The following is a 71,575-nucleotide window of genomic DNA, read 5'->3' as shown; positions in this document are numbered from 1 at the left end:
CCCCAATTCAAGGAAATGATTCTTGCCAGTTATTACTAAAGATATCTATGTCAAAGTCCTTCCCTTACCATGTATAAAAGCATTTTTTTTTCTTTACTTATTTACTATTAGTACGCAACCATGTGTTTATCTTTTGGTATGAGGATGAAAGCAATCAGTAGTAAGGAAGAAAAATTCTTAAGTATCGCTAATGCTGGGTGTATTTTATGCTATATTTATGCAATATTTGATGATGTTGAACACATTTGAACTTCAATATCTAATTGCACGGAGTTTTTATATCTCAAGCGGTTAAGAGCGCTTAGCTATGAACCCAAAGTTTTGAAGGTAGAAAACATCTTGAAAATAAGGAGAGAATGCAAATATATGTCCGTATCAAGTAAAATTACAAAGTCTTGGAGGGCTTATGGACTACTGTCACTTCTTTTTCTGGGAGATGGAGGACCAAAGTACTAGAGCAAGCGTGAAAAAGAAGCCAACAACTATGAGGAGCACCTTCCAGCCTCCGAGGCCGTAGTTATTGCTGGCAGCCCTCGTCTTTGCAATTGTGTAATCAGGTTCATCCTCTTGCCCTTCTTCTTTGTCTGAAAAACATGTCTGAAATGAATTCGGATGGACATCGAAATGTTTGGATGGAGTATAATTCATTGCAATACAACAAAACAACATACCTGTGTCTTCTTCATCAGAGTCCATAATGAGATGATTAATCCAATTAGATCTTGGCATGCTTTTAATATATTCTTTAGAGAAACCGCCAAGGAAGTATATTCCTGGTATATGCTCCCACATCGATAAATCTCCACTGATGACAAATGGATAATTAGGATCTGATTTGGTGTTGTGTTGGGTACTTATCATCGTATTATTTTGGTGCTCTTGCACAAGCTCGACACCAAACTCCTTGAGCTGAAACCAAGGATGTCTCATGAGTACTGAAACAGACACTTCATCTCCACATTCTAATGCTATTGTTTCGTTCTCCATTTTCCAATGGCTCAACCATGTCATATCTTCTCCCTCTCCTGGAATACCGTAGACTAATGGGACATAGATCCACTTCAGACCCTTGCTCTTATTACTCACTATAATAGTCATTCGAATATCCATACAATCGTAGACAAGTTCAGTATCAGAAAAATCAATAACATTTTCATAGACAGCAAAGACATTCAAGCCTCGACCTCTGTGATTAGGAAGTAACGGCACGGTAAATGATATTGAGGAAGACCCTCCACTTTTGTGGATCAACCGGCTTGGTACTTCATTCCTCGGAAAAAATTCATTCCCCGGCAAAAATGTGCTGAATATACCATATTGATACAATCCCTATATACATGCCAAGGAAATCGCATTAACTAGTCAAACTCATTCCAATTATACCCTATATATATGTGAGAATATGTGTGAGGGGGGGGGGGGAGAGAGAGAGAGAGAGAGAGAGAGAGAGAGCACCTGGACAGGAGACCAATCATCACACCAAACCATTCTACCGAATTTGTGCATCCGAATGTTTGGCAGGGATTCCAAGTTGCACAAGCCTAAAAGTTTAATCATTTCTACATCAACTCTTCCGATGGGTTCTAACTTGTACCAATACTGCCACTCAACTAGGTTGTCGATGGAACCCCCAATGGAGTGGAATTCAGGAGACCAATTAAAGAAGTGATCCTGTAGATATGATACTTTTTCTAAAGATCTGCATTGGGAGACGTACAAGCATTGGTGTCCTTTTGGTAAACCCACAAGTGATTTGAGCCTCTCACAATCATAGAAAGAGAGATGATCGAGCCTCCTCAAACCTTTGATGAAAATTGGCAGACTACAAATTGGATTCTCATCTAAATATAGTCTTCGGATTGACGATAGATTACTTAAATCCCAAGGAAAGGCATCATCAGAAAGATTGCACCTACTGAGATTTAACTCTACTAAAGAGCATGGAAAAGAACTCAAGATACTTGAACTTCTTTCTGGCCATAATTCATTTAATGGAATTCCATCTGTTTTAAGAACTTTCAGAGACTCTATCTGCTTCATCATCTCCACTGGGAACTCATCCAGACTTGAGCAACTAGATAAAATGAGTGTTTCAAGTGATTTTAGCATGCACATGTTCTTTGGAAGCATCCTAAGATTCTTGCAGTCTTTCATATTCAAGTACACGAGTCTTTCCAGGTTTCCAATGGATTCATGAACACTCTTCAAGCTTGTGCAATCTACAAGAATCAATTCTTCTAGACTAGGGCAAAGTGAGAAGTCCATGATTTCAGTGAGGTCATGAGAATGGCTGAAGTCAAGGATCTTCAATAGCGGAAGAACCTGGAAAATAGATAAAGAAAGAAGAAAAATTTGTAGGAGTTAATTCTAACATATGCAATTAGTCAAGAAATAAAAAACTAACAAAAGAAGGAAAATGAATTGAAACGTGTAGAGTGACACAATGTGTAGATTGACATACTTTTGTTCCTTTGCATACTTGTCCCAAGTTACTGTATTGCATTTCAAGAACAATTACGTTCTCCAAAGGAAAATCAATAGGTATAGAATGTAAAGGAAATCCAAGCCAACACAACCATCTTAATCCTAAAGGAAATTTTGCATAACATCCATCGAGTTGTACATGACTAAGATGGAGTAGTTTTAATTTTTGCATCCTTTCAAATGCATTGGTTTCTAAGATTGTTTCATTTGTGTTTATCGGACTATTTGCAAGGTGCATACGCATATCCAAGACAAGACCTTGAATTGTTTGTGTACCCTGAAGAAAAAAAAAAGGAAACATTAAAATGGATAATGTTCACAAGAAGAAATATATATATATATATATATATATATATATATATATATATATATCTGTATGTGTGTGTGTATATATTGACATAAAAGGAATTTTTCTTACATTCTTGTCCCTCAATACTTCGAAAGAATCCTTATGGCGCCATAATCTACTACGTTTCTCAGGTTCTTCTGATTCTAGGCGAACAATTTCTCTCCCCATGTCACGAATCATGTCATGCATATTCACCTTGTCGTATTTATCAATTGTCACCAAGCATCTATCAATGAGATTATGAATGCCAATGGTTGTAAAGAAATCACATCCATTGAGTATTCTAACAATGTAGTTTTTGTCCCTTCCTATTAGGAAGCAAGCAATGTGAAGGAATAATTTCTTGTCATGGTCATCTTGTAAGCTGTCATAGCTTATTCTTAGTTTATTCAAGATTTCACCATTAGGAATAACTTTCAACTTCTCCAGTGCACTTTCCCATACATCTATACTTTCCCCTGATAAAGTAGAACCCAAAACTCGAAGAGCTAATGGAAGTCCGCCACTATGTTGCACTACCATTTTTGAATGCTCCATGTATTCTTCTATAGGATGGTCCTGGCCAAATGCATGCCAGCTGAAAAGCTCTAATGATTCATTGTAATCCAAAGTTTCAACTCTGTGCACCTTTGTAACTTGATGTGCCTTTAGCAACCTTTCACGCCTAGTTGTTATAAGTATCTTACTTCCAGGATAAAACCGATCTTTCATCTTTAGTATTGCATCTAATTGGTCCATATGCTCCACATCATCAAGAACAAGCAGAACTTTTCTTGAGCTTATGGCGCCTTCCATCTTAATTATTCCCTCACTAACACTGTGTATTTTCACTTCTCTACCATTCAAAATATTAGAAAGAAGTTGCATTTGTATTTGAACTAAGCCGTTCGGTCGATCTGCTGTTTCTTTAATATTTTCAATGAAACTACTTCCTTCAAAGCTCCTAAAGTTTGAATTGTACGCATGTTTTGCAATGGTTGTCTTCCCTATTCCAGACATGCCATAGACAATAAATATACCAACATCATTTGATCCATCTTGTAACCACAAATTGATGCGTTCGACTTGAGATTGGATTCCAATCAATTTTGGTTCAATGCTCAACGGTGTGCGACTTAACTTGTCTCCTATCACTTTAACAATTTTTTCGATAAACTTTGACTCGTACCTAAGAATTTACAAACAAAATGAAAAATATATGAAACATGTGGTGTATTTTATATCAATCATGTCATGTCTCCCGGAAGTATTGGATGAATAAATTATGAATTGGAGAATTTAGATAATTAAAACATATGTTGATGGCTTTATTTAAAAAGGAAAAAAAATAATACAGTACAGAAATTATACGAACTATAGACAAATACAGCACAAAATTACATCCCAACTTTTTATCACACCTGCTTTTAAAAACATTTATGCAACTGCAAACCGGTAGACTAACTTGGAAAATGACTAATCCTTAAGTCGAGTCAAGTGTGATTTCTTTAAGTTGTTAGGATTGTTATTCATTACGGAGATTGAATAATATATATATATATATATATATATATATAAATCAATGTCCCTACAGATCATGTATCAAATTGACTAAAGAAAGAGGAGAAATGGAGAAATGAAAGTTACCCATCAGCTTGATTTTGTAAGACCATGCCTGCTAGATCTGCAACCTCTACAAGTGCCTCCCTCCATCCCTTCACCTTTTTCGGCGACTGATTTTTTTGGTGTCTAGCAAATGCTTTTCCAATACTTCCCGTCTGCTTCCTCACGTGGGACGGATCGACATCGTAGAAGACTGGTAAAACTACATGGTTCGAGGTGGTCCTCTTGCGTTCAAGGATTAGCACAAGCTCATCAAGGCACCATCTGGATGACGCGTAATCTTTCGAAAACACAACAACAGAAGCTCGTGACAGCTGGATCGCTTTCTGCAGTCCTGGCTTTATATCTTCTCCTCTCTCAAGTTCATCGTCGTCTCGGAACGTGAGAAATCCTGCATTGTTCAAGGCTGTGTAGAGGTGGTCGGTAAAAGTCTTGCGAGTGTCTTCGCCTCTGAAGCTCAAGAACACGTCGTAACGATAACCCCCACAAGTGTTGGAATCAGCGGAAGTTCCTTGAGCTGCTCTCACAAGAGCCATGGATGGATGAACAAGCAAGCTGTGAATGTTTGTTTTGGCAAAGCAAATGCCAAATGGATAAGATGTCTTTTGCTTCGGAAAATAATGGCCACAAGTGGCAACTGGCAAGTGATGAGAGGGGGACTTCTTACGCTATACATATACAGAAGTAATAACGCGTGTACATGTGTGTATATATACTGTGTGCACTTGTTACTCGAAAAATAGACCAAATTTTGTGTGGGTGTTATAATAAAAGGGGTTTTTTTTTTTGGGTCAAGATATAATCAAAGTTGTTTGACTTGCGAGCTAAAATGTTACAATATCACACTTTTTAGTTTTTATGTCATATTTGTATCAACTCTTTAATATGAGTAGGACTCACCAATACAAGTAGGTCACACTTTTATCAAGGACATTGCAGAGAAATTTGCAAGCTAGCCTCTAATTATTTGATCAATTCAGTATTTGTTTTATTTTCCTAAATATTAGTAATTTTTGCTTGATTATATTTAGTTAGGGTTAATTACACTAACACCTCCTGAGGTTTATTGTGGTTTCACAAAACCCCCTCACATTTGAAACATAACACTAACACCCCTTGAGCTTCTAATTCACTTTCACATAACCCCTTTAGGACTAACATCACCTTAAAATAATTTCTTAAAGACAATTTTGCCCTAATTATTAATTACTTTATGAAAAAGGAAATTGTTATTAGCACTCCAAAAATCTCATTCTACACTCCAAACTTTCTATATTAGGAAAGAAAAATACACTTGTGAGGAGTGTATAATGAGATTTTTGGAGTGCCAATAACACTTTCCTATGAAAAATCCTTTATAAGTAAATAGAATAAAAGTTCAAATTAAAATCTTACATTAAACAATAAAAGGAAATAAAAGAAAATTGTAGAAATCTTGTTACCTTCTTCCTCTGTTAATTCATTTCCCAATCCTCTTTTCTTAATTGGAAAAACCCTAGCAGAACAAATCTTTCTCCTATTAAATCTTTTGAGAGTTTCAGAATATGAATGTGGTCAGGGAATTTCTTCCAAGAAGCCAATTCAGGTACTCTTCTCTATGTATGAAATCAAGGCTTTCTTCCATATCGTTTCCTCATCGAAATTGGTTTCAATTTCAACATTAAGATGGGATTTTCTTAAGCTTAGTACATTTAGTAATTTAAATATGAGTTACGGAGGTGCGGGTTCCAAGGGGGACATAACTGCAGAGGGAGAGGTACTGATTGCATATAATTGTGGTTAATTATAATCCTATACTAATCTGAGGACCCATCTGTAAATTCATTGGAATTAAATGTCCCATGAAATTTACAATTTTCGCATCCCATGAAATTTACAATTTTCCCATGTGCTATTTTAACTTCCAAATGAGGGATAAATTCATTGGTTGGGATGGATGCAGCTTATAATTTATTTGATAGTATGTTTGAATAAATTATGGGTTGTTTGTGGTGTTTGCTTCAGTTTTCTTTTTGGGTGGCTCCAATGTGACTTGATGAATTTTTTCCTTTTATTGCTATAAGAAAAGATCATGCAACCTGTGTGCGAGGGTCGTGAGTGTTTCAATTTTCTTCAAGCGCCATTAGCTTTAATTCTATCTTTTTTATTTAAAATTTTGATTTGTTTGCCACTTAGATGTGCAGCGTGCGAGGTCTACTTCAATTCTCTTTGATGTGTTATAAAAGTTATATTCAAATTGAGTAATTGAACTCCTTCAGTTTGATAGGACACACAATCTGATGCTAGTGCACAAGCTGATGGTGACCCCAAACCTTTGGATGACTCTGAGTTTTACTGGCAATTACTGAGGGAGTTTCGAGACAGTTGATCTTCATACATGAATCATTGCATTTGAATGTGATATACTATACGGTTTACCCGATCTATAAGATTTGTTGTAGTTCAAAACACATGTAATCAGGTTGCATTTAAAAATTGTGGCTTTTGAAATTCTTAATGATTTTATCCCCCCAAGTGATGTCGGGTATCCTCGTTAGTTTGCTGCTTTGAATATGTAGGGTGGATGAACGTAATTTTCTAACAATTTGAACTTGTTTAACCAACTTTAAATAACTAAGTCTCAGTAATGAGGAAAGTTACATTCAAACAATATGTATGTGCAGCTATTGAAGTCAATGACACTATTGTCTCAGCTTATAGTGGCTTGGAACCTAATAGATTCTAAACTTCAATTGTTCAAGTTTTTGTAACTTCAAAAATGGAACAAGCTGGCAGTTATTCTTGCTAACAATCAAGACCTAATCGATCCTAAACTTCTATTGTTTATTGATTCCGATTTTGCACAATTTGATCATCCGCAGAGACAGCTTTTTATTCTTTAAAAAAGTTGCATGCTAAGAAGAAGAAGAAGATTGTTGACAGAAGAGCCTTTATGAGTTGCAAGATAACGTATCAATATGTTCTTCAGTTCCCTATGTGAAACTGCTTTGTTTTTGTTTTGGAGTATCTTGGAGTGTTTGTTGAGCACACTAGGCCAGACTGTTGAAGGCTTATTGCATTATGCTTTTGCAGGTACAATATTCATGAGAAGAGAGTAAATTTCGTGGCTCGAGAGGCTACGGCCATTTCTCCAATGCTTCATGACCCCAATAATTTGTTCAGGTTGAAAACGAGCTATGTTTTGGCTTATAACCCTTTGGTTGACTCGGTTGGAGATGGCCTAAGTGATGATAGGGGGACCCCATGCAATTTTTTTCTTGATTATTCATTATTTAATCGTGGATAAATAATACCAACTTGGTCTACTTCCATTTTTCATTTCCACGTTGGAAAAGGTCCAACTTGGTGTGCTGTTACTTTTGTTGATTTATTTATTATTTTATTTTATGAGAGATTCTTTCAGGCAACCAAATTTTACTTGCAGTGACGCTATTGCCTAATAAATATTTGCCACGAGTTCAAAACGTACATTACCCTTCTAATAGGCGATTGCCACGTCATGCGTTTGTGAGATGCGAGAATTTCTCCCCATTTGGTTGATAAGAATGGTGGAAATAAAAGATATGGGCATACATGACATCCAAACTGTTAATAGTAGCAAAGTCCTCTGTCGTAAACTCTATATGTTGATGAATGTCTTAGATAGAGTTCACTACAAGAAAATAAGTTCGGTCGTTGCCCATACACTTCCAAGGCAACGGTGGTTTGTGGGTTGGAGAGTTTTCTTTATAACCTCCAAACTTAATGAAAAGTTGTTGAAAAAGTGTGGCAAGGCAACTTCAATACGGAGAGTTTTGAGATCAGCAACAAGCATTTGGAAATGTTGCTTGTGGTGTTTGGGGAGAATTTGGTCCTGGTTGAACCAGAAATTCTGTTTTAGTTGAATTTGGATTCAGTTAAGCTAGGAATTCTATTTAGGATGATTTTTTTTTTTTTTTTTTTTTTTTTTTTTTTTTTTTTTTTTTTTTTTTTTGATGTTGGGAATTTGGTTCATTAATTTTACGTGATTCGTATCCACGAAATTTGAAGTGGTTCGCATATACTAAATTGAGATGTTATGAATCCATCATATTTTGACGTTGTCAAACTTGTCTACGCACTCTTTTGTTTTGGACCGCATGAATTTGATATGCCTACGCCATGTTATTGCCTCATTGGCCCGATTTTAATTTATAAGACCCAAAATTATAAAAGCCCATATGAATTTAAATAGGACAGCCGTGGCTTCTGTTTCCTCTCCACGTTGACACCAATCTAATTATGAAAGAAGGCATCGTTTTCCTCTATTTCTTCACTGTAGCTTTCTTTCTCTTTTTCTTGAATTCTGTTTCCAGCTCGTGAGAGTGAGAATAACTCACAGGTTCTTCCTTCAATTTTAAAGGTCCAAGTTTTGGGGAATTCTAGTGTTAAAGGTTCAAGTATTTTTTGGATAGAAACAGAACGAGAAGCGAGGAAAAAAAGAATTTCAGTTTGTTCATTGAGACATTTCGTTAAACACTTAGTAAGCTCGTTGTTTTCATCCTAACCATTGCTCGCAAATAGAGTTTTTAAACATTTTTCTTCTATTAATGTTTGAGCTACATATTAAAGATCTCGATAAAACATATTTTGCACATATATACGAAATATATAAAGCGGTAAGAAATGTATATGAGACACAATATTTACGAGATTCATCAAATTTTGCCTACGTTTTTGGAACAACAGTATTGGTTTCTCATTATTCGAAATATAATTTACAATGTAAGCAACAAAGGAAATTGGGAGCATTTTGCTCTTTGCTGTAATCATATATTTTCTGGATGTTTGGCCATATGTAATTTTTCCTTCTTTTCCGATATCTCAATCCCATTTTTTGGCTTTATCCACATTTGTATGTTTTCTGGATGCTTAGCCTATCCTCTTCTCACACTTTTTTTTTTCTCTTCTTCTTCTTCTTCTTCTTCTTCTTATCGTCTCTGTTAAAATATCAATATAAAATGTTGACGTGTCTTTATCATAATGTTCAAGTAGGAGGGGATGGAAGAAAAGAGAGATTAGTAAGGGAGAAAATCCTCCTCCCTCCATTTTTGTGCTCTCCAAAATTTCCTCTCATTTCCCCCTCCTTTTCTTCTTTCATTTTTCATTTCAATGTTGAAAAAGGTCCAACTTGGTGTGCTGTTACTTTTGTTGATCATTCATTATTTTATTTTATGAGAAATTCTTTGAGATAACCAAATTTATTTTCAATGACTTCATTACTCAATAAATACTTACCCCGATTTCAAAACGAACATTACTCTTTTAATAGACAATTGTCACGTTATGAGTTTGTGAGATAAGAGAATCTCTCCCCATTCGGTTGATAAGAACAGTGGAAATAAAGGATATGGCCATACATGACATCCAAACTGTTGAAAGACAATTCCAAATTTTTCATGTCTTGTACTGATTATATTTTTGTAATTAGGATAAATAAGAGCTTTGATAAATTAATCAATGCACTGAATATAGTTGAAAAGTCCTCTGTCCTAAACTCTACATATTGATGAATGTCTAAGATGGAGTTCACTACAAGAAAATAAGTTCGGCCGTTGCCCGTTGCCCCTTTGCGCATACACTTCTTTGGCAACGATGGTTTGTGGGTTGGATAGTTTTTCTTAATAACCTCCAAACTTAATGAAAAGCATCTCAACTTCAATAGAGAGAGTTTTGAGATCAGTAACAAGCATTTGGAAATGGTGCTTGTGGTGTTTGGGGAGAATTTGGTCTCAGGTGGATCAGAGATTCTGTTTTAGTTGAATTTGGTTTCAGGTGAGCCAGAAATTTTATTTAGAATGAAATTGTTTTTTTTTTTTTTTTTTTTTAGCATTTTGGGAAATTTAAGAATTAACGGAATTTGGTCCATTAATTTGACGTGATTCGTATTCACAAAATTTGAAGTGGTTCGCATCCACTAAATCGAGATGTTACAAATTTATCATATTTTGAGCCTGTCAAACTTGTCTACACTCTCTTTTGAAGTGCATGCCTTAATGAGGTCTGGCTCTATAATTGAACTTGTAACCATGCCTTTCCCTATGACGGACTTGTGCTATGTAGGGATTCATTTATCTTTTTTTCCAATTGTAGAATATTAGTGACAAGTTGCTTCTTCTATGAGAGATCCAAGCAGAATGGTTAGGGAAATCAGCAGTTACTGTATATGGCACTGTAAGATATTAACTCCTACATCTAAATTAAAAAGCATGAAAACTTCACAGTTCTTAGATAAAAATGTTGTGATAACAATGCTGCTGTGTTTATCTTAAAGAACAACAAAAGGACTTCAGCCTCGAGATTGATAGATGTGAAATTTCTCAAAGTTAGAGAAATGGTTAAAAAGGAGAAAACTGATATGCAATATTTGTCCACTGGTGTAATGATTGCAAATCCTCTTACCAAGGCTTTGCCAAATAATGTGTTTAAAGGGCATGTTACTCAGATGAAAGTTTTGGCATCTTTTGACAAGTGGAAGTAAACCATTTTGAAGCTTGAAGGCAGTTGCTGTATTTTGTCAATGAGCAGCATTGTTGAGGATGCAGATCTTCAAAGCTAGGTAGTTTAGTTGGCTTAGTTATGCCCATCTAGTTATTTTTGCTAGTTTATTTCATTTTTGGTTTTCAATACGAGTTCAATTTTTTCGGTTATGTAATTAATTGTTCCAGAAGACAAGTCTATTTAATAATAGTTGAGTTTGCTAGAAAATTGTTTATGGGATTTTGCTGATGCATTCTTTAAAACTGTTGTTGTACTATTGAGTTTGATAAACATGTTCTGATGGTTAGTAGTGTTAGCGTGAGTCACACGGTATTAGGTTTCCTTTAGGAATGTAAAGTTTGTTTCCTTATGTAATTAGGATTGTGTAACTAGGGTTGTATATATATCCCTATTTTTAATGAGAATAATAACAAGAATTATTCCTGCCGTATATTTTCAACTTGGTATCAAGAGCCTGGTACCGTAACCCTAGTAGGAAAACATCTCATCGTGCTGTTGCTGCTGTGATTCGCAGGGACTGTGCACTTTCTGTCCTTGTTGTATTAGTGCTGCTGCGCGTTGAAATAAAAAAAGATGGTGAACGTAGAAGATGGGGGCTCGGGGCAGAAACCGGGACTCGGTGGAGGTCCTACTAATAATTCCGCTCCTCTGAACTCTGTGATAATCCAGAATGATGCCTCGGCAGTGCCGAGTGCAGTGAAGCTTAATGGATCGAACTACCCGCTTTGGTCCAAAGTATTGGAGATGCATATTGCAGGACGTGGTAAGAAGGGGTTTGTGTCGGGGAGCATCAAGGAACCAGGTGAAGACAGTATCGAGTTTGAGACATGGGAGACTGTGAATGCTATTGTGAAAGGATGGCTGATTAACTCCATGGAGCCGGCTATCATGAGCTTTTTTATTCACCTTCGTACTGCCAAAGAAGTATGGGAGGAGGTTGCTCGAACATACTACGATGGTTCTGATATCTCTCAAATCTATGAGATGAAGGTTAAGTCGTTTCGACTTCGTCAGGAAGGACGTCCAGTTCGGGTGTACTATGCTGATCTAAAATCTGTGTGGCAAGAGTTGGATCAACGAATGCCGATTAAGATGGAGTGTGCTCAAGATTTGAAGACGCTGCGAGATGAGGTCCAGTTGGACCGTGTGTATGCCTTCCTGGTAGGTTTGGATGATGTTTTTGATAAGGTTTGTAGTGACATCTTACGAACTCAGCCTCTTCCGTCTGTTGAGGAGGTGTTCTCTATGGTAAGGCGTGAAGCTCAACGTCACGCAACTATGATGGGTGGAAGTAATGTTGGCAGCCAAGGAGGAGGATCTGCAGCTGCTATGGTGTCACGGTTTCCTGCCAATTCCCCTTCCGGGAGTGTGTCGAACTCATCTTTGAAGTCCCGTCCATTTAACCGGGAAAACAAAGATAATTTAAAATGTACCTTCTGCGGTCAAACCCGCCATACCGAAGATACATGCTTTGCAAAGCATGGAGTACCCGAGTGGTTTCCGGAGTTGAAGAAACGGTTGCGGGAAAAAGAGCGTGGGAATAATAGTTCTCCTAGTGGATGGGCAGCCTTTGCTGCTACCACACCGAGCAATATCACAGGAGCCGAGGTGCAATCTGGTGAGCCAAGTCAGTCATTATTGACTCGTACGATTGTTGGTGAACCATCTTCAAATACAGGTACTGTAGGACGTGTTCTCTTAGCTTCCGACACTGCTCATCATACAGGTTGGATTCTAGACTCTGGTGTAACGGATCATATGACCTATGATAAAAATTTGTTTCAGTATATGACCAAGCCCCGTAGAACATGTGTGGAGACGGCTAATGGTACTACTGCTTCGGTTAATGGAGCAGGCACCGTGTGTCTTACACCATCTCTCTCTTTGCATCACTGTTTATTTGTTCCATCTTTATCTCATCACCTACTCTCTATTCCGCAAGTCACGGAACAGTTGGACTGTGTTGTATTAATATATCCATTTTTTTGTCTGCTTCAGGATATTCAGACCAAGGAGATCATTGGGCGTGGCACTAAGAGAGAGGGGTTGTATTATGTGGATGATGTCGTTCCGGGAAGAGCTGCTGCGGTTCGAACATCTACTGCTCGTGCATTAAAGGACGTCTGGATGATGCATCGCCGTTTAGGCCATGCTTCTTTTGGTTATTTACGGCGCTTGTTGCCTAGTTTATTTCATGGAATAAATGAATCAGACTTACATTGTAAAGTATGTATTCTTGCTAAGAGCCATCGTGTTTCGTTTCCTTCAAGTATGAATAAAAGTGCGTTTCCGTTTGATCTTTTGCATTCTGATGTTTGGGGTCCCTCCCCTGTAAGTGTGGCTTCTGGCATTAAATGGTTTGTCACATTTGTTGATGATTGCACCCGTATGACCTGGTTATATGTGATTAAACATAAGAGTGATGTTGCTCTGGTGTTTCAGTCTTTCTATCAGATGATCAAGACACAATATTCCTCTAATATTAAAGTTCTCTGCTCTGATAATGGAGGTGAATATATTAATTCTGAGTTGTCTCAATTTCTTTGTACTCATGGGATTCTCCATGAAACGACGTGTCCTCACACTCCTCAACAAAATGGGGTTGCCGAGAGGAAAACCCGTCATATCTTGGAAACTGCTCGGGCAGTGATCCTTGGTGCATCTGTACCTCAGCGTTTTTGGCCGGAAGCGGTCACTTATGCTATCTATCTCATCAACCGTATGTCATCCCATGTTGTGGGATTTCAAACCCCACTTCAGATGCTCAGTAAACATGTCCCCGTGGTGTCCACCAACACTCTCACGCCTCGTGTGTTTGGTTGCGTGGTGTATGTTCATATCCACAAAATATATCGTAGTAAGCTTGATCCATGTGCTCTTCGGTGTGTCTTTGTGGGTTTTTCTCCTCACCAAAAGGGCTATCAATGTTATCATCCTGGAACCCGCCATATGTATGTGACTATGGATGTTACCTTTTCTGAATCCGAGTATTTTTATTCCTCTTCACCGTCCCCTTCAGATCACCAGGGGGAGAGTGAGACTGTGGGTGATCTGGGTTGGTTGGAGTGTGATTTAGGGGGAGTTATGAGCGGTCACCCCGACTCTCATGATGTAGGAGAGGGGGACATGCCACAAGCCGTGATTGCCGAAAGAAATGAAATCAGTACTGCTGCACTACAGCAGGTTGTTGCCGAAGTGAACACCCAGGCAGTTATTGCCGAAGGAGACAATCAGGAACGGCTAGATTGTGCCGAGACCAGGATTGAACACGAACAGCTCAGGGTTACCGATCCCAGTGGTGAAGTTAGTAGCAGTGTACCCTCTCTCTCTAGCTCCACAATGTCGTCCAATGTATCTTCTCTGAATATGCCTGAGGTAAGTACACTAGATGATTATACAACTAATTCAAATAATATTGTAAGTACATATGAGTTGCCACCAAGACAAAATCGAGGTGTGCCACCTAACAGGTTTTCTCTGGAAGGAAAAGTGAGGTATCCAATAGCCAACTACGTATCCTGTAAGAATCTTGCACCTGAACGCAAGGCTCTGGTGAATAACATAGAGTCCATTAAAGTTCCAACTCAAGTGGAGGAAGCTCTGAAAGATCCAAGGTGGGTGAGAGCAATGGATGAAGAAATGATGGCTCTACAGAAAAATAAAACCTGGGAAGTAGTGAAGCTTCCTAATGGGAAGAAGCCGGTTGGATGCCGCTGGGTGTTTACAATCAAATACAAGGCTGACGGGTCCATAGACAGATACAAAGCAAGGTTGGTAGCAAAAGGGTATACTCAGACATATGGTGTAGACTATCAGGAGACATTCTCTCCGGTAGCCAAGATGAATACGGTACGTGTACTTATCTCTTTAGCTGCAAACCTTGAATGGCCCTTAAAACAGTTCGATGTGAAGAATGCCTTCCTTCATGGGAATTTGGAGGAAGAAGTCTATATGGTTTTTCCGCCTGGATATGATGCAGGTGGGAACACAGGGGTTTGTCGATTGCATAGGTCACTTTATGGACTTAAGCAGTCTCCTCGTGCGTGGTTTGACAGGTTCACGCAAGCCATGAAGAAGAATGGATATCGTCAGTGTCATTCCGATCATACGCTGTTTGTAAAGCGTAGATTGAATAAAGTAACTTCTTTGATTATCTATGTAGATGACATGATTATTACAAGGGATGACTCTGATGAAATATCAAGGTTGCAAATAAACCTTGCGGCAGAATTCGAAATGAAGAACTTGGGAGACTTAAAATGTTTTCTGGGAGTTGAAGTTGCCCGCTCATCCAGAGGTATCTTCTTGTCTCAGCGTAAATATGTATTGGATTTGTTGAAGGAAACTGGTATGCTAGGGTGTAAACCGGTAGACACCCCTATTGTTGAGAAGCATCATCTGGGCATATATCCAGATCAGGTACCGGTGGATAAGGGCAGATATCAGAGACTTGTAGGAAGACTAATTTATTTGGCTCATACTCGTCCAGATATTGCTTATGCCGTAAGTGTTGTGAGTCAGTTCATGCACTCACCAAGTACGGATCACATGGCAGCAGTCATGCATATCTTAGCATATTTGAAGTCTGCACCGGGAAAAGGAGTATTATATGGGAGACACGGACATCTGAGAATTGAAGGATTTACTGATGCAGATTGGGCTGGTGATATAACTGATAGGCGATCAACATCGGGATATTTTACTTTTGTTGGAGGGAATTTAGTTACATGGCGTAGTAAAAAGCAGAAAGTAGTCTCACGATCATCAGCTGAAGCCGAGTACAGAGGTATGGCACACGGGATGTGTGAGATCCTGTGGTTGCGAAAGCTTCTTTGGGAGCTTGGACTCAAGACAAATGAGGTTATGAGATTATATTGTGATAACAAGTCCGCAAGAGATATAGCAGACAACCCAGTGCAACATGATAAGACTAAGCACGTGGAAGTTGACAAACATTTTATCAAGGAGAAACTCGAAAGGAAAATGGTTTCTCTCCCGTGTGTAACGTCCGAGGAGCAACTTGCAGATGTTCTTACTCATGCAGTATGTAGTCGAAAGTTTACTGACTCACTCATCAAGTTGGGCATGTGTGATATCTATGCACCAACTTGAGGGGGAGTGTTAGCGTGAGTCACACGGTATTAGGTTTCCTTTAGGAATGTAAAGTTTGTTTCCTTATGTAATTAGGATTGTGTAACTAGGGTTGTATATATATCCCTGTTTTTAATGAGAATAATAACAAGAATTATTCATGCCGTATATTTTCTACTAGTAGCTAATATCAGTGGGAGTAATGTTTTGGTATTACTTCAATGTTAATTCACATAAATTTGAAATGCAGATCAGATATGTAGTGATTGTTGGATTGATTCTGTGTTGTACATATTAGATTCTTGAATTCCATATTTTGAAATGTATGCTAGTGTGTGATGATGAGCTTGTTGATTTTTAGACTCGGTGATCACTTCTGTAAATCTTAAAAGATTGGTTTTTCATGTTCATACTCAAGTGGGAGAATGTAAGATTATGAGTATGAATTATGAAAGGAACTAGTTATTGTGTTTAAGATTGATACGAAAAGTCTTAGTCAAAAGCTATAACTTATTTGGTTTCCTTGTGGAATAAGTATTTTGAGATTCTGAGTAATCCTTTTGGGATTAAAACTCAGAAATGGAACTCATTTGAGATTGGTGTATTGAGTATCAATTGTGGGGTTCGAATCCTAAGTCTATTCTGATAGAGAATGGCATAAGGAATATTGTATAAGGCTTATGTCACTGCTCTTGCAAAGCTTACAGTTTATAGCGTTCCAAAGTCCTATTATTTGGAAGAGCCATTGTGTTTTTGCTAAAGAGGAGAAGGCTATAAGCTCGTGAATTCATCATCAGGTTCTGATTCTGTGGGTAAGTATTCAAGTTTTTCTCATGTCTAAGTTCGTGTTTCAATTGATTGGTTGAGTTGTGATTTAATTGGTTGTATCCATGTTCTTTAATTGTTAAGTTGTACAAGCTTAATTGTTAAGTTGATTTAATTGGTTTAATTTGTTGATAAATTTTAGTTTTATTGTTAATTTCATCTTGTACTTAATAGTAATCATGCAATAAGGTAAAAAGGACAATTCAAATTTAAAGTTTAAGTTGATGTAGAAAGAGGTTATATGAGTTCAAATAAAATTTTCCGTTCTGAATAGTTTATGACCACGGAGACCATTTATCCAATCAGGTCAAAAATTAAACTGAGTAATTAAATAGTTTTTTAACATTGTTTATTTACTAATATTGAATTGGGTAGCTAAATAGTTTTTTAACACTGTTTATGTTAGAAAGTCATTGTAACTAGATAGGAATGTTTTATTTAATTAATTTGTAATTGATACTTTCTGTTATCGTGTTCCTAGTTTCTAGGTCTTCTTGTTGTACAAGGAAAGGTATTGTAGGTATTGTATATATTGAGCATTCTATCAATGAAAGAATTATTCTGGCTAAATACTTTTTCACATGGTATACAGAGCAGGTTCCAAACCCTAGCTCTTTTCTCTGCCGAAACCACCAGAACCTTTTTTTAGTTCGTTGTCCTCCTTCTCCATGGCTGACAGCGACAACACCATTATCATGAAGGGCGACGGCGAGAGTTTTGCCGACCCTTATTTTCTTCATCCTTCAGATCATCCTGGTTTGATTTTAGTCTCCAAAAAATTAACTGGGGACAACTACAACACTTGGTGCCGAGCTATGGAGATTTCTTTAGGTGCCAAGAACAAAATTGGTTTTATTAACGGCAAGGTGAACATGCCATCTGAAACAAAGCAACCCGATGCTTACGCCGCATGGAAGAGGTGCAATAACATGCTGCTTGCATGGATCATCAATTCCATTGAATCTGATATTTTAGATTCAATTCTTTACTTGAAGACAGCCTATGAAGTTTGGGAAGATCTTCGGGAAAGATTTTCTCAAAGCCATGCTCCACGAATTTTTCAGCTTCAAAGAGAGATTGCCTCTCTCACCCAAGGCCAACACTATGTGGCTGTTTATTACACAAAATTGAAGGGTCTTTGGGATGAGTTAGCATCCTATAGTTCTTCAACAATCTGCACTTGTGGCGCACAACATGAAACCAATAGACTTATGCAGTTCCTTATGGGATTGAATGAGTCTTACAGTGCTATTCGTGGACAAATCCTATTGATGAATCCACTTCCCTCCTACCGACAAGCGTATTCCTCGATCATCCAAGAAGAAAAACAACGGGAGTTAGGCACTGGATCCCGCAGTCTAACTGAACCAGCAGCCATGGCGGTTCGCCATCAGCAGCCATCTTACAAGAAGCAGCACCAACAGTCGCAGACCAGCAGCAACAGTCGACCTCCTCTTCACTGCTCTTACTGCGACGCTAAGTATCATACCGTTGAGACTTGTTGGCAGAAGAATGGTTATCCACCGGATCATCCCCGTCACAATCCCAACAAGACACGCAACTCCAAACAAAATGGTGGTGGCAGCGGCTTCTCTCGTGGAAGTTCTTCTGCTCATCACATTGCTTCTACTCCCACCATCAAGGATCTTCAAGCTGCCGTGCCCAACCTGTCCGAGAAACAATATGCAGACATCTTTTCTGCCTTGACTTCCAAGAATGACAAACCATAAGCTGCGAATGAAGCACCACAAGCCCATGCCGCTCTCACTTCTCCACCACTCTCAGGTTTGTCTCCGCTTGTTCCCGGTCGATGGATCATCGACAGCGGAGCAACGGATCACATCACTTGCTCGTCTAGTTTATTGACAAATTCCATTAACAATACCTCTTTGCCGCCTGTCTCACTGCCTAGCGGGGAGAAGGCTTCTATTACTTCGATTGGCAATATTCAATTAAGTGATTTACTACAATTGAAAGATGTTCTATGCGTGCCTTCTTTCCAAGTTGATTTATTATCTGTTGGAAAAATTACAGATGGGTTATATTGTTCAGTGACTTTTTTTCCCTCTTGGTGCATTTTACAGGACCTGATTTCGAAGGTGACGATTGGTGTTGGTAAGCGACGGGGCAATCTCTATTACCTTGTGGCGTTGGCTTCTACTTCCTCTCTGCAAAACCGACCCTTCTGTCACCTCATTACCGTTTCTGCTGACCTTTGGCACCGCCGTCTGGGGCATCCTTCTCTTGGGCGTCTACAATATTTAGCAAATAAAACCTTAAATTTCCCTTTTGATTCAAGTCATCGTTGTCATGTTTGTCCCTTGGCGAAACAAACTCGCCAACCTTTTAGTCGTAGCTCCATTTCAACTTCTAGTTTTTTTGAACTTTTGCATTGTGACATTTGGGGTCCTCATCAGACTGCCTCCCTTACTGGTGCTCTTTATTTCTTAACTATCGTTGATGATTTTTCTCGTTTCACCTGGGTTTTCTTAATGCGACACAAACATGAAACACAACCTACCCTCAAAACCTTTTTTGCTTATATTGAAACTCAATTTCACACCAAAATCAAACAAATTAGAGTCGATAATGGGGGTGAATTTTATTCCATGCGGAATTTCTTCTCTGACAATGGGATCATTTATCAACACTCTTGTGTTTACACACCACAACAAAATGGTGCTGTAGAACGCAAGCATCGCCATATCCTAGAAACTGCCCGAGCTTTGCGTTTTCAGTATCATTTACCAGTTAAGTTTTGGGGGGAGTGTATTCTCACCGCCACTTATCTCATAAACCGTCTTCCTACACCATTACTTTCCAGAAAATCACCATTTGAGATCCTATACAACAAACCACCTTCTTATTCCCATATGCGTGTTTTCGGTTGTCTTGCCTATGCCACGTCTGTCCATCCTTCCTCCAAGTTCTCTCCGAGGGCTCATCGATGTGTCTTTCTTGGTTATCCCCCAGGTCAAAAGGCTTATAAGCTTTATGATCTTGAGACACATAAAATTTTCACCAATCGGGATGTTATTTTTCTTGAAGACATGTTCCTTTTGATCCATCCACCACCGCTGCACCCTCCCCTCCTTTATCCGATTTATCTCATTCCACACCTTTACCCATCCCACTTGATCCCATCACCCTTGACCATTCCACCACTACTCCACTAGATATTGTCCCCCACACTTCCACACCGCTTGACCCACCGCTTGACCCATCCCCACCGCCTGACTCATCCTCACATCCTCCCACCTTTCACCCCCTCACGGACCCTCCCACGGACCCCACCCCTGACCTTCCTAATTCTACTCAACCCACCCGTTTTTCCACACGCCACAGGGAGCCCAATGTTCGTCTCCGTGACTACGTTTGCTCGCAGGTGATGCTGCCCCCACTCCAATCTTCGTCGCCTTCGTCATCCGGTTCCACCAAAGGTACTCGTTATCCCATTTGTAATTCTATTTCCTATCACAGATATTCACCATTGCATCTTTCTTTTGTTGCTCACGTTAGTCGAAGTGTAGAACCTTCTTCTTTTGCCGAGGCTCTTCAAGACCCTCATTGGCGCGCAGCTATGGATTCCGAACTTGAGGCACTTTCTTCCAACAATACCTGGACTCTTACTCCGCTTCCTCCCGGCAAGCGTCCCATTGATTGTCGGTGGGTCTACAAAATCAAGCATAATGCTGATGGTTCTATCGAGCGTTACAAAGCTCGTTTAGTGGCCAAAGGATTCACTCAGGCCGAGGGGATTGATTATCATGACACTTTCTCTCCCACCGCCAAAATGATCACAGTTCGCTGTCTACTTGCTCTTGCCGCTGGTCAAGGGTGGTCTCTTCAACAATTTGATGTTCATAATGCCTTTCTTCATGGCGACCTTCAGGAAGAAATTTACATGTCCCCTCCTCCTGGTCTTCGGCGTCAGGGGGAGAACCTTGTATGCCGCCTCAACAAGTCCTTATATGGTCTCAAGCAAGCCTCTCGACAGTGGTTTGCAAAATTCACAGAAGCTATTCTTGCCGCTGGTTTTACTCAGTCCAAAGCAGATTATTCTCTCTTCACCCAAAAGAACGGTACATCCTTCACAGCTTTGTTGATTTACGTTGATGATATTATTATTACGGGCAACAATTTAGATACCATTAATGCTCTTAAACGGTTTCTTCATACTCGCTTTCGTATTAAGGATCTTGGCAATCTGAAATATTTTCTGGGTATTGAAGTTTCTCGTTCAAAAAGAGGACTATGTATTTCACAAAGAAAGTATGCCCTTGAAATAATCAAGGATTGCGGCCTTTTGGGTGCAAAACCAGTAGGATTTCCAATGGAGGAAAACAAACTTTCAGATAAAGGTGAATTACTCAAAGACCCATCTTTGTATCGAAGATTGGTTAGACGGTTGCTTTATCTTGCCGTTACTAGACCAGACATCACATACTCCGTGCATGTACTTAGCCGTTTTATGCATCAACCGCGTCAACCACATATGGATGCAGCACTTCGAATTGTGCGGTATTTGAAGTCTGCACCAGGTCAGGGCTTATATTTTCAGTCAGATAATAAGTTAACTTTGAGAGCCTTTTGTGATTCGGATTGGGCTGGTTGTCCGATAACTCGACGTTCTACGACTGGGTATTGTATATTCTTGGGGAATTCGTTGATTTCGTGGAGGACTAAGAGACAGAAAACGGTCTCACTTTCTAGTGCTGAAGCCGAATATAGGGCTATGGCTGGAACATGTTGCGAGCTCATTTGGTTACGGTATTTGTTAACAGATTTGCATGTACCCATTTCAGGACCTGCCATTATGTCTTGTGATAACCAGGCAGCATTGCATATTGCTGCTAATCCTGTCTTTCATGAGAGAACACGCCACATAGAGATGGATTGCCATTTTGTTCGGGACAAGATTTTAGACGGCTCTATAGCTACTCGATATGTCAGTTCTTCTCAACAATTGGCAGACATATTTACAAAGGCCTTAGGCAAAGAAAAATTTTCATCCATGTTGTGCAAGTTGGGAGTTCTTGACATCCACTCTCCAACTTGAGGGGGAGTGTTAGAAAGTCATTGTAACTAGATAGGAATGTTTTATTTAATTAATTTGTAATTGATACTTTCTGTTATCGTGTTCCTAGTTTCTAGGTCTTCTTGTTGTACAAGGAAAGGTATTGTAGGTATTGTATATATTGAGCATTCTATCAATGAAAGAATTATTCTGGCTAAATACTTTTTCACAGTTTATTTATTTACCATTTATCCATCCCAATATACAGTTTGGTCCACCAGCTATGTCACTTTCTCGGGAAAATGTTTCCTCAAGTCTTTTCCAATTGCCAGGTGAGAAAATCACAGTGAAACAGAGAGAGGGAGAGAGAGGGAGAGAGAGAGAGAGATGGCAGGAACAGAGGAGTTTGTGGAAGCAGATAATGCAGAGGCCATAAGCAACAGAATCGAACAAAAATCTCGAAAGATGGAGAGCTTACTCAAACAGTATCACTCCAAATCCTTTTCCCTTTTTCTGCATACAAATTTCTATAAAACCCCTTAATGATTTGATAATTCCCCAAAAACCTTAAATGTTTAATCTGTTTTTCATCTAGGTACAAGACAGTCGAAGCTCTAAAAACTGCTCTTGAAGGCTCGCCTCTCAACACCAAAGACGATCGCTGCAAGGTTTGTCTGTTCTCTTTTCCTAATCTTCTGTTTGGTTGCCGAGAAAATCAGTCGATGGAATAGAAAATTGAATTGTAAGTTTAGAGCTTTTTACTCCTTTTCTTATTGTTTTTCCAGTGGTTTTCTTCGGTACCAATAAGAATTGTCCCCCTGTGTTTAATTATAATCCAATTGTTCTGTTTGGTGTGGAATGAAAAGAATGTGATGAGATTAATTTTTTTTTTTCGTGTTTTTTTTTTTGTGAGTTTGCAGTCTGCAAATTGGATAATGGTGCATAGAGCTATCATGGCTATAAAAGATGTGGATGCGATGTTTTCTTCTTTGGATCCTGAGTACTGTGATATTCTCATGAAGTAAGTAGTTATACCTTATGAATGCTATCCGATTATGGTTTTGAGTATTTTACATAATCTATTGAATTGAAATTTGAAATTTATGTAGATAATGAACTGTGTTTTGGTAGAAGGTGGTTTTGTATAGATTTGTTCTCTGAATATACCACGGATCTCGTTAACGGTTGGTAATAGTTGCATGATTCAATGTGCTTAAAACTGTTGGAAGTTCTTTAACCAAATATAGAGTAGACGTGAGCATACTTATTTTCAGTTAAACCGGTCAAGAATTTTCCCAAATGGAGAGCCAAATTATCTTGAGCTATAGAAATGAACTTGAATTTGACTGATTACATAGGTGTGGCTGTTTCTTTGCATGCATTCTGTATCTTTATCTTTTAGATGGTGTTGATTATAGGCAAGTTACCTCGACTTGTGCTTTGTTAGGGTACGAAGAAACAGTGGCCTTCACTATCCATTGTTCAGGCCTTAAGAGAGATTTATTTGAATCAAATATGGCAGTTGAGTATCATATATTCATGAAGGAAACCAGTTTGTATGATTAGTGAATGGGATTTGGGGAATAAAAAGAACAAGGTCCCCTTGTAAGTCCAGCATTGCATCCTTCCAAGGCCTAATCCCTATGGTCTTTCCATACACTTAACACACTATGTTGAGATTAGCATCTAGTGTGAAACAAATAGTTGCATTCTTGGGCAATCAAAGTATTGGCTCCACGAATGTGTAGAAAATAATTTATCAAAAATAGGCTTCAACGTAGAAACAGGGACGTATTTTATGTGGTGTAGTTCATTATGAATATCACTATATACGAAACATTTGTATGTTTCTTCTTATTTCGTTTCTTTTCCATGATGTCAAATTATCATCATTAGAGCGTTTGTTGTATGTACAGCTTTGGTGCAGTGTCATATAAACAAGTTTCTACCCCAAAGATTTAGAAAATATTAGGTATGCATATTTTTTCTTCTAAGTTTGTGATTTCGATTTCCTGATGTTTTTCTCCTTAGTTTTCTTTATTATTCTTCCTTTTCCTATAAGAAAAGTTCTCCTGCCCTTCCTTTCCCCATCTTTGGTATATGCTGTTCGTTAGGACATTTTACAATTTGGGGGTTTCTCTCATTGAAGGTACTTGTATAGAGGATTGTCTACTGGAGACCGGCCCACATGCGACCAGAGCCTCCGGATTCATGAAAAACTGACAGAAAGAGCTGGTTCGGGATGCATATTGCGATACCTTGCAGACATTGTGAATACAGTTTGATCTAAAGACAATGTGGATATCCACACCTCATTTCGGTGATTGTTGAAACTTTACCGAAAATTCTACTCCAGATCTTTTGTATGTTGGTTAATTTCTCTGCTTCAGATAGTTTTGTGACATAATTTCAAATCCTCAATGCATTTGTCCTTGTAGGCATACTTGATTCATGAGGACCTCTGGTACTATTTCTAGCGTCTCACTTTTTTACTTCCTGTTAACATTTTCCTTTGGTTTTGTTTATGTTTCGTGACATGAATCATAACCTTTAATGTGAGTGAAATTTCAACCAGTCTACTTAGAAAAAGAAACGTAATTCCTCTTTGTTCTGTTTTTAATGTAGAGAAAATAAGGTGAAGTTAAGTTCTGAACAACTCTCTTTTAGGTTGGCCTTTTGGTCTAGTGGTGTATATATCTTATCAGTGTTGAAAGATGTCACAAGTTTGAATCTCCTCTCTATTAATTTTTTTTCTTCTTATTTTTAAAACATTAAGGAGCAAGAAAACCCCTCCACAGCCTACTCCATCAGACTTTGTTATTTTGTCTAAGGAACATTTCATAAAGTCCTAATTGAAAAGCTACCACCTTTTAACAAGATAAATTTTCTATAAGTATCGCAGTGTGATTTGCGAGCGATAGCTTCTTATATATCCTAATTCACTGTGTAAATTTCACAATTCAGTCACACTGACAGATCTTTTTTTGTTAATTTGTAGTAACCAACTGGAACCCCCTGAAAAGATAAATCTTAAAAAAAAAAAATGATTTTTTGTTTTTTTAAACCACTGAAACAAGTGACGAGCCAAGAAGAATGGAGCAGAAAATTAAGTCATGAGAAAGAGAGAAAGGGATTCATTTTTGTTGTATATAGGCTAAACTTAGCAGGATGTAGCTAGATACAAATTGAGACTGATGAATGTGGGCAATTTTTTAAATCGTATATAGTTGGGACTTGGAAGTCTGCCCTTTTGGTTGTCCGTAGCTCTTAATGTGAAGTCGGTCGAGTGTAGACACAAACTGGAAGACTGGTCAATGTGAGCAATTTTTGAAATTGCCTATAGGTCTTTTTGGTTGTACATAGTTCCTACTATAGAGTCAATACAAATTTGCCCTGTACATATTCAACTGTTTAGTAATGAACAAAACTATTCCAAATATTTCCAGCTATTCATTTATAATCTTAAACGAATTAAAAACCTGCAGCAAAACGCGGATATTCTTACTAGTGTACAACAAAGTGCTAATTAAATGAGACGGGCCTGCTCAATCTAATATGGGCCTAACTGGCCCAAGAAGCCATGTAAGGCCCAAAAGCTTTTTGGTGTAGGAAGGAGAAAATAATCGATAGAGTTTGAGACTTGCTTTAGCAGATAGGTATGGGTTTTCGAAACGGGTAATTCCAGCCCGGTAAATTGCATATCATTTTTTTTTTTTTTTTGGTGATTTTGTTGTTAATTGATGATTTGTGATGTAGATGGAGCTGGAGCTGGAGCTGGAAGAGGATGACTTTGATGAGCATGATGGCTAGGATGAGGAAGAAGATGGAGAAGAAGAGGGGGAAGAGGAAAATCTTGTGATGCTTAATTAGAATGAAGACATGGAACTAAATAATGTGAATATAGGAGATAATATGCATGGCAGTTGGAAGGTTGGTGACGAAATTTGATATTAGGTTACAGAAGTCATTGAATAATATAATAGTCTGGAGTGTGGCTATAGAAATTGAATACTAGTGCCATTGTCATCTATGCTCGAGGCTAATTTTCAGTATCTATTTAATTTAGTTATTATGAAAGCACAATGGAGTTATATATGCATATGCAATTCTTCAGTACGAGAAAAAGAAGGAACTAAATCTATACAAAGATATATGCTGACATATGATGTTAATTTTGTTCTTCGTTTATTCCGTCGCAGAGACATTTTAAAGAATCTGAATCGGCACAAGGATGAAGATCTTCTTAAAAGTCAAGCAGTGAAGAACCAAAAGGTGTGTTTTTCAAAATAATGGCCCTTGTAATATCCTTGAAATAGGTTTTATTTTTCAATATGACATTATTCCTACTTGTTTAAAGCTTCTTTTGAAACCACACTTTAAAGTTGAAAAAAATGATTTATACAGTGAATTATTGTCCGATCGATGTTTATTCTTACCCATATTCTATGTTTTTTTTTTTCATTTTTCTGAAGTCTCTCTGGCACAAAGTTCTTGAGTTCAGATTCTTGCTTCAGAAAGTATTTCCATGCCGGTTATCTGGTCTAACTAAGACCTGTCACGCTGTATCTTGTAGAATGGCTACTTTCAGAAACAAATCAATAGAGGAATGGCAGAGGAAGACAGAGGTGACCACAGTTGCTACTGCTATAAAAGCAAACTGCATGCTTTTGATCAGGTCTGGCTCTATAATCGAACTTGTAACCATGCCTTTCCCTATGACAGACTTGTGCCATGCCATGCCAGATATTCACCAAGAATTCATTTTTCTTTTTCCAATTGCAGAATATTAGTGAACAAGTTGCTTCTTATATGAGAGATCCAAGCAAAATGGTTAGGCAGGTCAGATGAGGAAATCAGCAGTTGTGTATTTGGCACTGTAAGAGTTTGACTCTTACATCTAAATTCAAAAGAATTAAAATTTCACAGTTCCCAAGGTCTGACGTGCATGCTCAGATACAATTCATATTTTTAACATCAGGATGGGTTTTTCTTAAGTTTTGTACGTTCAGCAATTTAAACATGATTTATGGATATGCAGGTTCCTGAGGGCGACAACACTACAAAGGGAGAGGTACTGATTGCATATACTTGTGGTTAACTATAATCCTATACTAATCTTAGGACCCATCTGTAAGTTCATTGGATTAAATGTCCCATGGAATTTTCAATTTTCCCATGTGCTATTTTAACTCCCAAATGAGGTACAAATTCATTGTTTGGGATGGATGCAGTTTATAATTAGTTTTAACTCCCAAATGAGGTACAGATTCATTATTTGGGATGGATGCAGTTTATAATTAGTTTGATACTAGGTTTGAACACATTTTGGGTTGTTTGTGGTGTTTGCTTCATTTTTTTAATGGCCCAAATGTGACTGGATGAATTTGTTCCTTTTATTGCTATAAGAAAAGACCATGCAACGTGTGTGCAAGGGCTGTGAGAGTTTCATTACGCGCCATTAGCTTTATTTAAAATTTTGATTTGTTTGCCACTTGGATGTGCAGCCAGTGAGGTCTGCTTTAATTATCTCTTTGATGTGTTATAAAATTTATATTTCTATTTGCACAAATTGAGTAATTTTATTCCTTCAGTCTGATAGGAGACACAATTTGATGCTGGTGCACAAGTTTATGCTGACCCCGAACTTTTGGATAACTTTGAGTTTTACCAGCAATTACCGAAATAATTTTTTGAGATAATTGACCCAGCATCTTCTGGTAAAACAATTAGGACATCTCATACTTCATCTACATGAATAATTGCATTTGAATGTGATACACTATACGGTCGACCCAATCTATAAGATTTCTTGTAGTTCAATACACATGCACTCAGATTGCATTTAAAAATTGTGGCTTTTGAAATTGTTAATGATTGTATCCTCCCAACCTGGTATCCTAGTTAGTTTGCTGCTTTGGATGTGCTTGGATGTTAGAGTGGATGAACATGATTTTCAATAGTGGGCTTGGAACCTAATCGATCCTGAACGTCTATTGATTATTGATTATGATTTTGCACTATTTGATTATTCGCAGAGACAAGCCTTTTATTCTTTGAAAAAGTTGCATGCTAAGAAGAGGAAGATTGTTGACAGAAGAGCCTCTGAAGAGTCGCAAGATAAGGTATCAATAGATTCTTCGGTTCCCTATGTGAAACTGCTGTGACTTTGTTTTGGAATATCTTGGAGCATCTGTTGAGCAAACTAGGTCAGATTGTTGAATGCTTATTGCGTTGTGCTTTTGCAGGCACAATGTTCATGTGAAGATAGTAAATTTCATGGCTTCAGAGACTCTGGCCGTTCCTCCTTTACTTCTTGACCTCAATAATTTGTTCAGGTTGAAGAAATAGAAACCGGCTTCTGTAGTGTAGTAGCGATGCAAGGCTGAACCAGCTGTAAAGTCCTTGGATCTCAGGCTAAGAAATTGCCTGTTAATTGCTATATATATATATATATATATATATATATATATATATATATATAATTCTATCTAATATCTGTTGTATTCATATTTATGCAATTTACACAATTTCAATGGGGAGCCGAGTCTTTAAGAATGATTTTGTTGTAAATGACAACTAAGATTTGTAACTTTGTCATTTATAAGCGGATAGGATGTTTTGTTTTCCCCGGTGCCGAAATATTCTCAACACAGCCACCCCCAAAAAGAATTATTGCCCGTTATTGCTAAAGATACCTATGACTTTGAGAAGCATTTTTTTGTTTTACTTATTTACTGCTACGCTGCTAATGCTGGATGTATTTTATGCTATATTTGATGGTGTTGAACACATTTGAACTTCGGTATCTAGTTGCAAGGGGCTTTTATATCTCAAGCGGTTAAGAGTGCTTAGCTCTAAACCTGAAGTTTTGAAGGTAGAAAACATCTTGAGAGTAAGGAATGCAAAGATATATCTATATCAAGTCAAATTATAAACTCATGGAGGGCTTGTAGACTGCCGACGCTTCTGTTTCTGGGAGATGGAGGACTGAACTACTACAGCAAGCGTGAAAAAGAAGCCAGCAGCTGTGAGGAGCACCTTCCAGCGTCCGAGACTGCAGTTTTTGCTAGCAGCCCTCGTCTTTGCATTTGTGTAATCAGGTTCATCCTCTTGCCTTTCTTTGTCTGAAAAACATACAAATAGCATAAAACTTATTGGAAACGTTTTTGAAATGAATACGGACACACTTGGAAGTGTTTGGATGGAGTATAATTCAATACAACACAACAACACAACATACTTGTGTCTTCTTCATCAGAGTCCATGGCGAGGATAGCAATGGCGTCAGTATCTTCTCTTGTCCTATTGCCAAGGAAGTATATTCCCGGTTTGCCCTTCCACGTATCCAAATCTCCACCGATAACAAGTGGATAATTAGGATCTGATTTGGTGTTGTGTTGGGTACTCATCTTGTCTTGGTGCTCTTGCACAAGCTCGACACCAAACTCCTTGAGCTGAAACTGACTAGGACTCATGTGTACTGCAACAAGCACTTCATCTCCACATTGTAATATTGTTTCATTATCCATCTTCCAATGGCTCAACCATATCATATGTTCTCCCTCTCCTGGAATTCCATAGAACTCTGGGCCATAGATCCACTTCAGACCCTTACTCTTGTTACTCACTTTAGTCATTATTGGATTAAAAGAATTATTATAATTCTGCTCCTTTGCATAGGTAGCAAAGATGTTCAAGCCTCGAATTCTGTGATTAGCAAGTAGTAAAGGGACAATAAAAGATATCGAAGACTTGGTACTTTTGTAGCTAAACTGGCCTGGAACCTCATTCCCAACAAAAAACGTGCTGAATATACCATTTTCATACAGTCCCTATGTAATTGCCATAATCATCACAACATTACTCAGTTATTTCTTTCCCATGATATATTAATGACTTATATAAGAGAGAGAGAGAGAGAGAGAGAGAGAGAGAAACGCACCTGGACGGGGCTCCATTTACCCTCTTTTGAACCACCGCATCCGAACAGTGCGTTCATTCTAATGGCTGGCAAGGATCCCAAGTTGCACACGCCCAAAAGTTTGATCATTTCCACATATAACTTGTAATCGTACTGCCACTCAACTAGATTCCAGTTGTCGCCCACGCTGAACATTGTAGACTGTTGCTCAGGGGAATGAAAAGTCATTTTTTTTAATGATACGCATCCGGCTATACTTATCCTTTGGTGTACTTTCGGCAACCCCACAAGCGATTTGAGCCTCTTACAATCCCGGAAAGATAGATGATCGAGCCTTCTCAAACCTTTGATGAAACCTGGCAGACTGCAAATTGGATTCTCACCTAACTTTAGTGTTCGCAACAAGGATAGACTACTTAAATCCCTACAAAAGGCATCATCAGAAAGATTGCACCCCACCATACATAACTTTACTAAGGAGCATGGAAAAGAACTCAAGATACTTGAACTTCTTTCTGGCCATAATTCTCTTATTGGAATTCCATCCATTTTAAGAACTTTAAGAGACTCCATCTTCTTCTTCATCTCCACTGGAAACTCATCAAGATTTGAGCAGCCAGATAAAATGAGTGTTTCAAGTGATTTAAGAAAACACATGTTCTTCGGAAGCATCCTAAGATTCTTGCAATCCTTCATATTCAAGTACACGAGTCTCTCTAGGTTTCCAATGGATTCATGAACATCAATCAGGTTGGTGCAATCCACAAGAATCAATTCCTCTAGATTAGGGCAAGGTGAGAAGTCCATGGTTTCACTAAGGCCATGAGAATGGCTGACATCAAGGGTCTTCAACGATGGAAGAAACTGGAAAGAAATAAAAATAAGCAAACAAACAAAAATAACTAGGAGTTGATTCCAACATATAAAATTAATTAAAGAATTAAAACCTAAAGAAAGAAGGAAAACAAAATTGAAAAGCATTGAATAACATACGTTTGCTCTTTTGCAGAGTTGTCTCAAGTTGCTATATTGCATTTCAAGAACTACCAATTTCTCCAAAGAAAAATCAACAGGAATTGAATCCAAAGGAAATTTGAGCCAGCACAACCATCTTAACCTTGTTGGAAGTTCTGCATAGCATCCGTCCAGTTGTACATGTCTAAGACAGAGCAATTTCAGTTTGTGCATCCTTGCAAATGAATTGGTTTCCAAGACATTCTCGTTTGATTTTATGGGACTGTTTGTAAGCAGTTCACGTATGTCCAGCATAAGACCTTCAATTGCTTGCGTACCCTATACAAGAAATCGGAAAAACAATTGGTTAATTAGCACAAGAGAAAAAGAAACACACACATACAATGAACATTTCTTACATTTTTTTCTCTCAATACTTCGAAAGAATCCTTAGAGTGCCACAATCTACTACGATTCCCAGGTTCATATGATTCTCGGCGAACAATCTCTCGTCCCATGTCACGAATCACATCATGCATATACAACTTGTCCATAACAATTGTCACCAAACACCTTTCTCTGAGATTTTGAATGCCACAGATTGTCTTGAAATCACATCCATCTAGTATTCTGACAATGTAATCTTCATCCTTTCCAATAAAGAAACAAGCAATATGGAGGAATAATTTCTGGTCATGGTCATCTTGTAAAGAGTCGTAGCTTATTCTTAATTTATTCATGATTTCACCATTTGGAATAACTTCTAGCTTCTCCAATGTACTTTTCCATACACGCTTAGGTTCCCCGAAAAGAGAAGAACCCAAAACTTTGAGAGCTAATGGAAGTCTTCCGCTGTGTTGTGCGACTTCTTCAGAATATTTCTCATAACCTTCAAGGGGATGATCCTGGCCAAAAGCATGCCAGCTTAAGAGCTCCAATGATTCATCGGAACCCAAAGGTCCAACTTCATGCACCGTAATACCTTCATGTGCCTTTATCAACCTTTCACGCCTAGTTGTTATGATTATTTTACTTCCAGGATAAAACTGATCTTTCATCCTCAGGACTGCATCTAATTGGTCCATATGGTCCACATCATCAAGAACAAGAAGAACTCTTCTAAAGCTTATGGCTCTTCCAATCTTAATTATTCCCTCACTAACATTGTGTATTTTCTCCTTTTTCCCATTTAAAATATCATAAAGAATTTGCTTTTGTATTTGAACTAAGCCGTTTGGATGACTTGCAGTTTCTCTGATACTTTCAACATAGCTGCTTCCTTCAAAACTTTCAAAGTTTGAATTGTAAACACATTTTGCAATGGTTGTCTTCCCTATTCCAGGCAGCCCATAAACAAGAAGTATACCAACATCATGCGATGGATCTTGTAACCATAAATTGATGGGTTCGACTCGAGAATGGATGCCAACCAGTTTTGATTCAACGCTCAAGTGCGTGCGACTTAGCTTATCACTAATCACTCTAACAATATCTTTGATAAACTTTGACTCGTACCTAAGAATTTGCAAATAAAATGAATGATGAATCAAACATGTCGTGCACTCGATATCAATCAATTATACGAAGTTTGATATTCATGGAATTCAAAGGAGAAAATTATACTAAGGTTCGATCAATAATTCTTAACAGCTATTCCATGCAGCTACATGGTACAGTGATGGGTGCATATTTTCATATATTTTTATCATATACTTTCTTTGGATTTTGTATATATGAATGGGTTAAATGCACTAAATTCTATTGTTTTATTTTTAGGCATTCAATATGGGAGTTACGTGAAAAAGAAGTGGAAAATGAGCTTTTCAAGTGTCTAAAGCAATTCTAGTGGAGCAAGAGGCTAATTAATTACACCAAGACATATGCATTACAACAAGAAGATGAAACCAAGCAGTTTTGGAATCAAATAGACATGGGAGTGCTATTCAATAGATTTAAGAAAAGACATAATTATTTGTTTTTATTATTTCCGTTATTTTCTTTTAATTTTATTAGGGTTTTAATTGTTATATTTCTTTCTTGGACTTTCTTTTGCCGTGGGTTTTATAAGGGGGAGAAAGCCACCCAGAAAAAAAAACACAATTCATATTCCAAAGGGGGGCAGCGGCAAGGAAGGGAAAAGGGAAGAGTTTTCTAGTTTGTTTTTTTTTCTTTGCTAGGGCTACGATGTAGCCCGATCATGAATGCTTAATTGCCTTGTGGCATTGTTGTTATTGAGTTTTTCTTCCTTATTGAGTATCTTTTGATAATCGTAATGCGCTTAATTTTTATTTAGATGCTTGATCACCATCTAGGTTTAAATTAGGTTGATTTGATGCAAGTTAGAGTAGATGTCATACTTAACTTAGGTTTAGCTTCTTGCAATTGATACCATAAACACCTATTTGTAGATGCCATACAAGGAGGGTTTGTGTGATTTTCCAACGATTTCTATAGAGCTTAATAGGTTCTTACTTGTTTAAATCCATCTAGATGCCATAGAGGGTTAACATGTAAGGATACTTTTGATGTAACCAGATGTCATGGCCGTCGAATAATTTAGGGAAAATCGATCATCAATATTGGGGAACTACTTGTGTAACATCCCATCCCAAATTTCATTTTAACGTACGTGTGAATTTACGATTATACCCCTAATTCGTTTTATCCCGTTAATGTGTGTTGTGTGGTGTGGTGGGACCACACACACTCATACACTCTCTTTTCTCCCGGGATTCCCTCCCTCATTCCCTCACTCTTTGTCTCACTCTGTCTCTCTCTCTCTCTCTCTCTCTCTCCCCCGAGCCCATTTCTTCTTCTCCCTTCTGCAAACACACAAACCAACTCAAATCTCCACCAATCGAGAAACCAAGATCACCATCGTGCTCGTGAGGCTGAGAGGAGTCCAGTGGTGCCATTTCCAGGTAAGAACTTTGACGTTTTCACGTCGATATCGCTTTGGCCGATTTGAACACTGTTCATGCACAATTAATCTAGCTTGTTTTGGGAGATTCTAAGCTTGTAGTTGTGTTTGTGAGGTTCCCAGGAGCTTGGGAGTGGTTCGTTGGGTGAATTTGGACGTTGGGAAGGCTAGGTTCAAAGTTGGCCGAACTTTGAACGTTGTTGCAGGTATGATCGTGTGGTTTTTAGGCCTTAAAACTAGTCTAACGTTGTTCTACTAGTCCTAAGCTTCATTTTGGTATAAAGATTGTGAAAAATGGTTGAAAAACGAAGGAGAAAACAAAGTTTGAAAAAATTCCCAGTTTTCCGGCGACGGCGCCGGCGACGGCGACTGGCCGGAGAAGAAAGGAGAATATTCCGTTAAGTTTAACGGAATATTCCTAACGGCAGTGACGGCGTCAGTTAAGGTTAACGGAATATTCCGTCAGGTTAACGGAATATTCCTGACGGCGTCTGTTGACACCGTCAGTGTGCAGTGCACGTGACTGCGCGTGGGGGCGCGTGGGTCAGTGACTGTTCAGGCGCGTGGGGGCGCGTGCGTGGTCCAAAAATTATTTTAAAAATATGGGTGTGATCCTGAGGTTGTGTAGATCACGTTGGTATATTCAATTGTCCAATTTGAGCAATGTATGAGAAGTTATTACGAGAAGTTGCTTAGGTGCTTTTAAATTAATGTTTTCGTAACTTTGTTGCGTATAGGTGATTCGTTTCCCGAGGACGAACGTTCACATTCGAGGCAGGGGGGCTACGACCCTTCTAATTATCAGTGAGTGGGCTTTTGTTTTCCGTATATACCTATATACATTTATATTCCCAGAAATTAAATAGAAAAGGTTATTTGAGTTATGCCATGCACTATATTATTATCACTTACGCATCATCATATGCATTGGTAGTGGCATACATTCATATTTGTGTATTTGGTGCTGTGGACGCACAGGTAAGTGCCAGGTAAGTGGTATTCTTGTTGTTATGCAATTATAGTTTGAGATGTTTAGAGAGCTCATAATCTGCACCCCCGGTGTTAGTGCTCCCGCCCAGGGCCAGGGCACAGTCCTTCACGTGATGTTCACCAGCACCACACGCTCGCCTTGGATCCAAGTTAGGTGCAAGCCTTGTCGGACAGACTACATTAGGTGGTTCCGACTCGTAGGTGACCCGCGATTATTCGCACAGTCTTCACGTGATCGTAGCACTAGAGCGTATATATTACACTCAGTCCTGTCGGACAGACTACATTAGGTGGTTCCGACTCGTGTGCAGATTCAGATATTGAGTTGAGTTTGGAGCTCTAGATGCAGCGGTACATGTCACGTTAGGTGACTCCCGACTGCCAGATTATATGTGATTGATGTGAATTATGCTTGAGTATTTATAGTTGATTATGAAATTCTGTTGTGGCATATTCTCAAGCATGAATGGCATATGTGGAGCATGATTGACATACCTATACATACGTATATATGTTCATTTTCTGGGAAGTATACAGGTTTTACGGCGAGGGGTTAGAATGTATTTTGTTAAAGAGTTTTCAAAGAGCTTTGTTTTTGCCCACTCACGCTTTTGTTTTTGCGCCCCTCCAGGTTCTAGTGGTCTAGCAGATTCCGTGGTTTATCCCAGAGGGCGTTCCGGCATTTCTGACAGACACTCACCATTGTAGGGTCACCTTCGGGTGTAAATACATCGTATCTTTTCCTTTTGGACTGTTGTAGACTTGCTCTGAATTGTGTCTCACATACACTAGTACTTTGTATGCTATTAGGTTTTTATTTATTCGTACTTTTATATTACTATCTTAATAGCTTCCGCACGCGCACATGGTTACGTCACCTTCGTGTGACGGCCAGCATGCCCTGATCTCGGTCGGGGTGTGTCAGCTTGGTATCAGAGCCTAGGTTTGGCAGTCCTGTGTCTTTGTGAGTATTCTAATAGTTGGTGTCTTCTGTCAGAATCATGCCGCCTCGTCGGGAACCACGTCGCTCAGATGAGCCTAGTTTCCCTGATCTTACTCAGTTGGGGGAAGTGATTGCTACAGCCCTTCAAACAGTGATGCGCCCTCCCCAGAGGACTCCTCTGGAGACTATGTATAACCTGAAGTTGGATAAGTTTAAAGGTAACGAGGGTCATGAAGGCGCAGAACGTTGGTTGGAACACATAGAGAAGACTTTTCGTGTGTTACATAACCAGGGGAACCTTCCTATGGAAAGGTGGGTTGAGACAACCTCTTGGTTTCTGGAGATGGAGTCTGCAGCTTGGTGGGAGCAAGAACTTCGTATGTTGACTCCAGCTCAGAGAACCGATTGGAATGTTTTCAAGGACGTGTTTCAGAGGAGATTTGTACCTCCTGAGTATATCGACCGTAAGAAACAGGAATTTACTGAGTTGAAACAGCGAAAGATGACGGCTAACGAGTATTATCGTAAGTTCACTGATTTGTCTCGTTACTATCCTGATGTCGCTGGTAATCCGGCGGAGATGCTTCGTCGTTTTCGCTTGGGCACTAAGAAGAGATGGCGTTCTATGGTAACTACTACTCACTGTGAGTCCTACCAGGAGTTCTATGAGATATTGTTGAGGGTAGAGGACTCTGAGAATATGTCAAGTGATAGTGACGAAGAGAAAAACGGCAATCAGAAGAAAGACGACAAAGGAAAAAGTCAAGTGTCGCTTGGGCCTCGCCAAACTCAGAACTTTAAAAGGAGTGGTGCAAGTTCAAGTTCGTCTAGTGGTGGTTTCAGTGCCTCTGGACAAGGACGTGGAGGTAGGTTTTATGGAGGTGCTCGAGGCCAGAGACAAGGTGATGGTGGCCGAAACCGACTCCCATTTTGCCGTAGATGTAATAACCGACATTTCGGCGAATGTAGGCGTGGTAACGGTGCTTGTTTCACGTGTGGGCAGATGGGACATATAGCTGTGAATTGTCCCCAGGCTCAGCAGCAGAAGCCGCAGCAGACCTTTATGCCGCCACCTGCACCGATTCGGCAAATCCAGGGTCCGAGTAATTATGGTCAAGCAGGTAGAGGTGGTGCCTATCACTATCAGGGTGATGTTGTTCCCTATGCCCCGGGACCGTATCAGTACCCCCAGGACCCGTATTCACAAGGTGGTTATCCCCCGTATCCCAGCAACTACATGCCGTATCCTCCAGTTCCGATGGGTGGTTCTCAGTGGTACCAAGGAGGACAATATCAACAGAGTGAGAATGCTACTAGTAGTGCAGGGTCTTCGAGACAGATGGGTCAGTCCAGTCAGGGGCGTGGAGCTCAAGGTCGCGGTGTTCATGCGAGCAGAGGTCGCGGTGGACGACAGCAGGGCCAGGGGCGTATTCACAATATTTCCCTGCAGGATGCTCAGAACAACCCGGACTTGATAATGGGTACGTTAAACATTCTTGGTTATTTTGCTAGAGTCTTAATTGATTGTGGAGCTACACATTCCGTTATTTCTCATACATTTGCTCAATTGACGCAACCTCGCCCCACACCTCTAGGGTACGATTTAGAATTCGCTATGCCTAGAGGAGAGAGATGTGTTGTAGATGGTATGTACCCAGGATGTCCAGTGATAGTAGAGGGTGTTGTTATGCCTGCGGATCTTATCCCGTTAGATATTGTCGATTTTGATGTGATTTTGGGCACAGATTGGTTGCACTTCTATCGTGCTAACATTGATTGTTACGGGAAAGTAGTTACGTTTCATCGTCCTGGATTACCTGAGGTTACTTTTGTGGGTGAGCAAAGCGGAGTAAGACACGGTGTTATTTCAGCGTTGCGAGCAAAGAAGTTGTTGTCTAAAGGTTGTCAGGGGTATCTAGCTCATGTGGTGCTGGAAGAGACCGTTCCTAACAGAATTGAGGATGTGAGAGTGGTTAGACACTTCCCTGATGTTTTTCCTGAGGATTTACCTGGTTTACCCCCAGATCGAGATGTGGAGTTCAATGTTGAGTTGCTTCCAGGTACTAATCCTATCTCTTTAACTCCTTATCGTATGGCTCCTGCTGAGTTAAGGGAATTGAAAGTGCAGTTACAGGAATTAGTGGATAAGGGATTCATTCAGCCTAGTACTTCACCTTGGGGCGCTCCAGTATTGTTTGTGAGGAAGAAAGATGGAACTTTGAGGCTGTGTATCGACTACAGACAATTGAATCGGGTGACGATTAAAAACCGTTATCCATTGCCTCGTATCGACGATTTGTTTGATCAGCTGAGAGGTGCTTGTGTATTTTCTAAGATAGATTTGAGGTCTGGGTACTATCAGCTGAAGATTAGTAGAGATGATGTTCCTAAGACGGCGTTCAGGACTCGTTACGGTCATTACGAGTTTCTGGTTATGCCATTTGGGTTGACCAATGCACCAGCAGCTTTTATGGATTTAATGAACCGGGTATTCCAGCCTTACCTGGATAGATTTGTTATTGTCTTCATTGACGATATTCTGGTGTATTCTAAATCCAAAGCAGAGCATGTTCGACATCTTACTTTGGTGTTGAAGAGGTTGAGGGAACACCAATTGTATGCTAAGTTTAGCAAGTGCCAGTTCTGGTTAGATCAAGTTGCATTTTTGGGGCACATCATTTCTGCTCAAGGTATTCTTGTTGATCCTCAGAAGGTTGCAGCTGTGGAAAGTTGGGAGCAACCACGAACCGTCACTAAGGTAAGAAGTTTCATCGGTTTGGCGGGATATTATCGGAGATTCGTTAAGGATTTTTCGATAATTGCCTTGCCACTGACGAGGTTAACAAGGAAAGACGTTAAGTTTGAGTGGAATGATAAGTGTGAGCAAAGTTTTCAGCAGTTGAAGCATTGTCTTACTAATGCACCTGTTTTGACACTTCCGGACGATAGTGGTGATTTCGAGGTTTATAGTGATGCTTCCTTAAATGGTCTGGGATGTGTATTGATGCAGCATGGTAGGGTGATTGCTTATGCTTCGCGGCAGTTGAAACCTCATGAGATGAATTACCCTACACATGATTTAGAGTTGGCTGCTATCATCTTTGCGTTGAAGTTGTGGAGACATTATCTTTACGGAGAGAAGTGTAGGATCTTCACAGATCACAAGAGTCTTCAGTATCTCTTCACCCAGAAGGAACTTAATCTTCGTCAACGGAGATGGTTGGAGTTGCTCAGCGATTACGATTGCACGATTGATTATCACCCAGGTCGTGCGAACGTAGTAGCCGACGCACTTAGCAGGAAGTCACATGGCCGTATTAATGCGTTGTACGCTAGTCGTATTCCTCTTTTGGTAGACTTGCGTGCTACGGGAGTAAGGTTAGAAGCAGAAGATCGAGAAGTGGCATTACTTGCTAATTTTCAAGTTAGGCCAATCTTAGTTGATCGGGTGCTTGAAGCTCAGGTAGCTGACGAACAGACTCAAGAACTAATTCGAGCTCGAGATCAAGGAAGGAGGCGAGACCTCAGAGTTCGTGATTCTGATGGCATGTTGATGTTAGAGGGTAGAATGTTCGTACCTAGTAATGTGGATTTGAAGAAGGAAATTCTCGATGAAGCACATATCTCGGCTTATGCCATGCACCCAGGGGCAACCAAAATGTATCATACTATTCGACCATTTTACTATTGGCCGGGTATAAAAAGGGAGATAGCTGAGTATGTGAGCAGTTGTGCTGTTTGTCAGCAGGTTAAAGCAGAAAGGAAGAAGCCGTTTGGATTGTTGCAGCCGCTTCCCGTTCCAGAGTGGAAGTGGGAAAATATCACTATGGATTTTGTGTACAAGTTGCCGCGTACACATAATGGCTTTGATGGCATTTGGGTGATCGTTGATCGGCTCACTAAATCAGCACATTTCATTCCAGTAAGAGAGAAGTATTCTTTGAGCCGGTTAGCAGAATTGTTTATCTCGAAGGTTGTAAAGTACCATGGTGTCCCTGTAAGTATTGTCTCGGATCGTGATCCACGATTCACATCGAAGTTTTGGGTAGCTTTTCAGGAAGCTTTGGGTACGAGACTACTTTACAGTACGGCATATCATCCACAGACGGACGGACAGTCCGAGAGAACTATTCAGACCTTAGAAGATATGCTGCGAGCATCAGTGTTACAGTTCAGTGATGCCTGGCACCAGCGATTAGATTTGATGGAATTTGCTTACAACAATAGTTTCCATTCGAGCATTGGCATGGCGCCATTTGAAGCTTTGTATGGTAGATCTTGTCGCACTCCGTTGTGTTGGTCAGAGGTTGGCGAAAGAGTCTTAGTAGGTCCGGAAATTGTCGAGGAGACTACTCAAAATGTTCAGGTAATTAGGTCTAACCTGAAAGCAGCTCAGGACAGGCAGAAAAGTTTAGCAGATAGACATGCTACGGACAGAGTGTATGAGGTCGGAGATTGGGTATTTCTGAAGCTTTCACCGTGGAGAGGTGTTGTGCGGTTTGGAAAGAAGGGAAAGTTGAGTCCCAGGTACATCGGACCGTACATAGTCACAGAAAGAGTTGGTGAGGTAGCTTACAGGTTGGAGTTGCCTCCGGAGTTGGCTAAAGTGCATAACGTTTTTCACGTGTCTATGCTCCGACATTATGTTGCGGATCCGTTGCATGTGATACCTCCTCAACCGTTAGAGATAAATCCAGATTTAACGTATGACGAGGAACCGTTAACGATCTTGGATTGGAAAGAAAAGGTTCTGAGGAACAAGACGGTGAATTTGGTGAAAGTCTTGTGGAGGAATCACTCGGTTGAAGAAGCTACTTGGGAGACAGAAAGTAGAATGAGGGATTTGTATCCTAGATTGTTTTTCGATCACTAGGGGTTATATAAGGTTGTTTTGAATTTCGGGACGAAATTCTATTAAGGTGGGTAGGTTGTAACATCCCGTCCCAAATTTCATTTTAACGTACGTGTGAATTTACGATTATACCCCTAATTCGTTTTATCCCGTTAATGTGTGTTGTGTGGTGTGGTGGGACCACACACACTCATACACTCTCTTTTCTCCCGGGATTCCCTCCCTCATTCCCTCACTCTTTGTCTCACTCTGTCTCTCTCTCTCTCTCTCTCTCCCCCGAGCCCATTTCTTCTTCTCCCTTCTGCAAACACACAAACCAACTCAAATCTCCACCAATCGAGAAACCAAGATCACCATCGTGCTCGTGAGGCTGAGAGGAGTCCAGTGGTGCCATTTCCAGGTAAGAACTTTGACGTTTTCACGTCGATATCGCTTTGGCCGATTTGAACACTGTTCATGCACAATTAATCTAGCTTGTTTTGGGAGATTCTAAGCTTGTAGTTGTGTTTGTGAGGTTCCCAGGAGCTTGGGAGTGGTTCGTTGGGTGAATTTGGACGTTGGGAAGGCTAGGTTCAAAGTTGGCCGAACTTTGAACGTTGTTGCAGGTATGATCGTGTGGTTTTTAGGCCTTAAAACTAGTCTAACGTTGTTCTACTAGTCCTAAGCTTCATTTTGGTATAAAGATTGTGAAAAATGGTTGAAAAACGAAGGAGAAAACAAAGTTTGAAAAAATTCCCAGTTTTCCGGCGACGGCGCCGGCGACGGCGACTGGCCGGAGAAGAAAGGAGAATATTCCGTTAAGTTTAACGGAATATTCCTAACGGCAGTGACGGCGTCAGTTAACGGCGTCAGTTAAGGTTAACGGAATATTCCGTCAGGTTAACGGAATATTCCTGACGGCGTCTGTTGACACCGTCAGTGTGCAGTGCACGTGACTGCGCGTGGGGGCGCGTGGGTCAGTGACTGTTCAGGCGCGTGGGGGCGCGTGCGTGGTCCAAAAATTATTTTAAAAATATGGGTGTGATCCTGAGGTTGTGTAGATCACGTTGGTATATTCAATTGTCCAATTTGAGCAATGTATGAGAAGTTATTACGAGAAGTTGCTTAGGTGCTTTTAAATTAATGTTTTCGTAACTTTGTTGCGTATAGGTGATTCGTTTCCCGAGGACGAACGTTCACATTCGAGGCAGGGGGGCTACGACCCTTCTAATTATCAGTGAGTGGGCTTTTGTTTTCCGTATATACCTATATACATTTATATTCCCAGAAATTAAATAGAAAAGGTTATTTGAGTTATGCCATGCACTATATTATTATCACTTACGCATCATCATATGCATTGGTAGTGGCATACATTCATATTTGTGTATTTGGTGCTGTGGACGCACAGGTAAGTGCCAGGTAAGTGGTATTCTTGTTGTTATGCAATTATAGTTTGAGATGTTTAGAGAGCTCATAATCTGCACCCCCGGTGTTAGTGCTCCCGCCCAGGGCCAGGGCACAGTCCTTCACGTGATGTTCACCAGCACCACACGCTCGCCTTGGATCCAAGTTAGGTGCAAGCCTTGTCGGACAGACTACATTAGGTGGTTCCGACTCGTAGGTGACCCGCGATTATTCGCACAGTCTTCACGTGATCGTAGCACTAGAGCGTATATATTACACTCAGTCCTGTCGGACAGACTACATTAGGTGGTTCCGACTCGTGTGCAGATTCAGATATTGAGTTGAGTTTGGAGCTCTAGATGCAGCGGTACATGTCACGTTAGGTGACTCCCGACTGCCAGATTATATGTGATTGATGTGAATTATGCTTGAGTATTTATAGTTGATTATGAAATTCTGTTGTGGCATATTCTCAAGCATGAATGGCATATGTGGAGCATGATTGACATACCTATACATACGTATATATGTTCATTTTCTGGGAAGTATACAGGTTTTACGGCGAGGGGTTAGAATGTATTTTGTTAAAGAGTTTTCAAAGAGCTTTGTTTTTGCCCACTCACGCTTTTGTTTTTGCGCCCCTCCAGGTTCTAGTGGTCTAGCAGATTCCGTGGTTTATCCCAGAGGGCGTTCCGGCATTTCTGACAGACACTCACCATTGTAGGGTCACCTTCGGGTGTAAATACATCGTATCTTTTCCTTTTGGACTGTTGTAGACTTGCTCTGAATTGTGTCTCACATACACTAGTACTTTGTATGCTATTAGGTTTTTATTTATTCGTACTTTTATATTACTATCTTAATAGCTTCCGCACGCGCACATGGTTACGTCACCTTCGTGTGACGGCCAGCATGCCCTGATCTCGGTCGGGGTGTGTCAGCTTGGTATCAGAGCCTAGGTTTGGCAGTCCTGTGTCTTTGTGAGTATTCTAATAGTTGGTGTCTTCTGTCAGAATCATGCCGCCTCGTCGGGAACCACGTCGCTCAGATGAGCCTAGTTTCCCTGATCTTACTCAGTTGGGGGAAGTGATTGCTACAGCCCTTCAAACAGTGATGCGCCCTCCCCAGAGGACTCCTCTGGAGACTATGTATAACCTGAAGTTGGATAAGTTTAAAGGTAACGAGGGTCATGAAGGCGCAGAACGTTGGTTGGAACACATAGAGAAGACTTTTCGTGTGTTACATAACCAGGGGAACCTTCCTATGGAAAGGTGGGTTGAGACAACCTCTTGGTTTCTGGAGATGGAGTCTGCAGCTTGGTGGGAGCAAGAACTTCGTATGTTGACTCCAGCTCAGAGAACCGATTGGAATGTTTTCAAGGACGTGTTTCAGAGGAGATTTGTACCTCCTGAGTATATCGACCGTAAGAAACAGGAATTTACTGAGTTGAAACAGCGAAAGATGACGGCTAACGAGTATTATCGTAAGTTCACTGATTTGTCTCGTTACTATCCTGATGTCGCTGGTAATCCGGCGGAGATGCTTCGTCGTTTTCGCTTGGGCACTAAGAAGAGATGGCGTTCTATGGTAACTACTACTCACTGTGAGTCCTACCAGGAGTTCTATGAGATATTGTTGAGGGTAGAGGACTCTGAGAATATGTCAAGTGATAGTGACGAAGAGAAAAACGGCAATCAGAAGAAAGACGACAAAGGAAAAAGTCAAGTGTCGCTTGGGCCTCGCCAAACTCAGAACTTTAAAAGGAGTGGTGCAAGTTCAAGTTCGTCTAGTGGTGGTTTCAGTGCCTCTGGACAAGGACGTGGAGGTAGGTTTTATGGAGGTGCTCGAGGCCAGAGACAAGGTGATGGTGGCCGAAACCGACTCCCATTTTGCCGTAGATGTAATAACCGACATTTCGGCGAATGTAGGCGTGGTAACGGTGCTTGTTTCACGTGTGGGCAGATGGGACATATAGCTGTGAATTGTCCCCAGGCTCAGCAGCAGAAGCCGCAGCAGACCTTTATGCCGCCACCTGCACCGATTCGGCAAATCCAGGGTCCGAGTAATTATGGTCAAGCAGGTAGAGGTGGTGCCTATCACTATCAGGGTGATGTTGTTCCCTATGCCCCGGGACCGTATCAGTACCCCCAGGACCCGTATTCACAAGGTGGTTATCCCCCGTATCCCAGCAACTACATGCCGTATCCTCCAGTTCCGATGGGTGGTTCTCAGTGGTACCAAGGAGGACAATATCAACAGAGTGAGAATGCTACTAGTAGTGCAGGGTCTTCGAGACAGATGGGTCAGTCCAGTCAGGGGCGTGGAGCTCAAGGTCGCGGTGTTCATGCGAGCAGAGGTCGCGGTGGACGACAGCAGGGCCAGGGGCGTATTCACAATATTTCCCTGCAGGATGCTCAGAACAACCCGGACTTGATAATGGGTACGTTAAACATTCTTGGTTATTTTGCTAGAGTCTTAATTGATTGTGGAGCTACACATTCCGTTATTTCTCATACATTTGCTCAATTGACGCAACCTCGCCCCACACCTCTAGGGTACGATTTAGAATTCGCTATGCCTAGAGGAGAGAGATGTGTTGTAGATGGTATGTACCCAGGATGTCCAGTGATAGTAGAGGGTGTTGTTATGCCTGCGGATCTTATCCCGTTAGATATTGTCGATTTTGATGTGATTTTGGGCACAGATTGGTTGCACTTCTATCGTGCTAACATTGATTGTTACGGGAAAGTAGTTACGTTTCATCGTCCTGGATTACCTGAGGTTACTTTTGTGGGTGAGCAAAGCGGAGTAAGACACGGTGTTATTTCAGCGTTGCGAGCAAAGAAGTTGTTGTCTAAAGGTTGTCAGGGGTATCTAGCTCATGTGGTGCTGGAAGAGACCGTTCCTAACAGAATTGAGGATGTGAGAGTGGTTAGACACTTCCCTGATGTTTTTCCTGAGGATTTACCTGGTTTACCCCCAGATCGAGATGTGGAGTTCAATGTTGAGTTGCTTCCAGGTACTAATCCTATCTCTTTAACTCCTTATCGTATGGCTCCTGCTGAGTTAAGGGAATTGAAAGTGCAGTTACAGGAATTAGTGGATAAGGGATTCATTCAGCCTAGTACTTCACCTTGGGGCGCTCCAGTATTGTTTGTGAGGAAGAAAGATGGAACTTTGAGGCTGTGTATCGACTACAGACAATTGAATCGGGTGACGATTAAAAACCGTTATCCATTGCCTCGTATCGACGATTTGTTTGATCAGCTGAGAGGTGCTTGTGTATTTTCTAAGATAGATTTGAGGTCTGGGTACTATCAGCTGAAGATTAGTAGAGATGATGTTCCTAAGACGGCGTTCAGGACTCGTTACGGTCATTACGAGTTTCTGGTTATGCCATTTGGGTTGACCAATGCACCAGCAGCTTTTATGGATTTAATGAACCGGGTATTCCAGCCTTACCTGGATAGATTTGTTATTGTCTTCATTGACGATATTCTGGTGTATTCTAAATCCAAAGCAGAGCATGTTCGACATCTTACTTTGGTGTTGAAGAGGTTGAGGGAACACCAATTGTATGCTAAGTTTAGCAAGTGCCAGTTCTGGTTAGATCAAGTTGCATTTTTGGGGCACATCATTTCTGCTCAAGGTATTCTTGTTGATCCTCAGAAGGTTGCAGCTGTGGAAAGTTGGGAGCAACCACGAACCGTCACTAAGGTAAGAAGTTTCATCGGTTTGGCGGGATATTATCGGAGATTCGTTAAGGATTTTTCGATAATTGCCTTGCCACTGACGAGGTTAACAAGGAAAGACGTTAAGTTTGAGTGGAATGATAAGTGTGAGCAAAGTTTTCAGCAGTTGAAGCATTGTCTTACTAATGCACCTGTTTTGACACTTCCGGACGATAGTGGTGATTTCGAGGTTTATAGTGATGCTTCCTTAAATGGTCTGGGATGTGTATTGATGCAGCATGGTAGGGTGATTGCTTATGCTTCGCGGCAGTTGAAACCTCATGAGATGAATTACCCTACACATGATTTAGAGTTGGCTGCTATCATCTTTGCGTTGAAGTTGTGGAGACATTATCTTTACGGAGAGAAGTGTAGGATCTTCACAGATCACAAGAGTCTTCAGTATCTCTTCACCCAGAAGGAACTTAATCTTCGTCAACGGAGATGGTTGGAGTTGCTCAGCGATTACGATTGCACGATTGATTATCACCCAGGTCGTGCGAACGTAGTAGCCGACGCACTTAGCAGGAAGTCACATGGCCGTATTAATGCGTTGTACGCTAGTCGTATTCCTCTTTTGGTAGACTTGCGTGCTACGGGAGTAAGGTTAGAAGCAGAAGATCGAGAAGTGGCATTACTTGCTAATTTTCAAGTTAGGCCAATCTTAGTTGATCGGGTGCTTGAAGCTCAGGTAGCTGACGAACAGACTCAAGAACTAATTCGAGCTCGAGATCAAGGAAGGAGGCGAGACCTCAGAGTTCGTGATTCTGATGGCATGTTGATGTTAGAGGGTAGAATGTTCGTACCTAGTAATGTGGATTTGAAGAAGGAAATTCTCGATGAAGCACATATCTCGGCTTATGCCATGCACCCAGGGGCAACCAAAATGTATCATACTATTCGACCATTTTACTATTGGCCGGGTATAAAAAGGGAGATAGCTGAGTATGTGAGCAGTTGTGCTGTTTGTCAGCAGGTTAAAGCAGAAAGGAAGAAGCCGTTTGGATTGTTGCAGCCGCTTCCCGTTCCAGAGTGGAAGTGGGAAAATATCACTATGGATTTTGTGTACAAGTTGCCGCGTACACATAATGGCTTTGATGGCATTTGGGTGATCGTTGATCGGCTCACTAAATCAGCACATTTCATTCCAGTAAGAGAGAAGTATTCTTTGAGCCGGTTAGCAGAATTGTTTATCTCGAAGGTTGTAAAGTACCATGGTGTCCCTGTAAGTATTGTCTCGGATCGTGATCCACGATTCACATCGAAGTTTTGGGTAGCTTTTCAGGAAGCTTTGGGTACGAGACTACTTTACAGTACGGCATATCATCCACAGACGGACGGACAGTCCGAGAGAACTATTCAGACCTTAGAAGATATGCTGCGAGCATCAGTGTTACAGTTCAGTGATGCCTGGCACCAGCGATTAGATTTGATGGAATTTGCTTACAACAATAGTTTCCATTCGAGCATTGGCATGGCGCCATTTGAAGCTTTGTATGGTAGATCTTGTCGCACTCCGTTGTGTTGGTCAGAGGTTGGCGAAAGAGTCTTAGTAGGTCCGGAAATTGTCGAGGAGACTACTCAAAATGTTCAGGTAATTAGGTCTAACCTGAAAGCAGCTCAGGACAGGCAGAAAAGTTTAGCAGATAGACATGCTACGGACAGAGTGTATGAGGTCGGAGATTGGGTATTTCTGAAGCTTTCACCGTGGAGAGGTGTTGTGCGGTTTGGAAAGAAGGGAAAGTTGAGTCCCAGGTACATCGGACCGTACATAGTCACAGAAAGAGTTGGTGAGGTAGCTTACAGGTTGGAGTTGCCTCCGGAGTTGGCTAAAGTGCATAACGTTTTTCACGTGTCTATGCTCCGACATTATGTTGCGGATCCGTTGCATGTGATACCTCCTCAACCGTTAGAGATAAATCCAGATTTAACGTATGACGAGGAACCGTTAACGATCTTGGATTGGAAAGAAAAGGTTCTGAGGAACAAGACGGTGAATTTGGTGAAAGTCTTGTGGAGGAATCACTCGGTTGAAGAAGCTACTTGGGAGACAGAAAGTAGAATGAAGGATTTGTATCCTAGATTGTTTTTCGATCACTAGGGGTTATATAAGGTTGTTTTGAATTTCGGGACGAAATTCTATTAAGGTGGGTAGGTTGTAACATCCCGTCCCAAATTTCATTTTAACGTACGTGTGAATTTACGATTATACCCCTAATTCGTTTTATCCCGTTAATGTGTGTTGTGTGGTGTGGTGGGACCACACACACTCATACACTCTCTTTTCTCCCGGGATTCCCTCCCTCATTCCCTCACTCTTTGTCTCACTCTGTCTCTCTCTCTCTCTCTCTCTCCCCCGAGCCCATTTCTTCTTCTCCCTTCTGCAAACACACAAACCAACTCAAATCTCCACCAATCGAGAAACCAAGATCACCATCGTGCTCGTGAGGCTGAGAGGAGTCCAGTGGTGCCATTTCCAGGTAAGAACTTTGACGTTTTCACGTCGATATCGCTTTGGCCGATTTGAACACTGTTCATGCACAATTAATCTAGCTTGTTTTGGGAGATTCTAAGCTTGTAGTTGTGTTTGTGAGGTTCCCAGGAGCTTGGGAGTGGTTCGTTGGGTGAATTTGGACGTTGGGAAGGCTAGGTTCAAAGTTGGCCGAACTTTGAACGTTGTTGCAGGTATGATCGTGTGGTTTTTAGGCCTTAAAACTAGTCTAACGTTGTTCTACTAGTCCTAAGCTTCATTTTGGTATAAAGATTGTGAAAAATGGTTGAAAAACGAAGGAGAAAACAAAGTTTGAAAAAATTCCCAGTTTTCCGGCGACGGCGCCGGCGACGGCGACTGGCCGGAGAAGAAAGGAGAATATTCCGTTAAGTTTAACGGAATATTCCTAACGGCAGTGACGGCGTCAGTTAACGGCGTCAGTTAAGGTTAACGGAATATTCCGTCAGGTTAACGGAATATTCCTGACGGCGTCTGTTGACACCGTCAGTGTGCAGTGCACGTGACTGCGCGTGGGGGCGCGTGGGTCAGTGACTGTTCAGGCGCGTGGGGGCGCGTGCGTGGTCCAAAAATTATTTTAAAAATATGGGTGTGATCCTGAGGTTGTGTAGATCACGTTGGTATATTCAATTGTCCAATTTGAGCAATGTATGAGAAGTTATTACGAGAAGTTGCTTAGGTGCTTTTAAATTAATGTTTTCGTAACTTTGTTGCGTATAGGTGATTCGTTTCCCGAGGACGAACGTTCACATTCGAGGCAGGGGGGCTACGACCCTTCTAATTATCAGTGAGTGGGCTTTTGTTTTCCGTATATACCTATATACATTTATATTCCCAGAAATTAAATAGAAAAGGTTATTTGAGTTATGCCATGCACTATATTATTATCACTTACGCATCATCATATGCATTGGTAGTGGCATACATTCATATTTGTGTATTTGGTGCTGTGGACGCACAGGTAAGTGCCAGGTAAGTGGTATTCTTGTTGTTATGCAATTATAGTTTGAGATGTTTAGAGAGCTCATAATCTGCACCCCCGGTGTTAGTGCTCCCGCCCAGGGCCAGGGCACAGTCCTTCACGTGATGTTCACCAGCACCACACGCTCGCCTTGGATCCAAGTTAGGTGCAAGCCTTGTCGGACAGACTACATTAGGTGGTTCCGACTCGTAGGTGACCCGCGATTATTCGCACAGTCTTCACGTGATCGTAGCACTAGAGCGTATATATTACACCCAGTCCTGTCGGACAGACTACATTAGGTGGTTCCGACTCGTGTGCAGATTCAGATATTGAGTTGAGTTTGGAGCTCTAGATGCAGCGGTACATGTCACGTTAGGTGACTCCCGACTGCCAGATTATATGTGATTGATGTGAATTATGCTTGAGTATTTATAGTTGATTATGAAATTCTGTTGTGGCATATTCTCAAGCATGAATGGCATATGTGGAGCATGATTGACATACCTATACATACGTATATATGTTCATTTTCTGGGAAGTATACAGGTTTTACGGCGAGGGGTTAGAATGTATTTTGTTAAAGAGTTTTCAAAGAGCTTTGTTTTTGCCCACTCACGCTTTTGTTTTTGCGCCCCTCCAGGTTCTAGTGGTCTAGCAGATTCCGTGGTTTATCCCAGAGGGCGTTCCGGCATTTCTGACAGACACTCACCATTGTAGGGTCACCTTCGGGTGTAAATACATCGTATCTTTTCCTTTTGGACTGTTGTAGACTTGCTCTGAATTGTGTCTCACATACACTAGTACTTTGTATGCTATTAGGTTTTTATTTATTCGTACTTTTATATTACTATCTTAATAGCTTCCGCACGCGCACATGGTTACGTCACCTTCGTGTGACGGCCAGCATGCCCTGATCTCGGTCGGGGTGTGTCAACTTGAGCATAACATATTAAGGGAATTAAGTAGGATTGGTTACGGTGAATTCAGATGCCCTAGGTTTTATTTTCTTATATTTTAATCTTAGTAATTTATGCATTTTATTTTTAAAGTTGTATTTTATTTCAGTTTAATTTCAAAGTTTCATATCTTTTCCATTAAAGCTTCTCCACTATGATTTGTTTCAATTTAATTAGTAAGACTTTGAGAATCAATTCGATCTTTGTGGGATGATATCCATGCTTATATGCTATACAATCATTTGATTCGTGTACTTGTGAGCACTAAAATTCGAGACTTAATGGGTTTAATTTTGGTTATCTAATTTACGCAACAAGTTTCTGGCGCCGTTGCCAGGGATCGAATTTGATTCCATTACTTACTTAATTGGATTGTTACATTTTTTTAGTTGGTTTAGCTTTAGTTTTTTTTTTTTTTTTCAATAAAAGATTATTCTCCTAAGTCTCTTGTTTAGCTTACCCATTATTTTCTATTTTTGTAGAAAAATGGAGCCACTTTACCTTGATGCCAATACAAAATTCAAGTTTGGGGGTGGATTCCATCTACATCTTCGCTTGTGTGTCTCCTTTAAACCCGGGAAGTTTCTTTGTCCAAGAGCTTTATTGATTAATTTTTCTGTACCTTTGTTGTCTATTTTCTTTACTCTTCTCTTCATTTTTTTTTTAGTCTTCTTCATTTTAGTTGTAGAAAAATAAAATAAATAGAAACATAAAAAATATAAATTTCTGAAAAATCCAAAAATATTTTATTTTTCTTTGGGTCCTGATGTTATTGGTTACTTCCGAATTCAATTATGAGATTCAGTCTTAATTTTTTTCACAACTTTCAAGAAATTTAAGCTTGACATTAGTTCTTGACATTATCTTTGTTTTAACCAATTTTTTTTTTTTATGAGCATGACTTGGAAAATATATATGCACATAGCCATGTAAATGTGAAATTAGAGCATGATTTAAGTTTCATATGTAAATCGAGTGAACTTATGTAATCCTTGTGAGCTTTTGAGCCTAAAATAGATTGAACTACTATGCATCAATCTCAATTATTCTTGTGCGTATGATCTCATTTTACATGTATCTCTAGAACTTGCTTTATACCTCTTGTTGCATTCATCAATTCACATAACAAACTTGGAAGTGATTTAGGCATTTGTTTCTTTCGTTTGAGCCTTTCTAGCCAACCCTTATAAATATTTTTCCTAGTTAGCCCCGTTGAGCCTTTATGTGAGCCTTTTCTTGTTCTTTATCCTAAATTTTCCCTACCTAGTCTCGTAAAAAAAATAAATAAATAAATAATTCATATCCATTTAAAGAGCTTGTAGAATAATTCATTAAGAGGAGAGAGTTCAAAATGTTGGGGGCTAAATATTGCTATGGACAAGGAAAAGAAAAAAGAAAAAAAAGTTGCTGATTGCTGTAAAAGAAGAAAACAGAAAGAAAAAAAAGAAAAAAAAATCGGCTGCTTATTATTAAAAAAAAAAACAAAAAAGGGGGGCGCGCGGCGCCCGGGGGTGGGGGGGGGGGGGGGGGGTGGAATATTTCAAAAAGATCAATCAATGGAAATAAGGTTCATGTTATGTGCTTAGGTTTTGATAAGCTTCATGAGTTTAAGCATTTATCTCTCAAATTCAATTGTAAAGCTCTACAAGCTATTTACACCTTATGTTTTTTTTCCATAACTTTCTTTCATTAGCCTACCATCCTTAACCCCATTAATATAACCGTAATAAAGTCCTTTTGATCCAAGAAGTTACTTGATATTGATGTCGAGTTAGGTAGACATGCAAGCATATGGCGGCATGTTTGTGAGATCATTTCAGTGTAACACATTAATCCACAAATATGAGTGAATGAGTGTATGCCTTGTGAGAAGCTCACGAGTTTGCATATGATGATTTTAAAAATCATGGAATTGCATTGATATGGCTATTACACACACTACACTCCAAGTCAAATTTGGTTAGCTCTTGGATAATGTCTTGAACTACTATTGCTTCTTTCTTGAAAGTTATCTTATGGTTGGTGTTTTCTCTAAGATTAAAATTTGGGAAGTTAGCTATTAATTTGTTTTCGTTGAGTCTTTGTGTTTTCTTTTGTTTTGCTTGAGGACAAGCAAAATCTAAGTTTGGGGGAATTTGATGGGTGCATATTTTCATATATTTTTATCATATACTTCCTTTAGATTTTGTATATATGAATGGGTTAAATGCACTAAATTCTATTGTTTTATTTTTAGGCATTCAATATGGGAGTTACGTGAAAAAGAAGTGGAAAATGAGCTTTTCAGGTGTCTAAAGCAATTCCAGTGGAGCAAGAGGCTAATTAATTACACCAAGACATATGCATTAAAACAAGAAGATGAAACCAAGCAGTTTTGGAATCAAATAGACATGGGAGTGCTATTCAATAGATTTAAGAAGAGACATAATTATTTGTTTTTATTATTTCCAGTTATTTTCTTTTTATTTAATAAGGACTTAAAGTCCATTAGTGATAGGATTTTAGTAGGGTTTTAATTGTTATATTTCTTTCTTGGACTTTCTTTTGCCGTGGGTTTTATAAGGGGGAGAAAGCCATCCAGAAAAAAAAAACACAATTCATATTCCAAAGGGGGGCAGCGGCAAGGAAGGGAAAAGGGAAGAGTTTTCTAGTTTGTTTTTTTTACTTTGCTAGGGCTACGATGTAGCCCGATCATGAATGCTTAATTATCTTGTGGCATTGTTGTTATTGAGTTTTTCTTTCTTATTGAGTATCTTTTGATAATCGTAATGCGCTTAATTTTTATTTAGATGCTTGATCACCATCTAGGTTTAAATTAAGTTGATTTGATGTAAGTTAGAGTAGATGTCATACTTAACTTGGGTTTAGCTTCTTGCAATTGATACCATAAACACCTATTGGTAGATGCCATACAATTAAGGTTTGTGTGATTTTTCAATGATTTCCATAGAGCTTAATAGGTTTTTACTTGTTTAAATCCATCTAGATGCCATAGAGGGTTAACATGTAAGGATACTTTTGATGTAACCAGCTGTCATGGTCGTCGAATAATTTAGGGAAAATCAATCATCAATATTGAGGAACTACTTGAGCATAACATATTAAGGGAATTAAGTAGGATTGGTTACGGCGAATTCGGATGCCCTAGGTTTTATTTTCTTATATTTTAATCTTATTAATTTATGCATTTTATTTTTAAAGTTGTATTTTATTTCAGTTTAATTTCAAAGTTTCATATCTTTTCCATTAAAGCTTCTCCACTATGATTTGTTTCAATTTAATTAGTAAGACTTTGAGAATCAATTCGATCTCTATGGGATGATATTCATGCTTATATGATATACAATCATTTGATTCGTATAGTTGCGAACACTAAAATTCGAGACTTAATGGGTTTAATTTTGGTTATCTAATTTACGCAACATACAGATCATGACAACTTAATTGACCTTAAATGGGATTATTACTGGAGCAATTTGCCAGAAGTCATATGAACATTTGTGTTGAGTAAATCAATAGTTTGTGATTTTATTGGAGAGGTCAACAACAACAAAGAGAAGACAAAAGAAGAAAATGAAAGTTACCCGTCAGCTTGATTTTGTAAGACCATGCCTGCTAGGTCTGCAATCTCTGCAAGTGCTTTCCTCCATCCTTCCACCTGTTCCGGTGACTGATTTTTCTGGCTTCTAGCAAATGCTTTTCCAACACTTCCTGTCTGCTTGCTCACGTGGGACGGATCGACATCGTAGAAGACTGGTAAAACTACATAGTCCGAGGTGGTCTTCTTGCGTTCAAGGATCAGCACAAGCTCATCAAGACACCACCTGGATGACACGTAATCTTTCGAAAACACGACAACAGAAGTTCGTGATAGCTGGATCGCTTTCTGCAGTCCTGGCTTTATATCTTCTCCTCTCTCGAGTTCATCGTCGTCTCGGAACGTGAGAAATCCTGCGTTGTTCAAGGCTGTGTAGAGGTGGTCTGTAAAAGTCTTGCGAGTTTCTTCGCCTCTGAAGCTCAAGAACACGTCGTAGCGATAACGCCGAAAGGTGTTGGAATCAGAGGAGGTTCCTGGAGATGTTCTCACAAGAGCCATTGAAGTGGATCGATTTTCTAACAAAAAAACTGGTATTTGCTAGGTGCAATGCAAATGTCTGTGAGCAGGGGAAATATGTAATTGGGTCATTCCCACGTACTTCCAGGAAAATATACAAACAACTATAACATGGGTGGTCCCCATCCGTTGACCCAAAAAGCGTTTCTTTAAGACAGTGGCAGAGATGAAAAGAAAAAGAAAATATTACTTCTTGTTTTATGTGTGATTTTATAAATTATAATTATATTGATCGTTGCTCACCTTTTTGTGATAAAGTGCACTTTTAATATGTACAAAAATCTTTTGTGATAAAATACAACACACTTTGATCGTTGGTCAATACACATTTCTTATTCTTGAATTGTTGTAACCATTTCTACCAATCAACCCACCAACTAGTGTTTCCAATATCGCCATCTCGAAGGTTTATATATTCAACTGCAAGATTGATTGTCCTAAAGATAATGTGATTAAAACGTGATAGAACTGCATAATAATGTGGCACTTGTACTGTTCAGTTAGTTTCATGAGGAAAGTTTGGAAAAACTTGAATCTTGGTACATGTATGGTTAAACTTAAGGTGGTTGATCGAATTATTGTGCAGTTATAAGCTTGTTGTATAGTAAAGAGATACGGCAAATTGTGTCTACATCCTCAGGTAGAAATACTGGTTTATCATTATGCAAAATATAATTTACAATGCAAGAAATAAGAGTAGTTGGGAGCATTTTGCTCTTTTCCGTTAGTAGACATAATAATGAAGGCAATTTTCTTTTTTTATTTTTTTTATTTTTATGATTTTCCCTCTTTTCCTTCCCCTCTTCCCTTCTTTTCTGCTTTTCTTCCTTTCCCTTCTCCTTTTCTCTTTTCTTCAAAATTTCCTGTCATTCCTCCTTCCTTTTCTACGTTTCCCTCCTCCTTTTCTCCTTTTCTCCCTTCTTTTCTCCTTTTCTCCCTCCTTTTCCTTCCCTCTACCCTCCAGAGTTTCCTTCTCATTTTCCCCTCTCCTTTGACATCATTATATTTGGGTTGAGATGTGGACTTGTTATTGATGGAACAACAGTCAAGTCAATGTTGAAATTTATATTATAATATTTATTAAATATTATAATATTTAATTTCAAACTACCCTCCAGAGTTTCCTTCTCATTTTCCCCTCTCTTTTGACATCATTATATTTGGGTTGAGATGAGGACTTGTTATTGATGGACGAACAGACAAGTCAACGTTGAAAATTTATATTATAATATTTAATAAATATTATAATATTTAATTTCAAAATATTGAATGAAAAATTTATTCTTGTTTAGTCTTAAGTGTTGCATCTGATACAAAGAATTGCATCATATTATTTGTAATTTGGGAAGTGTAGTTTGATGAGTGATGTAGGTTACATAGATGCAAAGTTGCATTTTTACGCCAAACAACACAATGGGTTCTATATAAACCCATGAAATCATTATCATTAAAGATACAAAATTAGAGTTAATTTTTACTCTTGAGAAATAGGGTTTCCTCACTTTATTTCTCTCATTTTTCGTTTGTCAAATTTCGAGTCGTGTCTTCAGAGTACAGAAAATATAAAATTCTCCAGAATCCGAAGATTGAAGTGCTTCAACTTCTGATTAAGAGTAGGGGCGAAATTCTGTCTTTATGACATTGTATTTATACAAGCTTCAATCTCCAAATTTGTCAGTTTTTCTAACTTTATCTTTAGTTGTTTATAATAATCTCATACATAATTGATGTTATGAATTTCTTTATGATTATTATTATTGAAATTCTTGTGTTATTTTTATATTTTTTAATATTGCTTCAATAATTTAAAGACAGAATATTTTATCATAAGAGCCATTGATGTGGATGGATGGTTCTGATGATTGATCTGTTTGATGTGGATCGATGGACAAACAAAAAAACTGATCTTGCTAGGTGCAATGCAAGTATCTCGGTGCAGGTGAAATATTTAATTGGGTCATTACTGTCTACTTATAGGAAAATTTACAAATAATTTTAAAATGGGTCGTTCTCGTGCATTGACCCAAAAAGCGTTTCCTTAACTCATCGTGGGCCAATAGTGGCAGATATGAAAAAAAAGAGAAGATTACTTGTTGTTATATGTGATTTTATAAATTACAATTATATTGATCGTTGCTCACCTTTTTGTGATAAAATGCACTTCTAATTGCACAAAGATATTTTGTGATAAAATACAATATATTTTGATCGTTGCTTCATACTCATTTCTCGTCTTTGAATTGTTGGAACTATTTCTACCAATTAACCCACCAACTAGTGTATCCAATATCCCCATCTCGAATGTTTATATATTCAACTGCAAGATTGATTGTCCTAAATATGATGTGTTAATGAGACAAAAATTAAAACTTGATAAAACCGCATAATAATGTGGCACTTGTAATGTTCAGTTAGTTTTATAAGGAAAGTTTGGAAAAACTTAAATCTGGGTACATTTATGGTTGAACTTAAGATGGTTGATCGAATTGTTGTGCAACTATAAGCTTGTTGTATTGTTATGAGATTCAACAAGTTGTGTCTACATCCTCGAAGTAGCAATACTGATTTCTCATTATACAGAATATAATTTACATGTAAGAAACAAGGAAAGTTGGGAGCATTTTGCTCTTTGCCTTAGTAGACATAATGATGAAGGCAACTTTCCTCTTTTATTTTTTATTTTTATGTTTTTCCCTCTTTTCTTCTACTCTCTGAAGCTTCCTTCCCCTTTTCCCTTCTTTTCCCTTCTTTTCTCTATTCTCCTGAAATTTCCCTTCATTTTCCTCCTTCCTTTTCTCATTTTCTCCTTTTCCTTCTCTGTACTCTCCGGAGTTTCCTTCTCATTTTCCCTTCTCCTTTGACGTCATTATATTTGGGTTAAGATGTGGGCCTGTTATTGATGGACAGACAGTCAAGTCAATGCTTGTTTTGGTCAAGCAATTGGAAAGATGTCTTTTGCTCAGGGAAGTGATGGCCACTAGTGGTAAGTGATGAGAGGGGGACCCGTGCAATATTTTTTTTGATTATTCATTATTTAAAAGTGAATAAATAATGATATTTAGTACTACGGTCTAGTCCTATGCTTCTTCACTTATAAGTGAGAGGTCTTAGATTCGATTATCGTCAAACGTGAATTTGAATCATATTATTGCTAGCCCATTGTGAGGTTTAGCTCACTCTCTCTCCTTAGTATATATAATATTGTTTGTTAAAACAAAAAAATAGATTAATACTACCAATGTCACATCCCGGCTCAGGTCGAGATTACCCAGTGGAGCATGTAAGTCTTATATGTATATTCTCATCTCTACCTAGCACGAGGCCTTTTGGGAGCTCACTGGCTTCGGGTTCCATCGGAACTCCGAAGTTAAGCGAGTAGCGCACGAGAGCACTTCCATGATGGGTGACCCATTGGAAAGTTCTCATGTGAGTTCCCAGAAACAAAACCGTGAGGGTGTGGCCGAGATCCAAAACGGACAATATCGTGCTACGGTTGAGTCGAGCCCGAGATGTGGTAGGGCCCGGACCGGGATGTGACAACCAACTTGGTCTACTTTCATATTTCATTTTGACATTGAAAAAGGTCCAACATGGTGTACTGTTACTTTCGTTGATTATCCGTTATTTTATTTTATGATAGATTCTTTCATACAACCAAATTTTATTTTTAGAGGCGTTATTACTCAGTCGGAATATTTGCCACGATTTTAAAACGTACATTACCTTTCTAATAGGCTATTGCCACGTTATGAGTTTATGAGATAAGACAATCTCTCCCTAGCCGCTTGATAAGAATGGTGGAAATAAAGGATATGGCCATACATGACATCCAAACTGTTGAAAGATAGTTCCATTTTTTTTAGTCTCTTGTACTGATTATATTTTACTAGTCTTCATGCATGCACTCACGCGTGTGCAGAAGGCATTTTTTAAATCACGGCATGGTACGTGATAGGATTTTTACCACGTGTAAAAGTAGGGATAAAATCACACAAAATACTTGCAAGAGAACAAAGTTGTTATAGTATAAACGGCTCAAGCAAGGTCGTTTTCTGCTGAGATTATTTAAAACTATTTATGAAAAACCCTAATCCTAGTTAATTATCTAAAAGTAAAGATTGGAAAAGGTTGATTTTGAATTTAAAAGTATTAAAAACGAATTTTAAAAATGTAATTTAGGGAAAGCAACTAATAACCAATTAAAAAGGAGACAAATCAAAGAGAAAAGATTTTGAGAAACAAATTTGGAAAAGCACTAAGGTTCCACCATCACCCTAACAATCCTCTATAATTCTTCTAATTCCTTATGAATTACACATGCGTATTTTGAAGGTTAGGTTTTCCTAAAGTATGCCCTACTTGGAACCCCCAATATAGAATGTATATCTAACATGCAACCCGTCTGTGGCGTCTAGATCGAATGTGAACATGCAAGACTCATTAAGTTTTGTGAAAACCTTTTGAAAAACCATATAACTCTTAAGACGTGTTGTCCATCCTAAGTAGTTATACATATTAACCACAAGAAGCCTTAGTCAATTTTAGGTACAGCCCTCCGCCAAAATTGCATCAAATTACTTTTCTAAATATCCTAATGGTTGTGAATCACTAAGACAAATAGATAGTTTAAAGCACAGTGATTAACAATCCAAAATTTGCATGCATAAATTCATAAGAAAATTAAAAAAAGACTACATATTCTTGCTAAGGATCATGGCCTCACCCTAGCAAAGAGAATTAGTTACGCATATTCATAATTAAAATCAACATAATTATATTAACCTAGAAAAAAAATGAAAACACCTGAAAGTAGACCACAGGCCATTTGAGGTCATCTTGGGCTCCAAAAACGCAGTTTAAACCCAGAAACGTCACTTTCTAGCAACGTGCACTGCTCCTTTATTTAATCACCAGAAAATAACCGCTTGGTAGAAAAACCCCAAATTTTGATATGAACAAGCTAAGGAACACACGAACGTGCTCCAATTTGAATCACTCGAAAATTCATCTGTTTGACTACGTTTTGCTCCAGAGGAAGTCGAATGTCCTATATTGAAAATATAAAGCAAAGTATCAAAATTCTACCAAAATAATTACCAAATTATACTAAAATTAGGGTAAAATATATAATATAATATTAACTCATCAGTACGCGTGACATACACATTTTAAATCTCTATATATAAAGCCAACACTAAAGTGAATGGTGCTTTAGACAAAAGGAAAGTCAAATATTGGAAGTAAATGAATAATCTTAGACATGTTAGAAGAAACCCCTCATAAACCAATCAAAGCAGTTGAATTCACATAATAAAATCAGTCTTTCAATTTCCATCTACATTCTACTTAATTTACATTAAGAATAGAGAAATAATATTTAATAAACAACTGATTGAATCACATTATTGCTAGTCCATTGTAAGGCTAAGCCCACCCTCTCCCGCTTAGTGTAGATAATATCATTTGTTAAAAAAAAAAAAACAATCATTTGACAATTAATTTAATCACATTATTATGCGCGTGCGAAAGACTTGTTTTTTTATAACCGGCATTACACGCCTATCAAGATGTTTTGAACGTATTTAAAAATAGAGAAAATAATATTTAATGAACAATTGATAGGATCACATTATTACTAGTCTATTGTGAGGTACTAATTAAAAAAAAGTTGTACAAAAAGAATTAATTATTAAAAAAACACTCTTAAAATGATGAAAATACCCTTGCATTATTTGGTGAATTATTTTGGGTTGCTTTTGAATTTTTTTGTTTTAGGGGCATTTTTGTCCAAAAGTTTTGGGGGCATTTTTGTTCAAAATTTTTTACAAATTAATCAATTCACTATAGACCTGGCATTCATGTCGTGTTTCTCGTGTTCGTGACGTTTTCGTGTCATACCCGATAGCTTAACAGGTCGTGTCGTGTAACACTTGCTAAAGTAAACGGGTAATATGACTCAACCTGAAATCGACCTGTTAATATTATCAGGTAATATGATTGGACCCGTTACTCGTTAAGAAAAATATATTTTAAATAATAAATAATGAAAATAAAAAATATAATTTGACCCAGAAAAATGTAAAACATAATACTAAATTAGTATATACATACTAAATTTTAAAGTTTGTTGTAAAATCGGCGGTGTGTGCAGTGGAATAAATGAAATAAGGCACAAAATTTACGAGGTTCCTCTATAGTCAGTGTGACTGGAGTACATCCTCGGGGTAGCAGTAATGCTTTCATTATAATTTGGAATAATAAGAGTACAAAGATAACTTTTTCTATTCTCTCCTCTCTTCTTCCTCTCTTTTCTTTCTTCCTCTTCTTTCCTCTCTCTCTCTCTCTCTCTCTCTCTCTCTCTCTCTCTCTCTCTCTCTCTCTCTCTCTCTCTCTCTCTCTCTCTCTCTCTCTCTCTCTCTCTCGCTTTTCCATTGTTAATGAACCTCATTTTATAGAGGTTTTTAATCCGACAAATTATTGTTCACAAATAGTAAAATTATTGTTCATGAATTGAATGCCATAGACGGATTGCATGTTTAATATACGTTTTAACTTGAATGCCACAAGTAGAATATGTATTAGGAAAACCTAACATTCAAAGTTGTATGAGTAATTCATAAGTAATTAGTAAATCTACATAGGATTGTTAAGGGGATGGCGGAACCCTAGTGTTTTCCAAATTTATTTCTCAAAACATTTTCTCTTTGATTTGTTTCCTTTTTAATTGGTTATTAGATGTTTTTCTTAAATTAATTTTATTAAAATTCTTTTTTATTACTTTTAAATTCAAAATCAATCTTTTCCAATCTTTATTTTCAAATAATTAACTAGAATTAGGGTTTTGCATAATTTGTTTTAAATAATTCATGCAGAAAACGACCTTACTTGAACCATTTATATTACAATAATCTTGTTCTCTTGCAAATATAAGTGTTTATCCCTACTTTTGCAGGTGGTAAAAATCCTATCACAAACCAATCACAAACTTTGCCAAGATGGCTACGTATGGCAAAAAGAGTGCATTGTACCAAACTTAACTCGAGCCAAGTTACATGGTGTATTTGTAAAGATACAATTCTTAACAAACATGAAAGCAATCGCAAACGATCTTGAATAATAGGGAACTAATCTTAAGATCATGTGAAACAGAAGGATTTAAAAGAATAATATATGCGCCACATAGTACTATGGTCTAATGATATTCTTCTTCACTTGTAAGTGAGAAATCTTAGGTTCGATTCTTATTAAAGGTGAATTTGAACCATATTATTGCTAGATCATTGTGAGGCTTAGTTCACTCCCATCCCTTAGTTTAGATAATATTGTTTGTGTGTGTGTATATATATATATATGCAGAATGACTAGGTAGTACTCAAAAGACAGCACACGTCATTTCATTAAACCCACTCACAATTTATCGTTGAAAAATGTTGTTTCTTAGATTCATTCTTCCTTTTTCTCTTTTCGAATAACATTTAATTACTGTCGATATTGCTATTCTAATTTATAATTAAGAAGGAGTAGGTACAATTTAAATTTGGTACACGGTGAATTAAACAGAAAACTTTTATCTATCAGGTCAATCCATCACTTGTAAAATACTTTACGATAAAATGTTCTTATAACTCTTCCCTTCAAAATTCATTTTTTTTACATAATATAAAGTCTGAACTAATCTAAAGTATTCTTTTGAACAAAATAGTGAATGTAACCAAATTTCAACAATCATCGTTGTCATGTCATGTTTTTGCAACTTGCAAGCAAAGGAACCTTCCAAAATAATTAGGTTTTAATTCGACCAGTGGAGTGGATACTGGCCTACCTGCGTGGAACTTGCGCTTTGGTTTTGGTCTATGTTGGTTTTTTTAACAGTAATGTTATTCTTACTATGTTTTTATACTACATTTATATATCATCTTATGTGGTATTTGATGGAGACAGTCACATCATTTAAATTAATCAGAATTTAATTTAAATTAAAAACCATTTAATAAATCAATAATTTAAAAAAAAAAAAAACTAGAATTAAATGATGATTGTGACATACAAGGAATCTTCTCCTTCCTTCCTCATTCAATCCTACTTCTTCTCCCGTTTCTTCTTCCACTCCAGTTCTTTCACGCCATATTTTTGCACTCCAGTAATCCAGATAGGGGAGCGTTGATGAACATTTGCCTAAACAAAAAAGCCAGAATTAAATGCTTACCAATAATCCAAATAGGGGAGCGTCGATGAACCTTTGCCGTATGAGAATTAGTTGAGATTGTGGTAGTCCACACTAACGTGAAAAAAAACTAGAGTGCAAAAATATGGCGTGAAAGAACTGGCGTGGAAGAAGAAATGGGAGAAAAAGCAGGATTGAATGGAGAAGGAAGAAGAGACTTCTCGTATGCCACAATCACCATTTAATTCCAGGTTTTTTTTTTAATTATTGATTTATTAAATGGTTTTTAATTTAAATGAAATTCTGATTAATTTAAATGATGTGGCTGTCCATGTCAAATGCCACATAAGATGGTACATAAATGTGATATAAAAACATGGTAAGAATAACATTACTATTTTTTCAAACTACAAGTTCTTTTCTCATCAAAAATGAAATATCTCATTAACTCATTAACTCAAGGGAAAGCAAGGAAGGGAGAATACTTCGACTTGGAGTTGAGGCTCCGACCATGGGGAAACCTCCTCCAACTACATGTGTCTGTAGGAAGTGTAGGTATTCTTGTTGACGTTGAGTAGGAGAGAAACGTCCTCCAACTTTGCATTTGGATACTTCTAAATGTTTTGGACCTTCATGCTTGAAATCTTGATTAAAATATGTGTAGTTTGTATTGGAATGCAAAATTAAAACAAAAAGAAAAAAAATGTTAACGAGTGACTCATGAGCTTAACAGGTTGAGTTTTAGTGACGCATTAGCTTAACGAGTTGGGTGTGGGTGACTCGTTAACTTAAAAGGTCAAGTGAAACCCGACCCAAACCCAATAAACCCAACTTATTTATAGGTTACGAGCAGATTGTAAGAGGGATGAAAATTTCAAGACTCTCAACAGTAAATTAAGACATTAGAATCATCAGATTCAATTCATGCATTGGCTTGAAGTGGGATGGATTTGAAGCAAGAACTTTTCATTCGATATCAAATTTCTTCATCATTAGGACTTTCAAACTCCTAGCATATATTAAGTCAAGAGTGCGGGTAACGAAATTTTTCATGTTGGATTTGGTCTATGTTGCATTTTTCAAACGGCAAGCCCTTTTCTCATCAGAAAAGAAATATCTCATTAACTCAAGAGAAAGCACTGAAGAGAGATACTTCCACTTGGAGTTGAGGCCCCAACCATAGGAAAACTGTACAAAAACGTATTTGGCTCAATTTTTTTTTCTCATTCATTCTCAAATGTACAATATATATATATATATATATATGTATGTATGTATTGGATGATGTTATCTACATATTTATTTTTACTTATCACACACACACCACTCCCAATTTTCGGATGTCGGATCGTGTGAATGGTAGAAGATCAATGTACAGAAATTAACAAGAGTGTGTGTGAAGTAAAATGGGGTGTGTGAATAGCATTATCCTTACTCTTTCATACAATTAGCGTAATGCAGAAAAATCAATGAACCCATGTAGAAGATTTAATGAGTTCAATTGTTCAATGAACCAAATTAACACACACTCCCCCTCAAGTTCTGTCGGGTAAAAGCTTAAGCGCTCAAAACTTACTTTTACCTGACGAAATGATTTCATCTCAGAAGGTGTTTTCTTATAGTGATATCAATTAACTCCATGACAATAATCTTTTGATTTTTTTTATTTTTGCACTCTTAGCTATATGTGGAGGTACAAAGTGACACAACTATTTGCAGGCTAGCATCAGTATAAAATTATTCCGCAATATAATTTCTAAGAAGTGATAGAGACGGTGTAAAGGGGACAAGTGCATCGCATTTCTTCTACATGCGTAAGAAGAGATGCTCTTGACTAAATGATTCATGAGTTAACTTTTGAAGTCGTATTCAACTTTTGAAATGGCGTGAATCAGAAGTTAGAAAAGTGAGCAGCACCATACAAGAAACAAGGCTTGATGATGCAGTACTAGCGTAGAAGGATTAAAAATATAAATCCTTGAAGAAACAAAGTTTTTGGAACCCACCAGTTTGATAGAAACTCTAAAGGATAATTTGATTAGTTGATGAGTTGATGATTACAATGGATAACACCCATGACATAACAAGTCATTTACAACACTTTTGGACAACACAAAAGGCTTAGAGAATTAAAACGAAAGTAAATGACATTAATCGGACGACAATTGAAAAGTCCGAAACTTATTACAAATTTTATTTTTCGATTTTGGAAGCTTAATTCCTCTTAAACACGACGGGCTCATGATATCATTCCTCTTGTTCTGCTTGCGATTCTCTTCAAACCAACATATTATACGCCTAATTATGATACTGAAATATTTCTTGTTGCCTTTTTTGTCGCCATATTTATTGAATCCAATATTTTCCAATTTTAATTTTTCTTCTCTTGAAACATTTTATTTTATTTATATTTCTTCATAGGAAGTGACTCATATCTTGTTACATCACTTGACTTGACCTCAACCATCTGATCTTCGACCTCAAGATCCCGATTAATGGTTGGAGAGCAAGTGTGTAAAAAATAAATAAATGAAAGGAAGAGAAAAGGAAGTGCAAACCGATTGATTACAAAACTTTGCCAAAATTGCTACATAACGCAAAAGGACTACATCTTACCAAACTTAACTCCAGCCAAGTTACATGGTGTATTTATAAGGACCCAATGCTTAACAAACATGAAAGCAATCGTAAACCCTCCTAAATAATAGGATAGTAACCTAAGATCATGTGGCACAGAAGGATTTAAGAGTAGTGTAGATTGACCGAGTAGTACTCTTTCTTTTCTTTAAGTCGACAAGAAAGAACAAATAATGAATGCAACCAAATATCAATCAATCATCGTTGTCTTGTTTTTGCAACTTTCAAGGAAAAAACCATCGATAGTAATTAGGTTTTAATTCCACCGGTGGAGTGGATACTGGTCTATGTGTGGAACTTGTGCTTTGGTTTTGGTCTATGTTGATTTTTTCAAACTGCAAGTTCTTTTCTCATCAGAAAAGAAATATCTCAGTAACTCATTAACTCAAGGGAAAGCAAGGAAGAGACAATACTTCGACTTGGAGTTGAGGCCCCGCCATTGGGAAACCTCCCCCAACTACATATGTCTCTAGGAAGTCTAGGTATTCTTGTTGACGTCAAATAGGAGAGAAACACCATCCATTAGTCTTACTTGGTTGATATGACTCTTCGACACAATTCTTCTACACTTAATGAGTTTCTGTTGAAGAAGTTGTGGTTCTACCATAATATCTCAACAGTCACATGCACTCCACGTCTCCCCCTTGTTTGTCCACACGTTAGGTTTGAAAATTCTTCTGCACAAAAAAAAAAAAGTAAAAAAAGGGTTATTTGTGCATATATGTAACACATTTACAGTTGATGTCATGAGTTCCTTCCGTAAGGGTTTATGATATTTGTATTGACACTCTTGTAAGGTTTTATCATATTTATATGGCTAATTGCAAGACTCATCAACTTTGCATTTGGGTACTTCTAAATGTGTTGGACCTTCATGCTTGAAATCTTGATTAAAAAATGTGTAATTTGCATTGGAATGCAAAATTAAACAAAAAAAAAATGTTAACGGGTGACTTATGAGGTTGAGTTTGGATGATTCATTAGCTTAACGAGTCGGGGGTGACTCATTAACTTAACGGGTCAGGTGAAACATGACCTAAACCCAGTAAACCAAACCCGTTTACAGGTTACCAGGAAATAGTAAAGGGGATGAAAGTTTCTGACTCTTAGCATCAAATTAAGGCATTAGAGTCATCAGTTTCAATTCCTACAGTGGCTTAGAAGTGCAATGGATTTAAGGCCCGAAATTTTTATTATACCCAATTTCTCCATCATTTTAAGACTTTCAAACTCCTAACATATATTAAGTCAAGCGTGCGGGTGTAACGAAATTTATCATGTTGGCTTTAGTCTATGTTGCATTTTTCAAACTGCAAGTCCTCTTCTCATCATAAAAGGAATATCTCATTAACTCAAGAGAAAGCAAGGAAGAGGAGAAATACTTCGAGTTGGAGTTGAGGCCCCAACCATAGGAAAACTGTAGAAAAACGTATTTGGCTCAATTGTACCTTTCATTCATTCTCAAATGTACAATATATATATAGTAAATAAAAATATATGGATTAATTATAAATACACACCATTGACTCCTTTATATAATGAGCCTAATGCAGAAACGTCAATGAACCCATGTAGAAGATTTAATGAGCCTAATTGTTCAATGAACCTAATTAACGAACATTCCCCCCCAAGTCAGAGAGTGACGATCCACAACTCCCAACTTGCATATCATAGTCGAAAATTTTAAATTTCGTTGGGTAAAAGCTTAAGCACTGAAAACTTACTTTTACCTGACGAAATGGTTTCGTCTAAAAAGGCGTTTTCTTGTAGTGATATCAAGTAACTTTATAACAATAATCTTTTGAATTTTTGCACTCTTAACTATGTATGGAAGTACAAAGTGACACAACTATTTATAGACGGGTAATGTTAGGGAGACTAAATTTGTACACAAAGTTTTGAAAACTAAAGGACATGGAAGTTGATGATTGATTTATTACTTAAACATTGATAAACGTGCTTATTCCTATTGATGACACGTCATTTAGTTTGCAATTTAGTCTTCAAATTTAATTTCTCTAGCATTATCCCTTATAAACTGGCATCAGTATAAAATTATTCCGCCATATAATTTCTAAAAAGTGACAGAGACGAGTTTAACGGGGACAAGTGCATCGCATTTCTTCTACATGCGTAAGAAGAGATGCTTTTGACTAATTGTTTCATGAGTTAACTTTTGGAGTCGTCTTCAACTTTTGAAATGGCGTGAAATCAGAAGTTAGAAAAATGAGCAGCACCATACAAGAAACAAGGCTTGATGGCGCAGCACTAGTGTAGAAGGATTAAAAATATAAATCCTTGAAGAAACAAAGTTTTTGGAACCCATCAGTTTGATAGAAACTCTAAAGGATAATTTGATTAATTGATGAGTTGATGATTACAATGGATAACACCCATGACATAACAAGTCATTTACAACACTTTTGGACAACACAAAAGGCTTAGAGAATTAAAACGAAAGTAAATGACATTAATCGGATGACAATTGAAAAGTCCGAAACTTATTACAAACTTTATTTTTAGGTTTTGGAAGCTTAATTCCTCTTAAACACGACAGGCTCATGATATCATTCCTCTTGTTCTGCTCGCGACTCTCTTCAAAACGACATATTGTACGCCTAATTATGACACTGGAATATTTCTTGCTGCAGTTTCTGTCGCTATATTTATTGAATCCAATATTTTCCAATTTTAATTCTTCTTCTCTTGAAACATTTTATTTTATTTATATTTCTTCATAGGAAGTGACTCATATCTCTTTTTACATCACTTGACCTGACCTCAACCATCTGATCTTCAACCTCAAGATCCAGATTAATGGTTGGAGTGCAAGTGTGTAAAAAATAAATAAATGAAAGGAAGAGAAAAAGAAGTACAAACAACATTGCCAAAATTACTACATAACGCAAAATGACTACATCTTACCAAACTTTACTCCATCCAAGTTACATGGTGTATTTATAAAGACCCAATTCTTAACAAACATGAAAGCAATCGTAAACCCTCCTAAATAATAGGATAGTAACCTAAGATCATGTGGCACAGAAGGATTTAAGAGTGGTGTAGATTGACTGAGTAGTACTCTTTCTTTTCTTAAAGTCGACAAGAATGAACAAATAATAAATGCAACCAAATATCAACCAATCATCGTTGTCTTGTTTTTTCAACTTGCAAGGAAAGAACCATCGATAGTAATTAGGTTTTAATTCCACCGGTGAAGTGGATACTGGTCTATGCGTGGAACTTGTGCTTTGGTATTGGTCTATGTTGATTTTTTCAAACTACAAGTTTTTTTCTCATCAAAAAAGAAATATCTCAGTAACTCATTAACTCAAGGGAAAGCAAGGAAGAGACAATACTTCGACTTGGAGTTGAGGCCCCAACCCTGGGGAAACCTCCTCCAATTACATATGTCTATAGGAAGTGTACATATTCTTGTTAACGTCAAGAAGGAGAGAAACGCCATCCACTATAGTCTTATTTGTTTGATATGACTCTTCTACACGGACGATTCTTCGAATACAGGATTTAATGTCTGGCCATGAATTAAGTCATTCCATAGAAAGGACAATTTTTTTTTAGATAAAAAACGACGACCTTTAACATTCACATAGTAGTTTGATAATAGTCGCTCTCATGCTTGCCCCTAAAAATCTATTGTTGATCTAGTGCAGTTGCAAATATTTAATTGTGTTTGGTTTTATCTATTTTGCAGGTATTCTGAGCTCATGTAAGTAAACATTTGTCCAAAGAAAATTTGATTAGTAGATTGTAACTCAAGTAATTAAACATTCATTCCATTCATCAAAATATCACTTGTACATATATAAATATATAAATAAATAAATAAATTTGACCTGTTCCATATGATCTTTGATGGTATGCATCATGTTCTGAAACATACAGTACAGTCCATTAAAAATGAAGATCAATGGTTTGGAGAGCAGAGGTGGATTGTCTGCCCCCTCCTGTAATGTGTGGTCACGGTTAAGACATGTCAACATTTTATATTAATATTTTATAGAAATAATAAAACAAAAAGTAATAGGAATATAAAATGTTAACGTGACTTAACCGTGACCATACAAACAAGAGGGCACGGGAAGAGTATAGAAATGGGAGGGCAGACAATCCACCTCCTTGGAGAGCTCCAAGATTTGTGGCCAAGTGTTAAAGGAGGTGGATTGTCTGACCTCCCATTTCCATACTCTCTTCATACCCTCATGTGATGTGTGGTCACGATTAATCCACGTCAACATTTTATATTAATTTTTTGTAAAAGTAATAAAACAAAAGGTAATAAGAATATAAAATATTGACATAGTTTAACCGTGATCACAAAAATAAGAGAGCATAAGAAGAGTATGAAAATGGTAAGGTAGACAATCCATCTCCAGTGTTAAGAGCAATCCCTGCGTTGGGTTTTGCTCGGGGGACAGGGGAGAAACAAGGGGCCCGAGGGCCAGGCGATGTGGTCCAGCGTAGCCCAGCCCGATGGAAGGGGGAGGCCCGAGCTCCGGGCTCGTGGGGGATTGCCAGCCCTTGAGCCCGAGGTGGGGGTGACGTAAGGCTGACGCCAGGATGGCGTCAGCGCATTATTTAAATTTTTTTGTGTCAGGCGCGTGCACCCCACCCGCGCCTGGGGGCGCGTCGCCGACACAAAAATCAGAAAAAACAGAAGCCGTCAGTTACCGTTGGGAAGCCACGTGGCTTCCCACGGTGCGTTAGATCCTAACGGTCACTTAATGTGGACCGTTCGATCTCAACGGTAAAAAAAAAAAATTAAGTCAGATTTAATATCCACCGTTCGATCTGAGATCAACGGTGGATATTAAAATGCTTTATAAATTAAAAAATAAATGAAAAAATAGTTTTAAAAATCTGAAAAGTTACCGTTGTGACACGTGACACAATCTGGAGTGTTGGAATTCAAATTTTTTTATATCCAACGGCAAAGATTAATTAATTGAATAAAAATTAAAAAAAATTGTAAAAAATTCAAAAAAATTCAAAAAAATTCAAAAAAATATCTAAAAAATCTGAAAAAAATTGTAAAAAAAATTGTTTTTACTTTTCTACTTTTCTATAAATACCTTCTCATTATTATCTACCTTACACAACAATTTCATATTTTCTCAACTACTTTCAATCACATTCCTTTCTTTGTCTCAAATTTTGAATCCATTTTTTTTCAACAAAATGACCACTGGTGCAGGTACGAATTGGTCGCTTATTGAAGATGTTGCGTTGTGTACTAGCTGGGTTGAAGTTACTCATAGTTCCCTTACGGGTAATGAGATGCAGTTGCGAGAAATGTGGAGTCTTATTCATACCAATTTTCTTGAGAAAATTGGTGGGAAAAGAACCAAAGAATCGATGTCCAGTCGTTGGAAATTACTTAGCCAATCGTTTAGTACGTGGAGAGACGCCTTGACACAAGCTAGTAGTAATATTCGAAGTGGGGAAAATTACTCGGATCAGGTAACAATATATTATTTATTTGATACCCAAATTTACATTATAATTATTTGTTTGTATTATTTATTTGTTACGTACAAAATTTATTATTTATTGTTTGTATTATTTATTTGTTACCGTCATAATGTATTATTTATTGTTTGTATTATTTATTTGTTACCGTCATAATTTATTATTTATTGTTTGTATTATTTATTTGTTATTTATTATTTGTATTATTTATTTGTTACATACATAATTTATTATTTATGGTTTGTATTATTTATTTGTTACCGACTTACATTATAATTATGTTGTTTGTATTATTTATTTGTTACTTATTTTCATTTTATTTATTTGTTACTTATTTTTATTGTGTAGGAACTTCAAGCACAAACTTGGTACGCTGCCAAAACCAAAAGCAAAAATAAATCATTCAACCGGTGGGAATGTTGGAATATTGTCAAAGATTGTCCTAAATTTAGAGTTGTGTCAGTCGGTCCAGAAGTGCACATGAACAGCAACCCTCTACACTCTACACCCGATCATGTTCATGAAGATGATGCAGAAGAAGTGCCCGAAACGCCCCTCCCTGAACAAGCGTCAGGTTCGACCCGTTTTCCAATTAGGCCTCAAGGTAAAAAGGCTTCAAAGAGAAAAGGGAGTGCTTCGAAGAACGATTATGCAAAGTTCATGGAAGAACTTACTCGCCAAGGTGAATTGACTTTGGCGAGGGAACTGGCGAAAGATGAGGCTGATAAGGCTAGAGAGGCATCAAAAACAGCAGCTGTTGAGAGAGAATTTTATGCTAATGAGAGAGAAAGAGAGCTACTTAGGCAAGAAAGGGAACATGTTAGAGAAGAAAGACGGGCTCAACAAGATCGTGAGATTATGAACATGTCTTTAGAAGGGAAGTCTCCAAATTCTAAATTTTTTTGGAAGTCAGAGAAAGCGGACGTGGTGCGAAGGAGGCGTGCAAGAGAAACAATAGCAAGCCAAGGTGGTTCTAGCACTGCAAGAGAAGATCATCCTAGCACCACAAATTGGTTAAGTGATGATGAATAGAGTACTTTTTGTAATCGGAGCCCATAATTTTCCAATCACTTTGGGTTGTAATTTATTATTTATTGTTTGTATTATTTATGTTGTTTCCAATTTCTTGAATATTTATTCAAATTAATTTGGTAAGT

At 38.4% G+C, this 71,575-nt stretch overlaps 4 protein-coding genes across 14 annotated transcripts; 2 read left to right on the top strand and 2 right to left on the bottom strand.

Moving 5' to 3' along the window:
* Nucleotides 1–251: 251 nt before the first annotated feature.
* On the bottom strand, nt 252–5,099 carry LOC137735364 (disease resistance protein RUN1). Of its 3 annotated transcripts, none has more exons than XM_088697925.1 (6): nt 4,460–5,099; nt 2,903–4,001; nt 2,462–2,761; nt 1,456–2,322; nt 672–1,329; nt 252–597 (listed from the first exon to the last, which is right to left on the bottom strand). In XM_088697925.1, exons 1-6 carry the CDS (start codon nt 4,969–4,971, stop codon nt 560–562), a joined length of 3,474 nt encoding a protein of 1,157 aa, XP_088554051.1. In that variant the 5' UTR covers nt 4,972–5,099; the 3' UTR covers nt 252–559. The 3 variants fall into 3 exon arrangements, with proteins under 3 accessions (XP_088554051.1, XP_068330889.2, XP_088554052.1); XM_068474788.2 differs by having other exon boundaries at nt 252–584; nt 4,460–5,097; XM_088697926.1 differs by lacking the exon at nt 2,462–2,761 and having other exon boundaries at nt 252–584; nt 4,460–5,096.
* A 12,326-nt stretch (nt 5,100–17,425) lies between these two features.
* LOC148695637 (uncharacterized) lies at nt 17,426–18,767 on the top strand. The gene has a single exon (XM_088697937.1). It carries the CDS (start codon nt 17,539–17,541, stop codon nt 18,598–18,600), a length of 1,062 nt encoding a protein of 353 aa, XP_088554063.1. The 5' UTR covers nt 17,426–17,538; the 3' UTR covers nt 18,601–18,767.
* Nucleotides 18,768–22,168: 3,401 nt separating this feature from the next.
* On the top strand, nt 22,169–28,510 carry LOC137735370 (actin-related protein 2/3 complex subunit 5A). Of its 9 annotated transcripts, none has more exons than XM_088697950.1 (12): nt 22,174–22,372; nt 22,483–22,555; nt 22,808–22,908; nt 24,037–24,207; nt 24,326–24,351; nt 25,644–25,817; nt 26,087–26,159; nt 26,461–26,562; nt 26,670–26,763; nt 26,926–26,958; nt 27,923–28,009; nt 28,133–28,510. In XM_088697950.1, the coding sequence occupies exons 1-4, from the start codon at nt 22,275–22,277 to the stop codon at nt 24,170–24,172; spliced, it is 408 nt and encodes a 135-aa protein (XP_088554076.1). In that variant the 5' UTR covers nt 22,174–22,274; the 3' UTR covers nt 24,173–24,207; nt 24,326–24,351; nt 25,644–25,817; nt 26,087–26,159; nt 26,461–26,562; nt 26,670–26,763; nt 26,926–26,958; nt 27,923–28,009; nt 28,133–28,510. The 9 variants fall into 9 exon arrangements, with proteins under 9 accessions (XP_088554077.1, XP_088554076.1, XP_088554074.1 ...); XM_088697948.1 differs by having other exon boundaries at nt 24,326–25,543; XM_088697949.1 differs by lacking the exon at nt 24,326–24,351.
* A 184-nt stretch (nt 28,511–28,694) lies between these two features.
* Nucleotides 28,695–54,190, bottom strand: LOC137735329 (disease resistance protein RPV1-like). The gene is made up of 6 exons (XM_068474747.2): nt 53,598–54,190; nt 31,182–32,277; nt 30,802–31,101; nt 29,830–30,672; nt 29,128–29,719; nt 28,695–29,011 (listed from the first exon to the last, which is right to left on the bottom strand). Exons 1-6 carry the CDS (start codon nt 54,107–54,109, stop codon nt 28,824–28,826), a joined length of 3,531 nt encoding a protein of 1,176 aa, XP_068330848.2. The 5' UTR covers nt 54,110–54,190; the 3' UTR covers nt 28,695–28,823.
* Between the last annotated feature and the right edge of the window lie 17,385 nt (nt 54,191–71,575).

Source organism: Pyrus communis, chromosome 7 (assembly GCF_041283825.1).
Source record: "Pyrus communis isolate YQ-2024b chromosome 7, ASM4128382v1, whole genome shotgun sequence".
Classification (NCBI taxonomy): Eukaryota; Viridiplantae; Streptophyta; class Magnoliopsida; order Rosales; family Rosaceae; genus Pyrus; species Pyrus communis.
The sequence above is the reverse complement of the archived record's forward strand: the minus strand, read 5'-3'. Positions and strand labels throughout refer to the sequence as shown.

Bases quoted from the DNA above. Each gene is read 5' to 3' on its own strand.
- LOC137735364 (XM_068474788.2), bottom strand. From the start codon at position 4,971: ATGGCTCTTGTGAGAGCAGCTCAAGGAACTTCCGCTGATTCCAACACT. The intron at 4,002-4,459 runs GTAACTTTCATT...GTAAATTCTTAG, and splicing joins TTACAAAATCAAGCTGATGG to GTACGAGTCAAAGTTTATCG. The intron at 2,323-2,461 runs GTATGTCAATCT...TCTATTTTCCAG, and splicing joins AAGTATGCAAAGGAACAAAA to GTTCTTCCGCTATTGAAGAT.
- LOC148695637 (XM_088697937.1), top strand. From the start codon at position 17,539: ATGGCTGACAGCGACAACACCATTATCATGAAGGGCGACGGCGAGAGT.
- LOC137735370 (XM_088697949.1), top strand. From the start codon at position 22,275: ATGGCAGGAACAGAGGAGTTTGTGGAAGCAGATAATGCAGAGGCCATA. The intron at 22,373-22,482 runs GTATCACTCCAA...TTTTTCATCTAG, and splicing joins ATGGAGAGCTTACTCAAACA to GTACAAGACAGTCGAAGCTC. The intron at 22,909-24,036 runs GTAAGTAGTTAT...CTCTCATTGAAG, and splicing joins TACTGTGATATTCTCATGAA to GTACTTGTATAGAGGATTGT.
- LOC137735329 (XM_068474747.2), bottom strand. From the start codon at position 54,109: ATGGCTCTTGTGAGAACATCTCCAGGAACCTCCTCTGATTCCAACACC. The intron at 30,673-30,801 runs GTATGTTATTCA...ATTTCTTTCCAG, and splicing joins AACTCTGCAAAAGAGCAAAC to TTTCTTCCATCGTTGAAGAC. The intron at 29,720-29,829 runs GTGCGTTTCTCT...GCAATTACATAG, and splicing joins GTAAATGGAGCCCCGTCCAG to GGACTGTATGAAAATGGTAT.